Below are 72089 nucleotides of genomic sequence, written 5' to 3'. Positions count from 1 at the left end.
GAGCGAACAATTGACGAATATGTAGAGGAGTTTGAAATGTTGGCAGCTCAAAATTCCACCCATGCTAGACAATCAATATATGGGATTGTTCTTAGGAGGCGGCCTTAAGGAGGACATTCACTTGGAGGTTTTAATGCTGGAATTGCCAAATACAAATTAATTTCTACAGCGTGTATGTTAGAGTGAAAGCTTGGGAATGTTGATCAAGCTTAGTCCAACTTGGGATGTACGCAAGTTGTGTTTTGCGATAATTTTCATTCAAACCTAGCAAGTGCCAGGTAAGCAGGCTCTAATAGTGGTAAGCAAGTTTCAGAACAAATATCAAACCTACATACTAGTGAGAAACAAGAGAATGTGACTGCGAAGAAATTGGGTGGTGATGGATGGGAGAAACAAGGGGCTGTGTTTCGAATGTGGACAACACTATAGCCCCACCCATCAGTGTCCTAACAAGCAATTGCGTTTACTGCTTTGGGACAAAGAAGGTAACAACGAGGAGGATGTTGAGGAACTATCTGACTAGGAAATTATATGTCAGATGGTAGACCTGAATATGGTTTCAAATTGAGCTTTGGCCCTTCCAAGACAATCAAATTGGAACAATAGTTGCACGGGTTTCCCATATTGGTGCTCATTGATAGTGGAGCAAGTCATAACTTCATCACCAAGGAGTTGGTGATTTCTCTTGGGCTGCCAATTATAAGACCAGAGAATTTGATGGGTGTCTTGGCAATGGCAATAAATGTATGTCTCGAGGCCGATGTAAGGAACTAAACATTATTATCGGGAAGCAAAGGATTATGGTAGATGCTTATATTTTGGAGTTAGGGGGCATTGACCTGGTTCTACGGATGGAATGGTTAGAAACCTTGGGAAAAGTGAGGTCGGATTGGAAGAAGAAACTCATGACCTTTGAGCAGAATGGAAGGTCAGTGAATCTCAAAGGTTACCAAGTGAAGGATCAATGCCATACTACTGCATTGCAGGGACTTCTTCAGTCAATTGGAGTTCAAGATAAGTTGTTAGTCTATGAAGTTTAGGGAGAAAGGACTACAGCTGAATCGCAGGAAGCTTTACCTTCCCAATTCCAAGCTGAATTACTCCTTCTTAAGGAACAATACCTGCAAGTGTTCCAAGAACCTCAAGGTCTTCCTCCTGGCAAAGTTAGGATCATGCTATTGTGCTTAAACCAGGAACTAGTCCTGTCTGCGTGAGGCCTTATAGGTATGCCCATCACCATAAGGACGAGATTGAGTGACAGGTCAAGGCAATGTTAGATTCTAGGATCATCAAACAAAGTAAGAGCTCATTCTCTAGTCTTGTAATTCTAGTTATAGAGAAAGATAACTCTTGGCGAATGTGTGTGGACTATAGGGCTCTTAATAAGGTTATTGTGCCAAACAAGTACCCAATTCCAACTGTTAATGAGTTGATTGATGAATTATATGGGGCTAAGTTCCTTTCAAAGATTGATCTCCGTTTAGGCTGTCACCAAATAAGGGTGAAGGAGGATGATATTTACAAGATAGCGTTTCACACTCATGGTGGGCACTATGAGTACCTTGTAATGCCTTTCGGCCTAATGAATGCACCTTCAACTTTTCAGTCCACTATGAACTCTATCTTCTAGACTTGGTTGAGGAAGTATGTGCTAGTATTCTTTGACAATATACTAATATATAGTTTTACTTGGACTGATCATATGTGCCATTTGGGGAGTGTTTTAACCCCATTGCTACAACATCAGTTTTTTATTAATGAAAAGAAGTGTCTCCTTGGACAACCATCTGTGGAGTACTTAGGCCATGTTATTTCTTTAAAGGAAGTTGTCATGGATCCAAAGAAGGTCCAATTTATTAGAGTGACCAACTCCTTCCAATGCTAAGGGTTTTTAGAACTGTTTGGGTACTATTGACATTTCATAAGGGACAATGGTAAGATTGCTAGATCACTAACTAACTTAACCAAGAAAGAAGGGTTTTCTTGGAATGAAGAGGCTCTACAAGCCTTCAACACACTCAAGCACTGTCTCACGACATTCCTAGTTTTTGCATGACCTGATTTTTCCAAGGAATTCATGATAGTGTGATGCATCAGGACAAACAATAGGTGCTACTCTGATACAGGAAGGACAAACTATAGCTTATGTTAGCAAAGCTTTAGCTTCTCAGAACCTTAATAAATCGATCTATGAGAAGAAAGTCATGGCACTTGGCTTAGTAGTGCAACACTGGAGGCATTATCTTTGTGACATCCAAGGCACCAATGAGAGTGGTTCCTAGCTGGGATATGTGACATCTTGGGCGTTGATGAGGGTGGGAAGTGATCGCCAATGCAATGCACAGACAAGGAACGGCTTTTGGTAAGCTTCTAGTGGGAATGACATATGAATGAATCGAACATACACCAGAATAAACGAGATCCAAAAATTGTATATGTATGAGACTATACAGTTGAGGAAAAGTCTTGTGTTGGTTTGTAAGGATAGTTGTCAATCTCGAATAAGTTGTCGGGTGTTACAAGTGGTATTAAAGTAAGGTCTCTTCTAGTACGGTGTGGTTCGAGGGTTTGGAGGAGGCAAAGTTCTTGCACCTCCCCTATAAAAAAAAACTTGTAACTTTCTGCATCCCACAACTGTGTGAGGCACCTTTGGCCCTCTGCCCCTTTGAATGTTTTTTTTTACACCCAATAACTGCATATTTGATTTGTGCCGTGGAAAAGCTTTCTGCAGTATTTTCTTCTTTGTTAATAATACAATTTATATCCTTTTTCATTTTGGTCTCTCACAGCATCAGGCATTGAAGGAGTAGAATAGTTTGAAGCAAAATACTTGATAGTCATTAGGCAGTAAATAAGTAATCTCATTAGAGGAGTTAAGCTTACTAGATAAAAAGTTTCTGTAATATGAAAGGAAATATGCAGCCAAGCTGAGGTGGGTATATAAAAAAAAGGTGTATCTTAACAGAACAGCATCAATCAATTTGGACCACAGAAGTAATTTGCACCTTAATGGTATTCACAGCTTACTATCACATGAAAATTATTTCAATGAAATTATAATATAAAACATGTCTAGCGGAAACCAAAAGATATGTTTCAAAGTGGAAACCTAATGAAACATGTTCTGTGGCCAAACTATAAAATCTTACCCCTTCCAAGATCATCAGGATCAGCATGCACAACAACAGCCCTCCCAATTATGGAGTGAAGTCCACTAAGTGGAATCTACATATTGAAAGTGACAAAGGGAAAATTAAGTGTTCTAGACCCAATTAAACTACGTTCAAAACGAAAATAACAACCAACAAAAAACAATACTAAAGGAAAATCAGTATTGCATAACAACATTTGAACATGTGATCAATTTAATTGTGCAGATGGGCAGATCAGATAAAATGGGATGATTCTCTAAAACCACAAGGAATATCAAATTACCAAAGTGATATCTATTAAACACCAGACAACACACAAAGTTTAATTCTTTACCAGTCTATCTCTAATGGATATCTCAGCAACTCCTGCAAAGCAGAATAAATTAAAGTATCAAAATAAATTAAACATTAAAAAAGAAAAAGAAAAGCAGAATTTACCATCAGGGCCTGCAACAATGTTGCCCAAATCACCAGCATGACGCTCATCATCATAAGGAGCCCCATGATCCTTCTTGAGTGGATTGAAGTGAGGACCTGTGGTAAAGAACAATTTAAAGCTAAAAATTAATTAAACCAGCTACATGTTCAGCTTAGATTAATTGATATAAAATAAAATTACATTTTCCCACAAGTTCTATACTATTAAGCATATAAAACTAGTCCAAAAATAAATTGAGGCTTTCCATTATTCTTGGCTGTATATAACTGCTCAAAAGTCTAATTCTTTTTACAAATTAAACTATTCCTTTTTATATTTTCCTAGAAAAGATACAAATTGATGAAAAAAGTAATTAAGAAAAGGAACCAGTGGAGTTGCATCCATTGGTGGTGTCCCCAAAAGCATGAATATGGAAGGCATGAAGGCCTGGGGACAAGCCTGCTATTTTTCCTGTTACATGGGTGGTCCCTACACAATCACACCGAAACTAATAAGCGATAATAAGCATTGGTCAGAAGAAATATGAAGAGAGAGAGAGAGAGAGAGAGAGAGAGACCATTGGGGTGGTGAACAAAGTGAAGAGAACCTCTAATGTTGTTATCTCCAACGATGAGAGCCACAGCTTTGAGGGTTCCCTTTCCGGTTTCCATCCCATTCATATCAAATTACTGTTTTTCTGTCTATCCTATTCAAAATAAACCACTTCCCAGTGGGGAATAAAACAACCAACATAGACACTACAAAACGCTAAATTAGAGGTGTTCTCTATAAGGACAAACTCCTATAATCCAATCAAATTCACTCAATTCATTACAAACTTAGCAATTTGGTTCCGATAAATGGGTTTGTTCGGCTACAAAAATTAAAACTCGATTCAGTTCGGGTTGTGTCCTGAGCATGTGATTCCAGCAGTTAATATGGACTTGTTAAATCGGTCCAGTGTTAAACTTTTCCGATAAAAAACATGTCTGCAAAAATTCATAAAATGTTAAGCTTTATTTATTTGGTATTATATTGGAAGTTCAAATCAGATTTATTTATTTATTTCTTTAGTAAGTTAAAATTTGTCACCGCTAATCTGAATGGAATGTGTTGTCTCTTTTGTTAGCTCTAGCACTTACAATGTACAAACAAAATTTATCTTCTTGTTAAGGAATGGGCCTTCCCTAAGTGCTTGGATCTCGATTTTTTTTTTTTCTTTTAAACAGTCTAGACAGTTTACAATGATTCAATTATTTATAAGGCCTCGTGAGAAGGTAAGGGGATCCTGTTTTATTACTTCGTAAGCTCAAAAAAATATTTTATCAATTTTAATAATCAGACATTTGCTAAACAAAAAGGCAAGAGATAGCTAACTTAACTTATTTTATTTATCTTAAAAGGTAGATAGATAGATACAATCTAAGTATAATAAAATTCTTTTTTAAGAGAAACTTCTGTAATACCAAAAGTTTAGAAAGAATTAGATTGAGTTTGAAAACATAACATATTACTTTTTCATGTCCAAATTATGATACGAAGGAAAAGAAATAAAATTTATGATCTCACTCTTCTTAATGACATATGGTGTTATGATGATTTTATTTTATACATGAAGAAGGTCATAAGTTTTTTGTGAATCTTTTTTGCCATCAATTTCATGTCATATATGTATTGTTCCATCTACATAATATTATAACTTTTATACCTGAAGATTCTTTCAATTTAGAGCAACATATAACAAAAGAAGAGGTCTTTTTAGCTTTCCATGTCATGCATCCTTACAAGGCTCATGGGCTTGATGGGTTCCAAATAATTTTCTACAAATAATACTGACATGAAGTGAGTAGTTATCTAAGCAAACTAGTTAGTGATGCATTTGAGAAAGACACTTAAGATAATAAGTTCTCAGAGATTTTTATCTCTCTCATCTCAAAGTGGATCGTCCTAGAAATTTCAAGGAAATTTGGCCTATTAGTCTTTACAATATCCTTTACAAAGTCATAATAAAGTACTTGTTAAGAGGTTGAGATCTATTCTTTAGAATTTTATTGGACCTCTCTAGAGTAGTTTCTTCCGAGGTTAAGGTACTACAAACAACACAATTATTTTGCAAGAAATCGTTTATATGATGCACATGTTCAAGAAAAAAAAAGGAGATGTTGCTTTTAAATTAGACCTAGAAAAGACTTATGATCACATTAATTGGGAGTTTTTAAGGCATACTATCCTAAATTTTAGGTTTCTAAATAAAATAGTTACTCTTATTATGCACTATGTTACTACTCCATCAATGAGCATTTTATGGAATGAGAATAAGTTTTCTTCACTTTCTCCAAATTATGGCCTTTGCTAAGGTGATTCACTCTCTCCATATCTCTTCCTTTTGTGTATGGAAATGTTAGCTTTCACTATAGAAGTTTCAATGAAAAATAATAAGTGGCAACCAGTTAAGGTTAGCAAAAATGGCCTAACTATATATCATCTACTTTTTACTGATGATGTGCTTTTATTTGTCAAAGCTAAAAGTTCTCAAATTAGAATCACAAAGGAAATTCTCAACTGGTTTAGTGTTGTATCTGGTCTAAAGGTTAACTTGATAAAATCTTGGGCATATATTTTGGTTGGCATTAATGGTTGGAAACAAGTTAAGTTCACCTCTATCTCATGTAATCGTTTTCCTTCCCCCCTTGATAAGTATTTGGGTTTTCAAATGATCTTAGGCACAGTGAAAAGAAGACATTATGACTTCATTGTGGAGAAAATTCAACATAGGCTTGCTAATGGGAAATCTAATTTCCTTAATATAGAAGCGTTTAATTCTAGCTAAATTAGTTATTACAACGATCCCAACATATTGCTTACAACTGTATTGGTTGTCTCAATTTATTTGTCACTCAATTGATAAGTATGTGCATAATTTTTTTTGAATGAATAATGACGGAAAGAGAATTAACCTGGTGAACTGGGAATATAATGTGACTTTATTAGGTAAATGAGTTTGAGATATGATAAACAAAAAAGACAAACTCTGGATCCATCTGTTTGTAGAAAGATATAAGAAGAAAGATAATTTGTTAGATCATAATAAAGATGGAGGGTTTCACTCTTGGCAAGCAATCAAAAAGTCTAAAAATACTATGAGGGATGAGTTCACTTTTTGACTTGGTAATAGACATGTTTTCTTTTGGTATTATGACTAGTTGAGACTGAGCAAATTATGTTAACACACTTCCTATGTCGACATTCAAGATATAAAGTTGTGGGTTAAGGACATTTAGACTAGGGATGTAAACAGACCAAGCTGACTTAGCTTGGTTTAGGCCTGACCTTTTTAATAAAGAAATAAAGCTTAGGCTTTTTTTAAGGTCTATTTAAGTAAACAAGTTAGGTCTGAGTTATTTACAAAGCCTGTTAAACCTGACAAGCCGATTTATATATATATATATATAATTTAAAAATAGAGCTGTCAAAAATGTTTAAATAATAAAATTATTTAATAATATATTTTTATTTCTGTTATATTACAATAATATATTATGTTATAATTCTTTTTATTTATAATTATAATAAATAAAAATTATATTCTATTAAAAATTAAAAATATTTACACATAATTACAGTTTTAAAATAATAATTTTTTTAATAATAAATTATTATATTTGTTACATTTAAATAAGTTAAAGAATGATTAAATCTTTGAACAGAAACAAGACGCAATCAAAACTAAACGAAATAAAATAATAATATGATATTAGTATATTTTTATATTTTTAATTTTATTATTATTAATATTTAATTATTATATTAATACTTTTTCTTTATAATATTTAATTATTATATTAATATATATATATAGGACCATATAGTAAATAGTATAATTTTAAATAAATTATATATAATAATATATACTTTTTGTAACTTAACACGTATTTTCTTTTTATTGGTATAAATTTTTTGAGTAAAGTACTTATAAAATTTTTTTTAGATATCAGATCCACAGTACACAATAACACACCTAAATATGAATATGTCAAATTTTAAATAATTATTTTTTATAAATTTTATATAAATATAAATATATTTTTCTTAAAAAATATAGTTGTTAATATACATTCAAAATTCAATAATTATTAAATATTTATATAAAAAAATAAATAAAAAAATAAATTATTAATTAATTTATCAATTTATATATAATATATATATTTTTTAATTTATTATATCAATAATATTTTCTATATTATATTAATGTTATAGTGTAGTTAATTTGATGTATATTTATTAATTTAAAATAAAAAATAAATAAAATAAAATATTTTGTAATTATTTTTTTAATTTAATAATAATAATAATTATTGTCATATTATATATATATATATATATATATATATATGTTAATAAAATATAGTGCATTGAGTTTAAATTTTTATATTAAGTTTTATTACATATTTTTTGAGTAAGATAAAAGTTTAGAAATATAAGTTATTTTAATGTAAATATAAATTTTATTAATTATTACTATATGTTATTTTTTTTACATCTTTGAATTTTATAATATAAATATTTTTTATATATAATTTTTATAATGACTATTTATTTATTTATTTATTTAAATATAATAATTTTCTTTTAATTCATTCAACAAATTTTGTGAGTGTTATTTTTTGTTATCAATTTTATGTGTTTACTATGATTTTATTTATTGAATATTAGATATTTTTACCCAAATAAAATATAAATATCATAAAAAATAATTAAAATCTATAATACTTTTATTATAATTGTTAACATACATTTGAGATTTAATAATTTGTAAATATTTACATAAATAAAAAATTAAATTATTAGATAATTTATCAATTTATATTTTATATATAATTGTATGTTTTAATTTATTATTTTAGTAATATTTTTATGTATTACATTAATGTTAGTGTAGTTAATTTTACGTATATTTGTTAATTTAAAATAACAAATTAATAAAATAAATAAAATTAAATATGTTGTATTTATTTTATTTTTCTTTTAATTTAATTATTATTATTATTTTCATTATATATATATATATATTGCATTGAATTTAATTTTTTTTAAAATATAATAATTTTTTTCAGCTGATTCAACAAATTGTGTAAATGTTATTTTTTGTGATCAATTTTATGTGTTTACTATGACTTTATTTATTAAATATAAGATGTCTTTAAACAAACAAAATATGATCCTAAAAAAACTAAAATCTTTGATATTTTAATAATTTTTAAAAATAAATCAAGAAAAATAAAAATAAAAATTTATTTAATATGAAACATTTATAATTGGTGCTAAAATAATATTTTAAAAATTATTTATAAAATTATATAAAAATTATTATAATTGTTTAATAATTATCAATAACACAGATGAAAAGTAGAAAAATATGTAAACTAATTTATAATAAAATATTTATACTTTCATTAATATTAAGATTTTTTTGTTAGCAGGCTTTGTTAATGAGCTATAGGCCTGGCCAGACTGAAAATAAAGCCTTTATAACAGATAACAGGCCAAGCTCAGGCCTAATAATTATGTTACAGGATAGACTTGTTTAAAGTAAAGTTGGGCTTAGCCTGACTTATTTTCATCTCTAATTTGGACCCAATAGGGATGAAATTTTTCTTAAACTGTCACATGGGTACCAACATCAATTACTTCAATCATTTATCAATCTAACTTGTCAATAAGTAATCACGTAGAGGACATGTTTATTTGGTCAAATAGTTTAGAGGGAAGTTATACAGCTAAATATGATTTTAACTGACTCATTAGCAGGAGAACTCTATACCAGTATATTAGTTGAAGGTGTATTTGACGCTTTCCTTGTGCAAAAAAGATTAAATTCCTATTTTGACTTGTTTGTTGTGATGTCTTTCCCACAAATTACTTAAGGCATTATAAGAACTTAGTGTCTTCGCCCATTTGTTCAAGATGTAACATTTACATTGAAGTTTCTCTCTACTATGTTAGAGACTGTCCAACAACTAAGAAAATCTAGGTTCATGCAAGTTTATTGACTAAACATTTGCAACTTCCATTGATGCCAATAACTGAATTATGATTCAACATAAAAGAAATTCTCTCTTATTTTTAGCTACACTATGGTGGATATGGAGGATTATAAGTGCTGATTGCATTATAAAAGAAAGATCTCAAAGCACTTGGCTCATTGAGAGGCCTATCAAAATTTTGAATTCATCCTTAATGTAGATGAGATTAGGTAGAGTTGAATTTAGTGCTCTTATTAGAAATAAAGATATAAATTGGCTTAAAGGAGCTTTTGGGTTCATTAAGATTTCTAACAATATCCATACTGAATTGATAGTTATGCTTCAGAGGTTAAAAAATACTTGAAATTTAAATATCAAACATTTCTTGTGTTACTCTAACGTCACAGAGATCATAAATCTTATGATGGAAATTGTTCCATCTTTTCACAAGTATGCTAATTTCATTTGGAATATAAATGAGTGAGTGAGAAAAGATTGACAAATTACTACAAATGTGCATTAAAAAAAAAATTATATAATTAAGTGAGTACATATATATTAATACTATTTTCTTAAAATGAATAATTTATCCTTTAATTTTAATCATTTACATATAAGTATATATATGCTAAATCTTATTTTGGTTTAATTAGTAGATTTGTCTCTTAACTCTTCAAACAAGTCTCTTTTTTTTCTATATAAAAAATGTTAATTTTGTTGAAAAATTGTTATTCATCTTCTTCTTCCTTATAGTGAAAATACAACATATTTTGATGAATTTTTTTAGTTATTTCTATTTTTTTATTCTTCTTTTCTTTCTCTTTTTACTTCTCATCTATGCTTTCACGACTCGTTTCTTGAACCATCAAATTTCAAAAAATTGTTCATTTTTCTCATCTTCCTCTAATTTTCGTTCACTCTTATGTAAACCATTCCTCACTCCTTTTTTAAAATTTAAAACTTTTCTCTTTATTTGGTGACTTTTTTAGTTGGATCTTGAAATTAGAAGAGAAGACAAGAGTGAGGCAATAAGAGCAGTATCGAGGTTGGTATGATGCTATTATCACTGCCTAGCTCTTTGTCTTTTTCTATGACCCAAAGACTTAACTAAAAATTTCACTAAAAAAAAAAAGTAGATTTTTAAAGTTTAAAGAGAGAAGAGGTACATATAAGGGGTGATAAGAGGAGGAAAAAAAGAAAAAAATTTATCAAATTTTAAAGGGAGAGAGAAACACATCGTAAAAATGTGAACGAGTCAAAGGAAGAAGAAAAAGTGAAAAAAAAGAAAGAAAATTTTCTCAAAATATATGTTTTTATTAGAGTTCATGGGAAAGAACATAAATAATAAATTATTTTAAGGAAATTAACGTTTTTATGAAAAAAAATATTTAAAAAAAATTGAAATGAAAATAAAAAAGTTAGAGGTTCAAACTAATAATTAAAAAGTAATAGTTCAAAAGAGCGCAAGTACAGAAACAAAACTAACCAATCAGCTTAAAAAAAAACCATATCTCATAAGCTTCTCTTAGGAATAAGAGAAAAGCGAGAGTACAAAAAATTAAAACTTCAACTAACCCCTAATGGGCTAAGAAGTTAACACTTATTTATTTCCAGTATACGATGATATAAACTAATAATTTTACGAAACTAAATTGAGTTGTTAATTTCACTAATAACAAGTTTCAACCTATGTTTATGGCTAACATTTGATTTAACCAAATGTACTGCAGCCTGCAAGCTTAAAGTCCATTTCAGCCACTAAGGATGAGCATTGTCTCCAATAGCTAACAAAACAAAGGTCCCATGAATTGAACTACAACACACTACCTAACCTTTTGAGAGTTCACTGGATTATCCCCATTAATTGAGTTTAAGACTTTGAAAAAAAGGAAGATTCCATCCAATAATAGCCTCCTTCTTGCAGGTCGAATGAATCATAAACTGAAATATAATAAAGTTAGAGACAATATATTTAAGTAACTTCTTAATTAGCAAAGAAAAATAATTCTGATTACTAATTTTATTCCGAAACAGTACCTCAAACATTCTTGTTATTCCACAACATCCAAATTACAATTAGTTAAAAAGTTTAATTTAGTAAAACTGATTTTATTGAAAATAGTTAATTATTAATTTTGTTTTGGAATATTACTCAAACTAGCAATTTTAGTTAGTAACGAAGCTTGTGTAGGTCAATCACTTGCAAACTTATGCTATTCTAACAAGTAAAAGCATTGTCATGACCGTGGTAGGTTTATTCTCAGATATTTGATATAGTTTTTGATCGATAACTATTGCTTTTAGTTATGAGCTGATACCATAGTAAAGAATGAAGTCCTTTGACACAATGTATTGAGACATTGGTAAGGACGAGTTAGCATGCATGACATGACACATACATAAATTAAGAGATTAAAAACATAAATAAACTTATATTAGGCATTGCATAATACTACTGATTGTGCATTATACATGAAAAGTTATTATGTTATTTTTGCTTAATTAATATTTCTTATCTACCATGTATGAAATGTAGAACATAAGCTCACCTCTTTCCTCTACTTGTGTGTTACCTTTTCTTTCTTTCTTTTCTCACAAGGACATATGTGTTAGATGAATTTTGTCCTTTTGCAAATTTGTGTGACCTTTGCCAATAACAATGAGTGGTTCTATCATTATGCTACAAAGAAGATGTGAGAGTTATAGTACTTTAACTTAGAGAGTGTTTAAAATTTCTTTAAAATATCGTACTATGCAATATGTTGAATTTAAGAGAAAAGTTAAATAATCATTATCAAAAGTGAATATTGGAGAGTAATTCCACACAGAACCACTCTCAAAAGTTTTAGCATAGAGAGTAGTTCAGACATTAATCATTCTCTAAACTTTAAACTTTAATTCAAAACACTCTTTCAACACATTTATAAGCTATAATTTAAGTTTACATATAATATTAGTTTGGTATTTGATATCTTTTTTTTAGAGTCGTTTAATATGAAATAGCTCTTCAAAAAATACTTTTAAGAGTGGTTCCACATCAATTACTCTCCAAACTCCACCTCTAAAGGCGATTATTTATGAATTGCTATCCAAAGTAAACTTTTGAAAGCGGTTGCTTTTGGAGACTTCAGAAAGCAGTTGCTTATGAACTGCTTTTCAAATTAACTTCCAAGAATAGTTATTTGTGAGCAGCTCTCAGATTATTTTTTATAAATTTAAAATTATTACAAATTTTAGCATATTTAATAAATCATATATTATTAAAAACAGTGCAAATAGAACAATATCTCAAATATAGAGTTTGATATTCTAGAATTTCAAAAGAAATAAATACTACATATATCAATTAATTATTAAATCAAATTGAGAATAATTGAATGTTCCAAAGTAATAGAACAATACACACAAAAGACACATACAAGATTATAATTACATTGAACTACATAAAATAATGTGTTGGTTAATGTGTCCTTTAAATATCTATGATACAAATATGCACTTATTTCTTTTGGAGTTGTTGAATTCTATTCCCAGAAAAAATTAGGATTTGAAATTTTATATAATACTAAAGATAAAAAAACAAAACAAACTAGTCAAGTTAAATATAAACAAAATGAACAGATACTTAACTTAAACAAATAAAAATGATTAATTAACGCCCAAACTAGAGAGACAACATTTCATGGATAGATAACTATAAGCTTCATGCACCTCGTGCTGCTATTCATCGTGTGACTATTGAGTTCAAGATGAGTACATGTAACGACAATTCTGCTTGATAGATTTACTTTTGACCCTTTGCACCTGCCACTGCCCACTCTATCTAACACTTTTGAGGGTGCACCACCACTCGTTGTTTATGCATCTATGTTAGTTACCATGGTACCTACTTCTTCCATTCCTACGTTGGAGCCTGATGTTGGGAATCGTATACGTGTTAACAACAATAAAACATACGAATTCTCATATGTCTACGTGATTATTATAATTTCAAAGCAAGGATATAAACACAAATTTGGTTAATAATTACTTAGTTTTGACAAAAGTGTTAGTCATAATTGCATTTCTTCAAGTATCCACATGAACAAAATGTCAAAGTTCTCTGCCATCGTTATGTTAGTAGTCATGCAAGAGTGAGTAATGCTACACTCGTCAGGATTACACATCTATTGTGCTCTTATAAAAGGAAAACCCTAACAAGCATAGTTCAATCTCTAAACTTCTTAATTACGAGTTTTGCTCAATTAGGTGATAATATAGTCTAACTAGCTAGAATTTGACTTCTTAACGAGTTTATTTTTGTGTGCGACCTTATAAATTATTTTAATATTTCATTCATGATATTCATATATAAACTATTTAAATTTAATATCATGAATAATGAATAATATAGCTAGAAACATATTATTTCAAAATACCACAAATGCTATTAAATTGATAACCTATTTATAAGATAATATATAAATTATATGGTTAGTCCCTTTATCCTCATATCTAATTGAACACAAGTTATAAAACATCTCACTTTGTAAAAAGTTTAATTTTATTTTCTTAATTTCCAATCATATATTTTTAAATAAATATCTTATATTTATTTTATTGCATAGTTATACATTTCATAGTCTAATTCTATCTATATATTATTTTTGTTACATAGGAGGGAGAAATTTTACCTACATTATTTACATTCATCCACATAACTTATTTTATATTTAACCTCTAACTTTATAATCACTTTGTTATAAATTATGTTTGATGAGATTAAAATATAAAAATCTTTATATACGATTCACAATGACTTCAAGTCAAAAGAACATATATACTACTATTACATTGAGAATTCTTTTATGACATTTGTGTAGTAATCTATAAATATTTTCATAATAAGTTAATCTAATACATCATTACTCCTAATATATATCTGGACAAAAATTTGATATCTCATTCATAATGAGACCTAATCATCGGTCTACTTAGACACTAGTTTCAACATATTATATTATAATAATAATAATAATATTTTACTAGAGATATTTTATAAATGATAATAAATAAGATCTCACAGTTAAGTCATTAATTTGATATCAATTTGTATTTACAACTTTAAGGACATCATCAAAAACAAAATTTAATTTGTATTACCTAATTATTAAAATAAATTTGTGAAGTCCGCAATGCACTTGTATCGACCTGCCACTTTCATTGTTACCATCGCGGATGATGAGAGACCCTCCTAGAGGACCCTGTTTCGAAGATGTACTCTCCGACCACCACCTAGTTTTGTTTTTTATATATGCAGATAGTGGGAGGAGAAATTTTTTGTACTGTTCTTATCTTCAGTGTATTTTGTATGTGGACACTAGGGTATTGGTTTTAGCCACTCTAGCAGCTGACATAATCAAACCAAAAGTTAATATTTCAATCAATGAACCATGACAGTTAAATAGACTAAAAATAATAATTTGTGAGAAAATAAAAATTATAGCCTAACTAAATGTTTTATTGGGACTAAATTTAAATTGTGCAACTTTTGTAAGAACAAAACACTTTATTAAAAACACACTTAATTTAAGGAATTTATTAATGGTTAAAACTCGGTGCTTTTTAGCTTTTGGAAATCATGTAGTAATTTCATTTCCATTAATTGCAGAAGCGATAAAATAAAATATTCTTCTTCTTCTTTGATTCCTCTCTTTTGCATTTCCCTCCTTGTAATTACTATTAGTTTCTGTGTTAGCCTTGCGATTATTGCTTTTGATTAGTTTTTTCAATTGATAAGCATAACTAGAATATTGTAGAAGGAAAGAGAGCAGAGAATATGAGAGAAATAATTAGCATTCATATTGGACAAGCTGGAATTCAGGTTGGTAATTCATGTTGGGAGCTATATTGCCTTGAGCATGGCATTCAACCTGATGGAACAATGCCCAGGTCTTATTTTCTGTATATTTTTCTCATTTTCTTAAAAGAATCTTACGTATGCTTAGAGGTCAATTGGTCAGAATCTTAATTACGTGGATCTTTAAGTTTGTTAAAAAATAAAATTTATAGATTAATTTTTGAGAAATTGCTACCTTATGTTTTTAAAGCTTTTGAAACAAAACATGATTATTTCTTGTTTATGGGGTGCTTTTATGATCAATGTCTTGTGATTCAAATGCTTGTTTCATGTCATGTCATATTTGCTTGAGCTTTTACCGGATCGTTATAGGAAAGGTTGCGTTTGGTTACCCTTAGAAAGTTATTGCAAGTATTGAGATGCGAAAATCATGAAAGGAAAATTTTATGTTGAACTATTGTTAGGTTCTATTTCAACGAAAAACTAAACATACACGAAACTTCCTTTAATCTATTTTTCAGCTTTGGCTTGCATTTCTCCTTTTGACGCACTCGTTAGATTTAATGTTCGTTAAAAATTGTATTCTAATTGTTTTTTAGTGTTTATGTTTTCATATATAAGGCCAGTTAGGCTATGCTTTAAATCAAAGTATAAACCTTATACATTTCACGTTTAATTCTTAGTTATTACATTTCTGGTTTATGTTTCATGTATTCCATTTTATCCTTCTACTGACATTTTGATTGAGAGGTGTATTAACATGCATATAATTAAGTTCATTATGAGCAATGTGCTTCCTTCACAGGATTTGATAAAACTTCAGTGTGTTTGGAAATCTTTGTTAATTATGGTAATGTAATTGGCAATTTGGCATATCAAAATCTTTTTTTTTTTAATTATGGCTTTAACTCACTTGAGGAACTTCGTTAGCTCTCTCATTTCTTGAGTAAACGAAAAGAAATTACAGAAAGGAAAGAAAAGTTAGAAAAGATAATGCATTGATATTTTAGTTATGTGTGCCTTATTTCCAGCAACCTGATTCTAATATGAAATTCTGCTCCCAAAGGTAGAAAAATAAAATGGAAATTGAAATTGCTCAATGTATTCAAAGATTTCCACTCTCCTAAATATTTTCCTTGTGTTATTATCTGTTATTATCTGCTTATAAATGACGTAATATCATTGCAGATCACTTCTTACTTTTTCTCTGTATGATAAATTGCTTTTAGTTGGTGGTTAGTACTCTGCTTATACTCACGTATTGCTGCCAACTTCTATAGCACAGATCCATTTTTCTATAGTTATGTTTCTGAAAGAATTATATTTGAACTTACTTTTATAACCTTCAAGCTCAACATGGTGGATTCTTAAAATTTTAATTTTTTTTCGTTCTGTTTCTGTTTGAGTTTCCTATTACCTGATATAGCATGCATCCCTGCCATGCTCTCAATTTATACATTTTGAGAATTCCTTTTTATTGGCAACATCTGAGACTTCAAAAGTGGAATTCCTATCAATTAATGCCTTTGGTCCAAGTGGCCAGGAGTTTGGTTCCCTTTAAGATTTCAGGTTCGAGTCTTGTAAATGGAAAAAATAATATATGAATTGGGAAAGCTTTGCCCTCTCAAGTGAGTCCAGTTCTCAACTTGAATTTTGGTGTCTAATGTGACTTCTAAGTAATGAAAATTAAAAAAAAAAAAAAAGCGGGGTTATACCATTTTCCTCTCACCAGTTGAAATTGCAAACTAGAAACAAATGGTTGATTTTTTGCTTCATTTACCAGCAATAAGTCTTGCTGGGATCTTGAGAGTAAAATAATCTGAAGCTCAAAATTTATAATAAATTGATAGTGTTTCCCCACACTTTTAAGCTTCGAATTTCTCATTACCTTGAAATTATAAGTTGGTTTTTTTACATATCATAATGGTTACTCCCTTTACTTTTAGGCACTAGCACAGCTAATACTGATTTTTATATACTCTCAGTGATGCCTCAGATGGGGATACACATGATGCTTTTAACACTTTCTTTAGTGAAACTGGATCTGGCCAATATGTTCCGAGGGCTTTATTTGTTGATCTGGAGCCTAGTGTAATTGATCAAGTAAGATGTAGTTCATATAAACAGCTCTTTCACCCTGAGCAGTTAATTTCTGGCAAGGAAGATGCTGCTAATAATTTTGCAAGGGGACATCACACAGGTCAATCACATTTATAGTAACTCAAAATTTGGTATATAAACATATATATATATATATATATATATATATATATATATATATTATGAGACAGTCACTTATTTGGTGACTATGCTGCAGTTGGCAAAGAAATTGAAGAACTATGCCTCGACCGTATTAGAAAATTAGCTGACAATTGCACTGGCTTGCAAGGGTTCTTGTTTTTCAATGCTGTTGGTGGTGGCACTGGTTCTGGTTTGGGATCTTTACTTTTGGAACGTTTGTCTGTAGATTATGGGAAGAAATCAAAACTTGGCTTCATCATTTATCCTTCTCCTCAGGTGTGGTAAAACGAACTGTTTTTGGGAGAGCATCAAGCATTTGCTCACTTTATAACATGTTATGATTGTATAATGTATACCCTTTTATTCCAATCTTATATGAAAGAAAATTCTAATGAAGAATATTAAGTAATAAATAAACAATTGGAATTGCATATACATCACCATGTTAAAAAATTTGTTGTATATTGCAAGATGATATGTAACATTGCTAGCAATGTTTTCACATATTTTGCTCTACACTTTTTGGGCTATTTATTCTTGGTTTCCTTATTCTTGGATATCCAAGGGTAATGTCCTTAAAAGTAATGATGTTATTATTAACAATGTAGGTATCTACTGCAGTTGTTGAACCTTACAATACCGTTCTTTCCAATCACTCTCTTATTGAGCACAGTGATGTAGTTGTGCTTTTGGACAATGAAGCAATATATGATATCTGCAGAAGATCATTGGATATAGAAAAGCCAACTTACACTAACTTGAACCGCTTGATATCTCAAATTATCTCTTCCTTAACCACTTCATTGAGATTTGATGGTGCAATCAATGTGGATATTTCTGAATTCCAAACTAACCTTGTGCCATATCCTCGAATCCATTTTATGCTTTCGTCTTATGCCCCTGTGATATCTGCTGTTAAGGCCTACCATGAACAGTTATCAGTGCCTGAGATCACCAGAGCTGTGTTTGAGCCATCAAGTATGATGGTCAAGTGTGATCCAAGACATGGCAAGTACATGGCATGCTGCTTGATGTATCGCGGGGATGTTGTACCAAAAGATGTAAATGTTTCTGTTTCAAATATCAAGACAAAGAGACAAGTTCAGTTTGTTGACTGGTAATTATTAGACTTCCTTGGATGAACATATGTAATCGGATACAACTTGGATTACATGATACTTCACCGTTCTGTTTTTCTATTGTGGTCTTGACTATCTCGTCACTAGTATATAGGCTTTCCATAGTCGGTTTTCTAGTTCCTTTGTGTTCATGTTTTCTCTTTGATCTTCTAAAGAATAAAGATAAAAAATGATTATCATTAATTACCGGGAAAATTAGCCTTGAACTGTCAAAATACACTTAATTATGCTTGTTGACATGACACTTTTTGGTGGTAAAGACTGTTGTTTGATTATGATTTAGAGGTGTTTGTCAAATCTTGTAACTTATCCATTTGGATTATTGACTGAAAAATATCTCAACAAAATTTAGGAAGATGGGTCCTAATTTTGGGACTCTCTTTATTGAAAACATAAGGTTCATCATTGAATGGGGTGCATGTTTATATGAAGCTCTATAGGGTCTTCAGGTAGAATCTTTTCCTGTGAAAAAGTGTCATTAGTAGAAAGATTGATAAACTGTAAACTAGGTTGTCAAAAAAGTTATTCTTTTAAGGTCTTGTTCAATATTATTATGAAAAATTATATTCCCACAATAAAATTGTACAACATTCTTTTTTTTTCCTCTATCTCTTTCCATCACATCATCTATCTTATCACACATTTCTCTCTCTAGTTATATGAATATATGTACACTTTTTTTTAAGAATATTATATATCTATTATTATTGATGAGATTGAAATAATTGAATTGAGTCGTTGTGGAATTCTACAAGGGACATTTGATCATTGAACTTTGATGTCTCTTTAACAAAATCTGATCAAATTATTTTGGTGACTAATTTTAGGTGCCCCACTGGTTTCAAGTGTGGTATCAACTACCAACCTCCAACAGTGGTACCAGAGGGTGATCTCGCCAAGGTGAAGAGGGCAGTTTGTATGATAAGCAACAACACTGCTGTGGTTGAGGTTTTTTCTCGCATTGATCACAAATTTGATCTCATGTATGCCAAGAGGGCATTTGTACATTGGTATGTGAGTGAAGGAATGGAAGAAGGTGAATTCTCAGAAGCTAGGGAGAACCTTGCTGCTCTTGAAAAAGACTACGAAGAAATTGGAGAAGAAGGGGTGGATGAAGAAGTAGAAAATTATTGAGAAGTGATCCTCCATCATCAGTTACCAACATTTGTTTCTGTCTTGTCATGTAATATTGTCCTTGTCCATTGTGATTATGCATCTTTTTCTTGAATGATATGTGTCAGTGATCTTATGGTTGCTTCTATTTAAAGTGTTAAGCTAATTGTTTTATGGATAATGGTAGTGTAGATGTCATTTTGAATCACATGCTTATTTCTGTGCAAAATTAATGGCTGAAATTTGGGGTGCAAATGAGCTAAACTATTCGTGAATTATCTAAGCTTATTTTGCTAATTGAATTAAATAAATAAGTGCATACTTATATAATTAAAATTTATTTATTATATTTACTTGAAATTGATATTTTTATTATTATATTTATTATGTGTGTATTATTTACTTAATTTTAATTTTCCAAGAATTAAATTTTAACAAGTGACTATAATTTTTTTTAAATATATATAATTTTTTCATAATAATTATTTTTTTAACTTAAATCATCTTAAAAGAAGTGTTACACACCAACTTCTACATGTTACATTCTTGAGTGTTTATTTTTTTACTATAAAAAACACGTTAGTTGTAGATAAAATTAAAAAATTACTAATAAATTTCATCATTACAAACGATTTAGATTCATATATAATTTTTTTTTGTTGATAAACTAATACAAATGGATTTGATAATCTGTCTGTAATATGTAATTTGATTTTTTTTCTTTTATTTACTTGTATAATTATTTTTTATTATTTTTAATTATCATAATAATTTGTAAACATAAAGAAAATTATAAAATTAAAATTTAAAATTTAAAAAATTATTTACAAAATAAATTAAAAATCATTACAATTCAAGAAGTAAACATCTAAAATTACAAGGTAAAAAATAAAATAACAATGTCTATCATTATCATACACAACATCATTATCAAAGGATGAGGAAGATGTATGGAGTTGCACGCTTTTAATAACTTGAAGTCTACACATGATGTTGCTACACCTTCCTATACATAATAGATGCTACATTTTTTTCTATTTTCTTAACCCATGTCTTCTTCTATGTACTCTCTTACTCCTTCTAGCTTGAATAAATTGTTATGAGTGTAAAGGTAGAGATCTACCTGGCAACCCCTACAAATCTACTCATGTACTTCTTAGATTAAGCAAAATTTTTAACGTAGAAAGATACATTGTCAAATTCATGACCATGTATCTATGTATAGAGGTGAGAATGGATTAAATTTGTATAAATTCAATTTAAATCAATTTTAAATTTAATTATATAAATTAGATTTTAAGTCCATTTATATTACTTTTTTAAAAACTAAATTAAAACTGGTTTTTAAATTTAGATATAGTTTAAAACTGATTTTAATAATATACTTCCTTAGCATAGTAAGATTTATATATATATATATATATATATATATATTTGTATATTTATAATATTTTATACTTTTATTTTATTTAATATAAATTAACATTATATAATATTATTACAAATTAATATATTAAAAATATCATTATAAGATATAAAATTTATCTTATCATAAAATAATTAAAAATAATTTTTAAAATATATTTAATAAAAAATATATTTTGTGTTTATAAAATTTATTAATATATATATATATATATATATATATATATATAATACAAATAGAGAAAAGGTAGATATCACATGTAACAAAACTTAACAAAATGAATAGCGCCTATTGTTTTCTTTGAGTGAATCGTTAAGTATAAATAGCATTAGGGTGCTGGTCCTGGGACTTGGAGCGAACTGTTTGGCATAAAATCTAGTTTTTTAGCATTAAAATTGGTTTTATTAAATGAGATCCAAAATTTATCTCAACAAAAATAAAAAGGTTGGATGTCTAATTTTTAAAAAATAATCCATATTTTTAAATCTAATTTATTTTGGTTATGGATTGGATCATTAAATTTGAATTTTTTGCATACCCCTGTCTATGCATGAACTTGACTGATTATGTTTCTAAGCGTATAATTTAATAAGAAAGTTAAATAGTTGAGGTGTTAAGGAACTAGAGAGATACACGGTCAAGTACATTAACACCTAATATAAAAATAAACATTTCCTTCATACATAATTATATACTAAAATATATCGATAAATAAATTTTAAAAATACACATCACAATCCTAAAATCGTTGTCGTAAGCATTCCGTAACTCCATAAAATACATATTCTATAGTTTTCGCAAACACATACAATCTCATAACAAATAACACAAATAATTTGAGGAAGGACCTCTATACTCTTCCCAATCATGTAATATCTAGTCCTACAACTCTCTCTTAGAAATTATAAATCTTTATTCTATATCCAAAATAAATAAAAGAAATTGATTAAAAGTTAAAGTATCATACCAAGAACAAAATAATGCAACTTATTTTTAAAATAGACACTCTAACCATCAGCAATGAACAAAGAACTAAAGATAGTAGAGAGAGGAGATGAGAGGGACAGAGAAATATGGAGAAGTGAGAAAGAGAAAGGAGGGAGACTAGTTTTATTTGTCTATAATATGCTTTATGGAATGCATCATTTCATTAAATCCATTACACAAATGGATTTTTCCATCTATAATGAAATATATGAAAAGACAGGCTTATGTTCTCACGTTACAAACGAATTTTCTGTATTTTTCGCCTTAGTATTGAATTACAGACAAAAGAATTTATCTATAATTTCTTTTTATTATGTTATGCGCCAAATGACTCGATATTTATAAACAAATTTGCCTAAAAATTAAAAAAGTCTAATTTTTTTATGTACCATCCATAAATTATCCTTTTGTAATTTGCGTATTTCTAGTAATGGTTTTTCCCACCAAATTTATTGTTCAAATAACTTATTTTATTATTTAGTTTATAGAATTACGTTTTTTGAAAATATATTTTAGAAACACTCATATTTGGATTAACTAGTCCACATTAAACAATATCATATAGGTATAGATGCATACTTATATAAATTACTAAGAAAATTGTATCATTTAATATCTATAAAAATTTAAAATAAATGAATTATCTTTTATAAATTAAAATTAATTAATATTTCTAAATTATATTGTCTCTTAGAAATCAAAATTTGTGAACCTCCAAAGATTTTGTCCATATGTCTTCAATCGTCTTTTTTGTTGCAATTGTGCCAGCTCCAAGTTCCCTCTATTCACATGTTCTCTCAAAAAGTGAAATTTAATTTCAATGTGTTGGCTTCTTCTGTGAACAATTGAATGCTTTGCCAAATTGATAGTTGATTTGTTTTCGATCCTCAACTTCGTAGGCCTAGATGATTTTAGCATAATCTCTTCTAACAAATTCTCAAGCCACAATGGTTGACATGCTTCCAAAGAAGCAAGGATATATTAATCCTCATACATTTTCTTCTTAGAACACCATGAAATACGGGTCTTGAAGCATTAAATAACATAACTTCCAATCCTCCTTATCTCCACACTCATCAGGGTCTGTAACCAGCTGCTCCTCACAGTGAAAAATTATCATCATTGATGTATTTCATGTTCTATTTTAATCTAACAAACTTAAAAAATCTATTTACCCATTGTTAGTGTGATAATTCCTTATGGTTCTTTATGCTGATTGCTGACCTTAGAATTATTATTATTTTTTGATAGGATATATTATAATTTCACGGGACATACCACTTGTTCATACCGATATAAAATAATTGGCCTCTAACTACTTTCAATCCTTCTTACTTCCCAATTCAGCAATTGTTAGTATGCAGTTGGACGTTTCAACTTTCAAGGGGCCCTTTGAGATGGGCATGCTTTGATGTAGTGTTCACGGGCCAAATGGAAGATAGAGGATAAGGACTAACAAAGAATAATATATAAAAGGAGCTTTTGGGTCAAGGCAGGTGATAATAATGTCTTTAAGCACCATAAGATGTAAGCATATCTTAATTATGCTTTCATTTAATAAGTATCTATTTAATAAGTTTTAAATACGTGTGAATTTGAGTAATATTTTAATTAAGTATCTATTTAATAAGTTTTCATTTATAAGGAGTTGATAGACTTTATCATAAAGTTTATTAATATAAAAACTTGTTTTGATTATGTGAATTTTAAAAAAAAAAACTGTAAATACTAAACTATTTTCACAAATATTTCATAAGTTCTTCCAGAAGCACCTATAACCTTCATATAAAAATTTTGGATGAGTCGTTTTAGTAATGTTTCACATGCCAATATTTAAGTAAGACATGAGATAACTATAAGTAGCAATAATTGACTGAGAATTTTGAGTTATTCATGCCTTACTTAGCCACCAAATAGATGAATTAAGTTATACTATTGGACCAAAACCTAATAAAATCCTCGAACTCTCATTAGTATAAGTAGTAAAGAGTTAAATTTCTTTCAAATATTAAATCTGAGTCTAATGAATAAAAAGAAAAGAAAATATCAAGATAACTTTACTCTTAAACGTCCTTATACCTTAACTTGAATTAGTGATAGACATGGAATGATGCATCCAAAAGTTTTTTGTTTTTTTTCTCTCAAATATTTAATAACTATTAATATTTATTTTGTAATTAAAACAAGCACAGTTTATCACCAAAGTCCAAACATAAAACTAATTGATGTATAGTATAGTTATTAAATTCACTTTCATAAGTGATTTCGAGCTTAAGTTCTCATGTGTTATATACTAAAACAAAAGTTGTTACCCATAATGATTCAAGTTAACCTTCTATAGAAAGCTGACTTAGCTAAAACAAATATCTATCTCACTAAAGCTTATTAGCTATTGTAATTTTTCAATTAATCCAAGATTTTAAGTTCTTTCCGATGTTTAATTAAACGAATTTGTTAATCTTAGTGATAAAGATTGAATTTAAATAATTAATAATAGTAAAATTTTATTAAAAAAATAAAATATTTGTTACACTTTTATATCTTTAATACATTATAATTATTTTCTTCAATAAAAATTTACTATATCTATAATGTTAAGGATTGAGATTCATAAATAAAAGTAAACTAAAAAAAATAGACTGTAAACATAATGGGAAGAAAGATTTGCAGGATCATATTTCTAAACCTCCATATTTAACAGAAAAATGAACACAAGGGTGGAAGATCCCAGAAAGCTTCATTATTTGAATCTTGAACAGTATCCATGTACTCTTGCACACCATTAATTGCATAAAGTGAAGCTGATATTTGTCTTTCAACTTTCATCCTTTCAAATTCTGAAAGCTCCAAGCCAGCTGTATCAGGCAGGTTTGGTATATCCAACGCTTGGCTAAAGGGAAAAGAATCAAAACCATGTCCAAAACCCCATGAAAGATCATTAGACTTGGAACCTGACTCAGACTCCTCCATGAAATTGCTCAAATCAGGTCTATAAGCATCATCAAATAGTTTTGTGTTGTGGGTGGTTGTCTCACTAGAGAGTGAGTTTTCACTAGTGTCATTATTTGATGAGTTTATACTACTAGTACTACTAGAACTGCTACTAGCACTACTAATGGTGCTGTTGACCCTTGTGGCAGATATTGCTTCCTCATGTTCTTCTTGTTGTTTGGTACCTTTTCTGTTGTTGAGAAGATTTTTAATCCTTGAAGCAAGAGGGGAATCGAAGGACACGTGTGTGATGAAGTTGGTGCGAGTGTTGGATCCACGAAGAAGACATGCAGCTTCATCATAAGCTCTTGCTGCTGCTTCTGCAGTCTCAAATGTGCCAAGCCACATTCTTATCTTTTGTGTTGTGTCTTTGATCTCAGCTACCCATCTTCCTGAGGGCCTTTGTCTCACCCCAACATACTTGTTTTTGTTAATGTTTTTGTTCCTGATTTTGCCTTTGAATTTGCCTCCTTTTGATGTGCCTTGTTTTAATTGCTGCTTTGGTTTCTTGAATTGAATTTCCATTAGAAATAATATGTATGAGGTTGTGTCAAAGAAAGAGAAAGTAGTAGAAACTTTCTTAGCTCTTACAAAGATAATGGAAGGGTTAGTGCCTCAAATTTCATGTTGTTGGTGTGCTTGCAAGTTTGTGAGATCATTCATATATGGATGAAAAAAGTTGCGTAGCTTTTTAGCAAGTGGGCTTAGTATATTACAAGAACATTTATTAGAATTTTTTAATTGTTGGTTATTTTTAAAATTATGGATGATGCAGACAAGTTAGCATTCATATTCAATTTCTTCCCTGAGACTTTATTCAGAATGACCGCTATAGCTGTCTCGTTTGTTGGCATTTCATTACTGACTCAGTCAATTGTTTCAGTTTACATGCAGCCACTAAAATGAAAATCAATTTCATGTAATTTTAGCTGTGCTATTAATATAATTTTTTTTTTTGTCAAAAATCATTTTTTATCAAACAAAAATAAATAAATGAAGGGCTATTCCTTGATAATGTGAAGAGCAATATTTTAAATTAAGGTTGTTGAAAATGCTTAAATTTCAAAATAAAATTATATTTTAAACTTTTCTCAGAAAAATAATAAAATAATTATTTTCTTAAAACAAATCAATCAATTACTCTATGGTTTTTGTGGTTGAAATTTAAGGATAAACAGCATTTCAGGTTAAAACCCACTAATCCTTAGCTTCTTAAATAATTTTAATTATTTTATCGTTAATATGATATAACTAAAATTTTGTTACTTATTGTTTGGAATAACTATTACATGTTATAAAATCACACCCATAAATATGTAAAATTGAATAAATTTCTTTAAATCTAAAATATACACACAAAAAAATTGATTACAGTTGAGATGTCTTCAACTCACGACTTCGGGTGAATTTGCATTTTAGCTTGCAATTTAAAGCAAATAGATAGATGATGAAATTATATTCATACACAATCATATTTTACCAAACATTTAAATAACAAAAAAAAAAAAAAAAAAAAAAACAATTTATGCGTACTCTCAAGTCCAAACAAGTTTGGGGAAGTGGAAATCTATAATCCAAATCATGCATCTATGTGTGCAACAATTATTATTTTAATTTTGATGGAAAAAATTAGGACATCTGATGGGGAATTAACTTATCAAAAGAAAGCAAATACTTCTTTTACTTAACAAGTAATCATATATCTATAAATGGTCAATAAAAAATACCCTTTTGTCTATGTTGAATTTGACAATGATATTAAGGCCAAGCTACGAAGATGGAATCACCAAAGCACCTTAGACAAAATCAAGAGAGGAAAATAAAAAACAAGAAGCTAGTTTTTGTCCCATATTCCCTTCTTCAGTAGTTGAAAAAATGCTTGTGATTGCATGAATGGCCTCCACTTGGAGGCTCCAAAATGATCCTAAGATGCATCCATATACTAAGACTCAAAAAATAATGCTTGACACTAAGGTGGACCAAGTCATTCACCTCACCTATATGCCTACACACATTAATATATTACATATTTATGCATATATCATGCCGTGCAGACTTCGTTTGTTGTAAGTTGTAACCTTCTCCTCACGTCACCGACAACACCCCTTTGTTCTCCATTTTTATATTCTTCTTTACCATCTTCAACCAATCCAACAATGTTTATGATTCACAAGACATTGTCACTTTCATCTCTAAATTTGTTAATTGACTAAGAAAGACAGTATTCCAACCTAAAAAACCCATTTCAATTTGAGTTAATCAACAAAGTTTTCCTATTCTCTTTTCCTTCTTTTATATTTTTTTTCTAATGATGAACAGAATTTGATAAGTAAACATTGCGTGCCACCAAAGTGTTCATATTGAAAATGAATCCCATGTTAAACGCTGCTGAAGATACAGGGAAAAGGACACAAGCGTTTCTATATTAAACAAGTTGGCTATCTAACATGGAAATGTTATCTTAATCTATCCAAGATTCAAAATTATGTATGTAAATCATAATAATCGTGCCAATACTTATATGAAACAACCACAATAATTAATTAATCATGCTACCAATAATTGCTAGTGTAAGTTCTACAATTTGAATAATATGATTCAAGAAAACACATATGGAGTGACCTTTTAATTAATATATAGAAGTATAACTGTAATATTTGAAAATTTATATGATCTGAAGACTCAAAACAAGAAACATAAGCTTTTGAGTTTGATTGCCTTTAATAAAACTATTATATTTTGTATAAAATAAATTTCATCTTAGTATATATATATATATATATATATATATATATATATATATATAATAAATAATTTACTTAAAAATTATATACTTTTAATTATATTTTTAAAATAGGCCCGGTTAAGTATATATAGACCTTTTAAAAACTTAGGTCCTCCTAGCATACTTAGCTGAATATTTAAAATAAGCTTTTAAAAGTTTAATTTATTTATTATGTATGTTAAATCAAAGTCAAAAATGAAACTAGACCTTTATTTCCTTTGAATGGTGTTGTATATGCTTAAAATGTATGGATTTTCATATGTTGAAATATGAATGCGAAAGCTGTATGATTGTTGATTTAAGAGATGAATAATTGCAGTGTGGAGTGATTGTTGTATTTAATGTCATTGAGTGTATTAGGTATATAATAACCTAAGGATTGTAGCTGAGAATTTGTATTGCCTCATTTTAGAAAGAATTAAGAGTTCTGAATGCAGAGTGTCTTACTCAAGCGAGGTAATTTTCATGCAAAATTAAGCATTCTGGAGCGTTCTCTCAACATAGATCAGGATTACCCCATTTGTCCCTTCGCCCAAGCGAGAAGGGATCCAAGAGGCAACCTTGCTCAAGCCAGAGAAACTCGTTCAAGCGAGGAGTTGCAAGAAAAATGGGTAGTTCTCTGGACCCAATATCGCTCAGGTGAGAACGCTATTGCTCGCTAATGCGAGATGTTCCTTAGTCAAGTGAGAATAGTAGAAATTTAAGGAGTTTCACTGTCCGATTTTCTCGCTCAAGGAAGAATAAGCTCGCACAGGCAAGAGTAGGGCTCGCTCAAGTGAGAGCGCGTGGGCCTAGAGGGGTATTTAAGGAATTCTAGCGCAAAGAAACGTTCATTTCTCACTAGACAACCTTCCCCTCTCATTTTCTCTCTGTTCTTTCACCTTTATTTCTTAGAAAAAATCTTCTCAAAGCTGAACTTCCTCTCGATTCAAGTGGAAACATCGATTAAGTACGAATCTAAGTGAGTTCCTGGGACTTGGTTCTCCTACTTTACTCCTTGTTTCTTGATTTTCTTCCTCAAAAGTCTTTTATTTTATGATATTAAGGAGACCTAGACCCTTGAACCCTGTTTTTCTAGTTAGAACTCAAGAAGATTCAAAACTAAGGAAACTCATTTCAGGTAAGAGAAGTTTACTTGGGTAAGCTTTGTTCACTCATTAGATAACTTCGTCTTAACTGAAAATATTTTGTTGTATGAGCAAACCTTAGGTTAGAGAGTATGTATGACTGAGAAGATTTCTTTATTGTTTGAATGTTGTGATACATGTACTGAGGATGTTGATATATGCTAAAAGGTTTTATTAATGTTGTGAGCTGTTTAGTTTATCAAGAAAGTATACATAAAGTTGTATAACTGAAGCTGTGAATGTATATATAGCTGTGCTGCATCACATTGATTTTCATCATTCTAGAGTTGAGTTACATGTTTAGGTGGTTAGATATGCTGAGTTATGCTGTGTCTGGATCCAGATACTGGGATAGGTAACTCCCAGATCAGGAACAGTTTCTTCTGGAATATTTAGGCTATAAAACCATATGGGACTGAAATGTTGTATTTGCATTAAATAGGTTGGGAATAGCTGAATTGTTGTGCTGAATTGTGAGGATTGTTTGAGTTATTTAAATATTTCTAACATTTCCATATCTTATCGTGACGTTTGTTGGTTACATAAGCTCACTCTTGCATTTGTCTGTATTGGCATGTGTGCGTACTGCGATGACCGTACGGTGGTACGTGAGCAAATGTGACAGAAAATGCATCCACTTCTCATGCTGGAGCATTTGGTTGAGGAATTTTGAAGTCATCATACTTTTCTTTTGAAAAGATTGTAGCTTTAGCTGTTCCGACAGTCTAGATCTTAGTAATAGGTGGACTATTTGGCTACAATTTTCAGAAATGTAATTATTATTTATGAATTTGTATTATAAACTCTATGTAGAGCAACTACTATAAATGTGTATGCGCTTATGTATAATTTTTAGGTTATAGAAAAAGGTCTTGGAGTGTTGTTATTAGGTTGAATGTTGAAATTTAATTTCTGGAAATTTTAGCCTCTACCTTATATTTATTTTATTTTATTTTTATAAATAAATCTATATAAAGAATAGTAATACATGATCATCGATCTTTTATAAAAAAGGGTAGCGACAGTTTAGTGGTATCAGAGTATAGTTTAAATAAACCTACGGAGTGAGATTACTAGACTTTAGTTGTGTATTCTAAGTAAGGAATCTCAGCTGTAGATCATATATCGTAATTCCTTAAGCATTAGGTTATGAGAGAATGAGCTTGATCATTTCAATTCTCAAGCATGACAGATGTAGGAAGTTTCAGCATATGAGACTTGGGTGAACTATAGGTGAGTTAGGTTGTTGAGTAATGCATGTGTCACTCAACTGAGTCGTGAAAAGTTGTCGAGAAAATTATGTTTGTTACTGTATTAGCTATGATTGTTACCAGGATACAATGTTGAGTAAGTTAAAATGTTATGATAAGTTTGCTTTAATACGTTGTATTATGCTGAATTTACGTAGTGTACTGTGTTGTAAATGTGTTTGGTTTGGTAGATTAGCTGGATTGCTGAATAATTAATCTTGAGGTAGGATTTGCTATAAATGTTCTAAGTTGGTTTCGTTTTGTGTTAAGATGGCAAGTTTACTTAGAAAATCTACTTCAAATCTCCTTCCACCTTATGTGAAATTTAATTTCAACATAAATTCTAAAAATTTTCAGGATGACGAGCTGTGAAAATATTCCTCGTACAACAACATTAAACATGTTTTAGAAAAAAAAATTATTTTTAAGATAATGACCGATCAAAACATAAGTAGAAATAATTTAATATATATATATATATATATATATATATATAAAAGATAGATAACAATAAGATTTCTATCTTAAGTTCTCAATCAAACGATGCAGATATTTTTACTTTTTGATTTGTATATTTATATATTTTATAACATCATGTGGACAAGCCATACTTAAACAGCAAAGTGCACAATCAAAATTGCATAATGTTGATACTGTGCTTATTTTTTCAATATAGTAAGCTTTATTTATTATAAAATGTATGCCATTGTATGACTAATAACAATAAAAATTTATTTATATTTGTGTTATAAAATTGTATATTTATTATAAATGAGAACGATTTTAATTCATTTTCACGCATAAATATTACTCTAATCTGTATCTTACATTACTTTTCTTGTGAACATACACATGTACTATTTCATTTCATATTTTTTATGATTAATGTTCCGAAAAAATTATGATTGTAAAATATTTTAGTAATTTTATTATAATAAGATATTTAATAATTTTTATAATGTATTTACTTTTTATATGTCCTTAATAATATAGTAGGAACTTAAATTAAAATCAGTAAAGATAAATGTTGATAGTTAAGTTATGTTTAACGATGTTAAATGAAGATAAAATTATTTTTTTAAAACATAACAAAATTAAATAATTTCAAATATTTTTGTGAGCTTGTATGATTAAATTAAATTTACCTTTTAAAAAACTATAAAAATATTTTAAATTAACTTTCTCCTAAATCATAAATAAATAATATAAATCCACGATTCCCAGACAATGGAATTTATAAATAAAAGTTTATATACTTTTACCATAATTTCATCAGCCAATTGACCTACTTAATCCATTGGACCAAGGTATGTTTATCATGTATAGCCTACAAGTTAATAAATGTTGCATGTTGATATTCATTCAATAGGTTTTATAAATTAATTTAAAAGTTAATTACACAAACACATTGAGGTATATTTTAGCCTTTAATCCATCATAAAGCAAGCAATGTGAAACTTAAAAGGGTCACTTGTTTTTTACATTATTATAACATCTTGCATTGGATTCACATTTAAACATTTATAAATCTATTTTTATTTCAAAACTGTTAGTCGTAACTTCTCCATTGAAATCTCATTTATAAATTTTTCAATGTATTTCTAATCACACGCTAAAAAATATTTCTGTCTATTAAAACAACATTTTCTTTTGACATAAAGTGGAGAGTAAGCAAAAGTTTGTAGTATTATTTTCTTGTGAATATTAGTTTTTATAATAATTTTAAGTGTTAGTATATTTTCATTTATTAAAACAACATAAAATGTACTGTGAATATGTTAAATGTAAATTTAGATTTTCTTTAGTTTTAGTACGAATATGACAGTTCAGTCGAGATTCACTTAAGTAAATAAGTTTAGATTTATGTTATACTTTGCATAAATTTTATTTCTTAAACAAAATTTTGATTGAAGAAAGAATCCTAATCTAATAATATGTTTAGATTTATTTGCTTTATTTTCTTCTTTTGAAGATTATTTAGTTTTTAACCTCTTTTTCATTTGCTTTAGTTTCTTCTTTTGCTCTTAATTTGATTAGGATTTTTGTTTTTATTGGTTTTCTTGTGTTTTAATGTTTGGGTGTGTTTTGATGAACTTAAGATCTTTTATTGCGGGTCATTCATTGCTTAGGCACAGACCAATGTGCGTCAAGGAGTTGTTTGAATTTTGTGAAAGAGTCTCTAGTCATTCACAATCTTACTAATGTGGAAAAAGAAAACTTGATTTGAATATAAAAGCATATTTGATTACCATTTTGAAAACAATTTTCTGCTTTTATTTTTAAAGAGTTGTTTTGAAAACTTGTACTAAAATTTATTTTTAAAAACAGAAAATTATTATCAAAACAGTAATCAAACATTTTTTTTTTCATTTTTGGTGATTGGGGGAGGGGATATGAAAATATGCTAGAACTCAGAATTTGAACTTGGATTATGGTGCTTATGTCCTGCTACCTTTCATCCCTGAACTATCAATGCAAGGAATTGAAGCCCATAGCTATCAAAGGGTTGTATTTGGTAGGTTATTTAGGAATTAAAGCCCATAGCTGTCAATTTGGAGCAGAAAAGAGAGGACCCACTGAGATGTGAAAAAAGAGGATTGGGATTAGATTTCTGAATTCATGTTTTTCTCACCTATTATACTTGTGTTTTTCATTTTGTAATGGATGGTCATACTTCTTTTATCTATGACTTGAAGGACTTTTTGTAATTGTGATGTAATTAATGCTTAGAATGAATTAGCTACTCACATCCTATTTTAATGAAACTTCTTTACATTAAAAAGATTGGTTATACTTCTTGATTAAGCTTCAAGCTTTGACTTTTTTTGGAATAGAATTTCTTAGGTGTGATTTTTTTGATTTATTATGTTTTAATATCTTGTGCTTGTATATAATTAATTTTGGATTTAACAAATTTGTATTATATTTTACTTTTAAAAACAGAAAAATATTTTAAAAATAGAAATCAAACATGCTCTTAATATCTTGTCTTTTATATCAAAAAATTAGATATAAATTATTTTAGTAAAAATATACCGTAGAAGTCAAGAAAAATTGGCTATTGAAATTTTTTTATATTACTTGCATATTTTAATTTATAGAGATCTCTTCAATTCAAATTACACTCAAGTAGGTAGATTTTAGTTAAAAAGTACACGTCAAATTAATTCTTCATAAAATGATACTCTATTTATCATTTGATTACTTGACACATAAACTTTGCTTAGTAATTGTCAATATTTTCTAAATCCATATGACATCATTAATTTCAACAAAGATACAAATCATTTACTTATATGAACATCTTTGAATTGCAACTCAAATCATGTGTGATTGTAATAGTTATCCTGTTATCAAATAAGTCAAGTAATAATTACTATAGTTAGTGAGTTTCTAACTTTATAATAGTTTGTTATTTTTTATCAATGACTTGTATATAAATATTTTTTACTTTGTATGTCAGAACAACTTTGTCTCTGAAATACAATATTTAAATTCATCAAAGGTCCTGCTCCAAAGAATGTTGCTACTATTTAATATGGAGCTCTGTTGTGTATTGTTATTTATTTTTTTATTTCTTTTCTTAGGAAAGATATTAATTCTTCAATTTCATCCTAACCTTTTTTTTCTCTGTAACAGAAAGTTGTTTTTGTTGTGTCTTTATCAAATTTTGGCACGGCAAATTAAGGAATGGATCCATTGAGCTCCTATTACATGCATGCAAATGAAAATCCAGGTGCAATCATTGTTTCAACTCCACTTATAGGAGAACATGACCATTCATGGTCAAGAGCTATGATGATTTTGAAATCAACGAACAAACACCAATTAATTGATGGAACTCTACAGAAACCTCATTTCCGTGATCCCATGTATGGGGCATAGGATAGATGTAACACAGTGGTACTATTTTGGTTAAATCAATCTATTGATCCTTCCATTATTCTGTGTTCTTTGGATGAAAACTGCACTAAAGGTTTGGAATGATCTGAAAGAAAGGTATTATCAAGGAAATATTTTTTGAATCGGAGTTATAAGAGAGTTATATTCATATGAGCAAGGTGATATGTCAGTGATTGCGTATTTCATTCACTTGAAAACAATGTGGCAAGAACTTGAAAATTTTAGGCCCAAACCAGTTTGTAAGGTTTAGACACCTTGCACAAGCGATCTTGTAGAAACTATAAAGGGATATAGAGAAAATGATTATGTCATTAGATTCTTGAAGAGACTAAATGAAAGTTACTCTATTGTGAGTCATGTTGATGCAACCTCTTCCCACCATAAAAAAAAAAGTATTTTCATTGTTAATCCAGCAAGAAAGACAATTAGGGATACATGTAGAACAACCAAAGAATTTGTACAATGCAATTGACATTGGTAAAGAAAGAGGAAGGGAAAGAAATTCTAGAGAACAATTTTCAAACTCAATGGGGAGAGGCTATAAAAGTCAAGGTCAAGGATACTAAACTTGTTTATATTGCAACAAAACAGGTCATACAATTGAAACACGTTACAAGAAACAAGACTTTCCTCCTAGCTACCAAAGAAATGGTAACGTGAATTGCACAATGGTGGAAGAAGAGGAAGTTGAAGACAACAAAGTGACTGCACATCATAAAGATAGTCAAGCATCCTTTATCAACTACTTTGACATATAAACAGTTATCAGACTCTAAATTATTCTATAGTCTTGTCAACAATTGCAGAACTGAAATCCTACAAAGAAGCCATGAGAAATGAATGCTGACAGAAAGTTATACAAGCTGAGTTGGAAGCACTTCAGAAAATCAGAACATGGACATTAACATTTTTACCCATTGGAATGCAAACTATATGATGCAATTGGGTGTTTAAAATCAAACACAAACCTGATGGATCAATGTTAAAACACAAAGAAAGACTTGTAGTGAAAGGTTATACTCAAACTTAAAGAAATGATTACATGAAACCTTTAACCCAATTGTTAAAATGATGACTAAGAATCGTTTTATCCCATGCTGCAGCAAAAGAATGCCATCTGCATCAGTTAGATGTGAACACAAACTTTCTACACAATGATCTTCACAAAGAATATACATGGATCCTCCACCATGACTCACTTCCTGACAAAATTTGGTTTGCAAATTGCAGAAATCGTTATATGAATTAAAGCAAGCTAGCAGACAATAGAATGAGAAGCTCACTAGCACCGTAATTTCGTGTGGCAATATACAATCTTGAGCAAACTACTCTTTATTCACAAAGTCAATTACAACTAATTCACTGCAATTCTGATCTACAAAGATGATCTTTTGTTTACAGGAAATGACTTGAATGAAATAAATTGTCAAACAGGAATTAGACAAACATTTCCACATCAAAGACTTGAGCAAATTGATTTTTATTTTTTTATTTTTTGCTGGAAGTAACTACATCATCCAAAGGCATTAATTTATAACAAAGGAAGTACACCTTGAACTTAGTTCAAGACACTGGACTTTTGGCAACAAGCCATGTAACACTCTGATGTATTCAACCTCAAAGCTTCGCAAACATTCAAGCTTTCCATTTCTTGACATTTCATCATATAGAAAACTGAGAGGGAGATTGCTATATTTGAGACCTTGAACTCAAAAGATTCAGTGATTTTTACTAGGTATCTTGTTTAGATATAAGAAAATATGTTTTTTTTTTATTGAAAACTTTAATATCTTTGAAGAATAAGAAACAAATCACTATATCTAGATCATCATCAGTGGCTTGAGTATAAAGCTCAAGCAACTTGTGAAGCTCAACGGATCATGTATTTTCTTCAAGATTTCCATATCAAATGCGCACTCTGCAGTTTTGTATTGTAATAATCAAGTAGTCCTTCACATAGCAGCTAATCTAGTATTTCATGAAAGGACAAGTACATAGAACGGGACTGTCATATTTGTGACAAAGTACAAGATGGAACCATTTAACTACTTCCCATTTCCTCAAAATCTCAAATTGCAGAGATCTTGACAAAACCCTTAGGTACTAGTCCTTTTAGACATCTTAAATCCAAGCTTAGAATGTTAGATATCCACGATCCAACTTGAAGAGAGGTATTATTGTAATAGTTAATCTTGTTATCAAATAAGTAATAATTACTGTAATTAGTTTCTAACTTCAGAATTGTTTGTTATGTAAGTTAATTATTTTCTATCGATGACTTGCATATAAATATTCTCTGCTGTATACATTAAAACAACATTTTTTCTTAAATACAATACTCAGATTTATCAAAAGTTACTTAAAATGTTGAGTAAAATGTCCACCAAATGAACCAACCCCGTGTATGTGCTGAATAAGAATAGTCCACTGCAAACGACACTTTCTACTTTTCAATAAAATTTTCCAATAATATAATGAAAGATGATGCTTTACTTCAGAATGATAGCCATGACTCAAGAAAAGGAAATTCAAAGTTCACCAGTTACAAGGTAAAAAAAACGGTTCGATAATATGTAATAAGCAATGTAAAATAATCAATACCTTTTCTTTTGTGTAAAAATAGTATACAACTTATTCAATATTTTATAGGTTGCTCCAATCTTTCTTTCAAGAGCAATATAGCATTGGAAAGAATGTTTTAAAACATATGAAAACAAAAGAATGGATCAGAGAAAAATTGATGGCATACAAATAATGTGATTGTCAATTACAAATTAGAAACTATGCACCCTTTTGGCTAACCCATGGTTTGATGACACCAACAACGATTATTATAATAACGATGAGAAGTATAATGATAGCAATGCACATCCATTTTCTAGAGTTCTTCTGTAGTTTCTTTGCCTTCTGGAGGGCATTGTTGCCTTGTTGCACGTGGTCCACCGCACTTGAAACCTGATGCAAGAGTACAAACCAACTTTGGTCACAAACAATTTCTTTAAGGAATTCGCATATAGGTACATAGATAAATAGAGAGAAAGAGTGGACGTGTAGAAAAAAAGAAGATGAAACCAACAAATTTGACTATATAATTATAAACACAATGGTCAAGGTATGCTCTCTCTCTCTCTCTCTCTCTCTCCATGTGTGCGTGTTTGGAGGAATTGATTTACACTGATATAAGTACTATACTCACTCTTACTGTCTTACATCATCAATAACTTACTACTTTATTATAACTATGTACTATAGAGATTAAAGGTTATTTGGGTCAAGTCTTAAAAAGAAATAAACTGCAAAAAGAAGTTAATCAAATGGATCTTATTTTTATATATTTTAAAAGAATATATTAAGTTTGATGTATGTCAATGAAATATCAAATAATTTTAGATTAATTTAAAATTTTGCAGATATGATTAATAGGATAGAATTTTTTAATCCAATGATCGGTTTAGAAGTATAGTTACCTGATAAAAAGAATTACAGAATGGTAAAAAAAAATAAAAATACCTGTGATTCTATGTTGTCAAGCATGTCTCCTTGTGCATCAACCAACACCGCAATATCCATAAATATCTGTCAAGACATGAAGTTATTATCATCCAAACTAGATATCAATCTCTCCCTACACACATCTTGTGTGTGCCTATCTCTACCTACACACATCTTGTGTTCTAATTCACTTTGAGAATAAATTGCACTCTTTTCATAGAGCACCCTTGCAAATTTTAGCTTTCCACAGGGCTAGCGCTGTGATATATTATATGGCTCCCCATCTCCCTTGTATGGACCACTAGCACAAAAACGTGCATAAAAATTATCATAAAAAAGATGGAGAATGCATATGAATTGGAAAGATGAGAGGTATTCTACCTATCCTAAACAGCAAAACTGTAACAGGAAATTCCTTCAGAGATGAAGTGAAACCATAAGTTTTTATTGTATGATATGACTAAATCTATCTTCATATGAATAAAGCATAAAAAATATTTTCCTGTTCAGAATAATCTCTCTGAAAACCATAACTCTAGGCATTCATCCCCCCAATGGTTTTATAGCATAGGCCTTTATCATACATAAACTTGTCCTTATCAGGATATTGTCCAAAATTGTAGAGCTACAATATCAGTCAAATTAATGAAACAAACTGATTTATACCTGTTGTAAATCAAGAAGCTTTCTCTCAACATCTCTAACTGCTTCATGTCGCTCTTGAATTTCTGCCAAGGTGTCAATTATCTAAAAAGATAACTCAAATGTATGAGAAGTGTATAGAGATCACAGACAAGATAAGGGGCTGCTTGGTTTTAGGAAATGTTTTCTGGCTTTATTTTCTATTTTCACTTTTAATTACAAAATCGCCACTTTGTTTTCATTTTGTTTCTTGTTTTCAAAGGTTTGCATAGGAAAACATCAGAGACAATTTTTTCCAGTTTTCACCGTTTTCTGTACATATTTTTTAAAATATGAAATAGAATGAAAACAAAGTGACAATTTTGTAATTAAAAGTAAAAACAAGAAAATGAAAATAGAAAATGTTTTCTGCAACCAAACAGCCCTTAAACTTTCTAATATTATGTCATTGGCCTATTGCCCAAGGAAGATCAATGTTTCTCACCCCTCCCTAGTCCCGAAAAGATAAATTATGCAGAAAAATATTGAAAATGTATGTATGATGGAGGGTTGAGTGAATGATATTCATGTTGATATAGGATAACATAAAAACTTGAACAGGAATTTGAGGAAGAATTGAAGGAGAAAGCAAAAGGGAAAGGAGGGATGAACCTGGCCCCGTCCTTGTTCCCGGATTGCCTTCTGGAAAATTTGTTCACTATCTCCAGTTTCAATTAATCTGTCAATTGTCTGTACATTGTTAAATGATTAGAAGGAAAACTTCTAAAAGAGGTGTTTCTTCTATTAATGAAAATTAAGAAAAGAAAAAATACCTCCTCATCAGCTCTTGTGCCAGTAACTAACAATCGCGATAACCAGAGAATAAATTGAAATTAACTCCATTTCAACAAAAAATCATGCTATCAGATCATGAAATTGAAAACAATCACTAATAAGCAAACAACTCAAACCTGTAAAAACACGTCTCTCAACAACATCTCGATATTCTTGATGGATAGCTTCTCTTAGGGCCTGCAAAGGTTTTGAAAAATGGATTCAGTTGAAGGGAAGGAGCACTAAAAAAAAAGAAAAAAAACTCCAGCAAAATGCTACTAGACAAACCCACCTGAAATTCTGCCACCTTATCCTTCAGTTTCTTTTTTAATGAACTGTAAAATACCAGAAAAAAAAAAAAAGGTACTGATGAGATTAGTCCAATAAAACATTTAGCCAAAAATAATGAAAAAAAAAATGATAATTCAGAAACACACAAGTGTAATATTTGTTTAAAAAACCCTGAGGTTTACTCCATATGATTCAGCATACATAACGTATTGATACAAGTTGAAAGACAAGGACTGAAAATGTGGAAAATTTTATAGTAAGTTAGACCATAAGCCCTTGACAGCATATTAACACAACTTTTATTTTATTATTATTTATGGATAATGAATAAGAAGCTCTGTCACAGAATTTCCTATTACAAATTGGGTTCATAATATAAAGAAGTTTACATTGAAATTCTGCATTTAGATTGAGATGACAGCTTCTTCCCTTACTCTTGAGTTACTCTTACTCCTTTCAAGCATTTCTTAGTTTCACTATCTTATTGATGTTTTTCAATATCTATAACTATATTTAATGAGATATATTCATATTGATGATTGAATATAATCCAAGATGCCAAGGATAAGAGAATATTTAGAAGTCCAAAAGGACTAGAAATTTAGTTGCCTTAGAAGTGGAATATTGATATTGAAGACTCTCTTATAGACTCGTATTTATCAAGAAAAACTTTCACAATCAAAATGATTATATCTTTGTGCTGCAAAAGAATTTGAGAAATGAACATTTGAAAAACTTGAAAGCAGAGACAGAATTATATACATTAAACTACAAATACAATGAGAAACAATCAATAAAGCTAGTCGAAGTTATGTGACAATAATAATGAGAAATAAAACTTGGATCATTACTGACATGGTTGTTGCTGTTCTTGACCGGTCAACACCTGATCCTTTTCCACACCCAGGCTTCTGCCTGTTTGCCAAATTCTACAACATAAAATGGAATGAGGAGATTTACAACGAAGAATCTAGGGATTGAATAAAACAATGAAAGAAATTCAGTAGAGACACCTCTTTGTCCAGTTCTTCAATTTTGTTCTTTAAATAATGTGCAGTTTTCTGAACTTCATCAACATCTTTCTCCATTCTCTGCTTTATAGCTGCAGCCAATCAGTTAAACACTCATGAACTTCATTTATATCATCAAAACATCTACCTTCAAATATATCCTTTCAACAGAAGGGCAATTTAACATCTAGAACCAGTCCTCTTCAGAAAATTCTTTTTCATATCTTTAGAAACTTGGATTTAAATTAAATCACTCTCAAAAGTTAGTTCATAGGAGGAGGACTATCCAAGTCCTTATAAGAAATATTCTAGCTCTATTCCAAGTCATTGTGGAACATTTTAACACGTCACCTCACACCAAGAATTGGACATGGGTGTGTGAAGTTTGCAAGACTCAAAATCTGCAGATGGCCCAATAGGACAGAACATTTATGGGCAACCCAACATTCAAACTGGATACGCTTTGACACCATGTTAGAAAACTTGGATCTAACTCACTCCCAAAAACTAGCTCATAGGAAGAGGATTACGCAAGCTCTTGTAAGAAGTATTCTAACGCTATTCCTAGCCAATGTGGAGCATCTTAACAAATTTCATAATTACAAACTATATAAAATACTTACTTGAAAACTATATATTTCTCTATTACAAGTATATTTAATTTATATTTTACAATAAAAAAGCATCAATAATACCTACAAGAAATATTCCGATAAAGATTGAATGAGTCACAAGAGGACTAGTAATTTCTACATTTATACATCTCACTAAAATATTTTATTTAAAATATAAATATCTCTCTCTCTCTCTCTCTCTATATATATATATATATATGTGTGTGTGTGTGTGTGTGTGTGTATGATAGGAGGGATGCATGACTCTAATTTTATTATTATTATGTTGATTAAACATAAAATAATAAAAGAAATTATTGAGTCATGATTTATCTAGCCGATCTCACCTAGTGAGATAAAACTTGATTGTTGTTATTTTATGTTAAGTAAAAAGACAAAAAAAGGACAATGAAACATGCAAAAGATTGCGTGAGAAAACATAAACAAGATTATACTAACTCTTCATGGCAGGAGCCTTTGTCACAGATTTGGACTCATCATGGGCATCCTGCATCAAGATTTACATAAAAATGCTGAGGACAAATTTCAAGTAATTTTTACTTCATAATATAAACCAAAAAGGAAGCACAATGACTTTAGCTAATTGGACAAAACATGTAATATTTACTTAAGGTTCTAGTTCTACTCTAACAAAATTCCAAAACAGAAGCAAAATTTGATTCTTTGTTTATTCCTGTTAAATTTGGACTGCAAGCCTAACTGGCTAACTCAACAAACCCCTTCATGCTCAAGATTGGAAATCTAGACTAGAGCATGGAAATTGCAGAACTAATTTATTTTTTTTAATATTGCACTTGAAAATCAGTGGGACCAGGTAGATAATAGCACTGGAAAAGTCGCAAGACTAGGTAAGTTACACGGGAAAATCCACTAGGCCAGGTTAATTGTACTAGAAAAATTTGTGAGGCCAGATTTTACTTTTTTTTTTCAGTCAAGAGTGACCCAATATCAAATCTACAATAAGCTTTGATAACATATTAAAGTTGGGCTTAAGCCTAACTCAACCCCAATAGCTAGTTCATAAGATGAGGATTATTTTAGTTTTTATAAGCTCTTATTTAGCCATATCTGAAATCAATATAGGACTTCAACAATTCCTATTTCTATTTTCTCAATCAGTTCTGTTAGAATTGGTCTCAGTCTGAAAGGAAGAATGAATGTTATTGAATAAGAACAGTCATAACCACTGCCGATATAGCAGAGAATTAGGGTAAATGAATACACTGAATTGACTCTTCTTCTTCGAGAGGCCAGACTCTCCTATCATTAACTGAGTAAATAAGACTACATTTAATGTGATAAATGGCCCTTATTTATAATCTGTGCCTAATCTGTTATGAATTGTTATCCCTTCCATCCTTCTTATTTTTCCTTCATAGACCTGTGTAATTTGGGGGCCTCTCCCTTATAGATTGATATGAAAGTTGACTAAAATGGAGAGACAATTCACTAAGATGGTTAATCTGCTGTTAGATGAGCCACAGCAAAACAATCTCATTTTTAGGGAGGCCGTGTACAGTTAAAAATATATCACACCTCTATTGCTGACTTCTTTATTTATCATATTTTTGTGACATAACTATTTCAAGTATATTAGACTATTAAAAACGATAGCAGTGGTGATAAATTAATTAAATTCATTCATTATCACAGCCTACAATTGTATATTACTTTTCATGAACGAAAAATGTTAGAAGTGTTACAAAACCCAGCAATTAGTTGTCACAAGTGTGTAAAGACAGGTTACCTGGAGCTTTTGCAAAAGCTTATCCAGTTTAGCATATTGTTTATCAAGCTCTTGAACCTATTAAAGAAAGCCACAATAACATTCAACAAGATGAAAAACATGATTGAATATGAATGTTAGGTCTATCCTAAGCTAAGGAAAAGAAAGAAATAATGAAAGAGAAGCTGATTAATGCTTTTATTACAAATATACACAGATAAGCACCTTTTTGAAGAAACCATCCAAGCCCAGGTCTCCTGAATTCATTGCATATTCTCCTAACTCAACATCACCACCTCTGTGACCTTGACCACGTGGAATGTCAAACGATTCCTGCAAAAGAGGATCATCAAATTGATATATATGGCTCAGGCCTTAATGCTGAGTTGCAATCTGCATGTCCTAGGTAACTAGCTCCATGAGTTATTTTTATTCTAGCAATCAGTAGTTAGAGACAATAACACAGTATTCTACATATATCACTAAAGCACACACACCGATCTTAGATGCGTATAGAATACAAAGCATCTCAAACAGAACAAATAGTCAATTTAAAAATTATGATACAATCTCACCATAAAACATTTAACTATTAAGAACTATACTACTCTTAAGGTCTATATAGTGACCAGTAATTCCAAGACCTAACTCGGGATGGATAATGTGCATTTAAATCTTCCTTAGTGCACAGGTATTCTGTTTTTGTTCCCCAATAACATCAACGAAAGGACTGAATTCACAGCCTAATTCATTCAATGCTCTAATTGCATTCAATACAGACACTGAAAATAAAGAATTGAAAATACAGCTTCAGTAAGCTTCATGAATCATGACTAACTTTTGTAAATGCCAAAATAGGACTTCCCTATGGATTTGCTTCACTAAGCTTTGACATGAAACATTAAAGGATAGGCAGGCCTACTTGACAATTGAACAATCAAAATATCTGCAGGGCTGTGGAAGAAGACTTTAAACGCAACCACAACCTTATTTATGCATAGAACAATGCTATTATTGTGTTGACAAAATTGTTGTGTCACAAAAAGAATAGAACTCCTAAGTAGGGCCAGCGAATTGAGCTTTTCTGAGCAGGTATGCGTTCATACCAAACTGAGTACTCCTATCCAAGAAACAGATTATCCCAAAGAATTGAGTTTTCGCGAGCATCACGGAAGTGATTCTATTTCAGTGAAAGAATGTTAGATTTCTCAAATTTATTTTGTGGACTAACATTATTTAATTATGAAAATATTATTGGACTTAAATGAGAGATTATGTTTAATGGAGCTTTTGTTAGCAGTATTTCAATCATTTAAGTACTATATATATGGGTGTGCGGCTCAGTAATCAACAATTAATAGCTAAAAGAATGAGAAGCATATTGTCAGCTGATGTTAGATTAGGAGTTTATTCAATAATACAAGCTTATAGTTTATTTAAGTAGTAGGTTTTTTTTTTTTTGCAATAAGTCAGTAAAGCTATTTGATGAATAAGAAATAAAAAAGGCTTGTAATTTTTTAAAGCTAACATGTGAAAAGTTACTCCAAGAAGCATTCAGTTTATTGGAAGCTATCTGCCAATATATTTTAATTTTTTTTTTCATTTTTACTCTTAACTTTTTAAACAATTTTCCATTTTAGTCAATTAATAAATTTCAACTAGTTGTGCAATCAGTTTTACCAAACAATTATAAATCAATCAGTCAGTTAAAAACTACAAGCTTCCAACTACAAATTAGAAGTTTTCAACTAATTTTACCAAAAATCAAAGAATCAAGGAGTCACTAAGAAGTGTATTGTTATATAAACTGGAAGAAATAATTAAAAAAGAAAAAAGAGAATGATGTATTCAAAGTAAATAAAGATAGGATTGTAGGGATTTGGAAACACAAAATGTATCACTTTAAGTTGTGATTTTACAAAGATAAGTTTAACTCCCACAATTCAGTTATATGATTTTCCCTTCAAAGCACTTCTTCAGGATACAAGTACAATGCATCTTTTGAGTTACTATTTTAATTTTTACCAAAAGGAACATCCACTGTAAACCCATTCTCGGGATCTGATTACTCACTAAGCTTTATTCAATGCAAGAAGAGGCTAGTGATTTGCTAACATACACCCATCATTTATTTACTTGTTTGTTTGTTTATTGGGATTTGCTAACATACACCCACCTATCTTTCAGAAGGAGTAGTTAGTTTCACCTTTGGGTGCATATTAAAAAATAAATGTTATAACTTGTTAATATTCTTATTAAAAAATTTACATTATTAATCAGGTGCATTAAAATATATCTACTTATTTTTTAATTAGAGTGTGTATTAACTAGTATATTTTAAGAAAATCATAATTATAACTTGCTAACATACCCCTTCTAAAAAACAAATGGGTACTTATTAACAAATCCCTTATTTATTTATGTATTTATATAATTCCAGATAGTTGACATCAAGACTAATTTAATTGTCACGATGAAGGCAATATTTATTATTATTTTTTCCTTCTCATAAGATGGAACAGATCTCAACACCCAGGTGAATACAAAATATGAAACAATGGAGAAAAATCAACACTAATTCAAAAACAAAATCTGTAACTGCTCAAATTTTATGAATTTGAGAAAAGTATGAAGGGGTAAAAAGGGTAATCAATTTCTGCATCAAAGCATGAGATGCCCACCAACATCATTCACCACTTGTGCACAATTTCATTACAGCATAACTCATACAATACTAAAGTCTCAATTTTCAAATGCTGCAGACCAACAGAAAGGCAAACACAGCTAAAATCCTGACTTCCCATCATGCACAATCCTAGATCTGAAAAAACCCACCTCAAGAAACTCTCAAATTCATCAAAACAAAGAACAGAAAGCCAAAAAAAAAAAAAAAAAGCTTGAATCAACAATGGTGAAATAATGTATAAAGAAAAACAGAAAAAGAAGGTGAAGAATAGAACATTACCGTTAGAAGATCGTTCATTGTGGAAGAAAGATGAGAAATTGAAAGAGAAAAAGGAAATGTGAGGAAAAAAGGATTAAGAACTGGTAAGGGACCTGGTTGACAAGAAACCAGGCCAGAGTTTGAATCCCCACCCGGAGAGACAGAAAATGAAAACGTGTTTTTCACTTTTTTTTCTTTTTTTGTTTTCTTTTATTATCATTTTCTTTTCTTTCTTTAGTTTTGTTGTGAGAATGAAAAGTTTGGAAATCGAAACACCATCCGAGACAGATAGACAGCAAGGTTTGATCACAAATCGTCGAGGCTTTTTTTTTTTTTTTTTTTTTTTTTTTTTTTCAAAATTGAAAGTCCCGCTTCTTTACCTTTTATTTCTCTCGTTAGTAAATGTTTCTTTTTATTATGTTCCTTTGGTTTTCTATGATTTTTGTTTTTATTTTTAATTAATAGATTACAAATATGAAAATATTTTTTAATACGAAAAACAAATCCTAGGAACACAATTTGAACTATATTTTATCGTACTAAATAGCAATATTCTTAAAAATATATTAAAGTTTAAGTACATATTAAAAATATTTTTTAAAAAATAAATATTTATAATATTTTTATTTTTAATAAAATTATTACATTTTTGTGTTAAAAAATCTATTAGATTTGAATCTTCTTAAATTCAACCGTAAAAAATGATGTTAAGAAAACTGCCATCTTAATTCTGCTTAGGACTTATGATTTCTTTTAGTTTGTTTTTAAAATAATTATTATGAAAGTTAAAAAATTTCAATGAAAAAATAATTTATAATTAAATGACAACATAAAAAAATGTTTATATTTTTAATTATATTTTTAAAAACTAATTAAAATAATTAAATAAAAAATAAATTATTTTAGATATTTTTAAAAACTAATTAAAATATTTAAATAATAAATAAATTATTTTAGATAATAAGGTTAATGCTTAAATTATTTCAAATTTTTTTCAAAATATTACAAAAATAAAAATAAAAATACAGAAATGTACTCATTGCACATTTAATTATCAATGTAGACTCTTTTACTGTTTAAGTCAGAATTTGATCTTTTAGAGTCGAAATCTAACTTGCAACAATTTTTTTTTTATATTAATATTTAATTTTAAAATTTAAAATAAAAATTAAATAACAATAATTATTATTTTTTTAAAAATTAATTAAAATATTTAAATAATAAATAATTTATTTTAGATAGTAACGTTAATGCTTAAATTATTTATATTTAAAGAATAATAATCATATTTTTAAAAACTAAATAAATATCTTAAATATTATTTTATTTATTTAAATATGTAATTTTGAGTTAATATTTTTAAATATTAGTATGATAAAATATTATTTTGAATAAAAAATTTATTTTAATTAAATTAATTTTTTTTAAATTACATTATTTAATATTATAATTTTTAATACCTAAACTATGACATATATTGATACAACGTCTTCTAAAGTCAAGTTTTCTTTTTTCTTTATAACTCGTTACAACAAAAGAAATCATTGACGGGAACTAAATGCATGACCAATGTTTGGACATATCTTCCTTGTGTGATCAAGATGTGACAATAGGAACATTTTTTTGCACGATTTTGTTGTTCTCTAATGTCCATCTTTGTTCTTATCCTGCTAGACTTGGGTCAACCTTTTGAAGTTCTTTTTAATTCTAGATTTGGATACAAAGTTGAGCCCGTGTAAGTTAGCCAATATTCTTCATGTCTGAGTTCTCCAAACTGACCTTCGTATACCTTAGAAACTTGTTGTAAGATATACATGGGAGATATGTAGATGTTAAAGTTGTAGTGTTCGTGTAAGCATAAAGCAAGTACATGCGAGCATGAAATGTGAACTTTTTAGAACTTGCCACAATCACACCATATTTCATCTAACCATATTATAAATCTCCCTACAGGTCAAACTTGTCTCAAATGTTGTATTTCTTCGACTAAAAATCTAGTGCTTGTTCTGTCAAAGGTGATGACTGTATGAGTGTTCACCTTTGACTGTGCATTTTGAATTGCTTTAGTTACAACCTTCGAGTACACATGTCTAGTATTAATCATTGTATCTACTTCCCTGCCTCTCTCAATGAAGAACTTGTTGCAACGGGTCTATGTCGTCATGACCATGGAGTAAATTAGCAGGTTTCTGATTTTTTTTCAAGACCAAATTGATTGACTCTTCTAGGTTTGTTGTCATGTCCCCAGCGTCGTCCATTGCCCCATGTTAGCGTTCATTTTTCCCTTATGATGTTATCTAACTATTGTGCAGCTTCAGGATTATGATTTTTTACTATGTTGTAATAGTAAAAGAATCTCGGTTTAGTTATCCTATTGCTGGAAAAAAGATTACAAATTTAGTTAATATAACTAGCTAAGCAAGTGTATAAAATATTAATAATAATATAGAGTACATAAAAAATTAAAATTGTCTATATTGACGACATCTTTCTTAAGTGCAGCTATTTTGAATCGTCGCATAAAGTTTTGTACAATGTGTCCAATGCAATAAATATGGATAGAATTGTTTTCCGTCCAACCACTTCCATTTATGGAGTATGCACTTCTTATGGCCTCGTGATGATTTGAAGTGAGGCACAACCTCTCTTGCACAACTGCCACCAATAAAGTCTCTTTGTATTTGCCGTACAAAAATATTTCATCCACTTAAACAATTGGTTTGCAGAAGGCAAAACCATCAATGCAGAGCTTGAATGTGCAAAACAACCTCTTGAAGAACACATCTCCCTCGTCCAACAAGCCACCCTGGTATGCTGGTTGTGTACTTAATTTTCAAATGAAACTTGAAAGATACAGTTGCATTGCTTGCAACATACAAGGTAACTTGTGGTATGACTCCTTCTAATTTTCAAAGATATTTTCAATGGCATGTTGTTTCCCCAGCCATTCCTTTCTGTAGCTGATTGTGTAACCTATCGTGGACTTTATGTGAGCTATGATGGTTGCCATGGGTGTGAATGGATCAGCCTCAATAATTTCACGAATGGTTTGAGAAATCATTTGTGATCCCAACTTGTTATGATCCTATGAAATGAGTGGGAAAACACATGTGTGGGACCCTTCAAGCTTCATTATTTTCCAGTGTTACTTTTTGGTGCGCAATATAGCTCGACATCATCAGTCACAGTTATTGTGAACGTATTCCATGATAAACCTAGTTGTGCTTGACATCTTTACCTTGTAAGTGCAGTGATTCACAATTTGAAATCTGTTTATGGCGTCTTGCACTTGTTCATTTGTCAGGAAACACTATCAACAAATAGTATTTCAGGCAGATACACTACAATTTCACAATCAAGGACATGTTCATCCACTTGACTGGGGAAGTCTAAAAAATATGGAGGTGGATTGTATAATGCTAATGGTTGTGATGGTGGAATATTTGGAAGTGAGAGAGAGTCTTTTTCATCATCTTGATGTTGTAACAAGATTTCATCTTCGTCATTGCTAAAAAGATCAAAGACTTCTGTTAGGAGACCCACAATAGTATGTTCTTTAATGGGAGTTTCTTGAAGAGGCTGAGACAGTAGGGTTTACTCAAATGGCTAGGAGGGTATTTCATCGAGGTCCATGAATGGACTAGTTAAAAGTTGTGTGTAGGACTGAAGGTCAGAATTCATATCATGTATTGGAAAAAATGGATTAATGGTTTTGTAAGTTTGGTAAAGTGAAGGTAAAGGTGAAAGTTGTGGTACCTGGGTTATGTTTGTAACAAATGTAACATATAATTCTATACTTGATTGAAGTTGATTTGAATCGTGGATGTTGAAGAGTGCCTCGACGTCTTCATCATCGTTCGACTCAACACATGTGTTGTTGCTAACCCCAAGGCCAAGTCTAATTAGGTAGCGAAAATGTATGGTTGTCACCATTTCATTTTCGTCTTGGTAGAGTTTTGTGTGAATGACTTTCTTCAGTCTTTGTAGAGTCATTCCTCTTTTTATATGTACCAATTTGGCTGATGGTGAGGTGAATGTGACTCCTTCATTAAGACATTGGTTAATTGTACTATCAGAGTGAACAATAACATAGATTGAAGACATTTTTAGATTGAAGTAAGTGAATGATAAACAAGCTTAGAAAGAGAAGGTTCACAAGAACAAGGAACAAGCTTAGAAGGTTGAATGAAGAATATGAACACGAATATGACTATTTATAATGGTAGCATTAGATTTCCTCTAATTCAAAACTTCACCACATTTTACGAGTAATGGTGATCTCTCTATGACACCATTTGAACAAGCTTCCTCTCCTCCCAAGTAATGACTTACTCTTCTGCCATTCATGTCTTATGAGTGATAGTGATCTCTCTATGACACCATTTGAACAAGCTTTCTTTCCTCCCAAGTAATGACTCACTCTTTTGCCATTCACGTCTTATGAGTATTGGTGATCTCTCTATGACACCATTTTACATTCACGTACACTAAGACATAGTGACTTTTCAGGAATCCAATGCTACTCTCTCGTATCAAAGTTTATCTATAAATATGTTCATCCAAGGCTATATGTTTTCATTCAAACTTGCATTCATCTTTGTTCTGCGTTTCTCTCTATCTTTCAAAAGTTCTTCAATCCCATTACTAAAAATGTTGTTGTGGAAGCAAAATAAACACAGGTCCGCCTTCATTAGAAGTACGGTAAGTTTTACACATTACCATTATTTATTAAATATGATTTTCAATATCTATGTATCATATTAGTAATTTGTTAATAACTATAGGAAACTGAGAATATGATTTCATCTTTTTGTCATTCAATGTCAGAACCTAATCCTCTAATTGTTCCTATACTTAAATAACTTGATTTTGCTGGGGTAGCAAAGCTAAGACATCTTAAGGTGGATCATGCATTGATAGCAGCTTTGGTCAAAAGGTGGAGACTTGAAACTCACACATTCCATTTTCCAACAAGGGAGTGCACCATAATCCTGCAGGATGTTGCACTTCAACTGGGGCTAAGAGTTGATGGATTATTGGTCATTGCTCCAACAATGTTTGACTGGGAGCAAATGTGTAACACATATCTCGGTATCGTATCAGTTAAGGGAGAGACACTTATTGGCTCTATGCTGAAACTGAAGTGGCTAAGAGACAACATGTTGCTATTATCAGAAGAAGCATCTGAAGAAGAAGTTCACGCCCATTGTAGAGCTTATATACTAGGTTTAATTGGAGGTGTTTTGATGCCTAACAAAATAGGCAACAAAGTACATCTTATATATTTAGCTTTATTAACTAATCATAGAAGAACAAGACGATATAGTTGAGGTTCTGCTTGTTTAGCTATGTTGTGCAGAGCCACGGTTGTTGGGAGCAAAACAATAGGTGGTTGTTCATCACTGTTAATGTCCTGGGCATGGTATCGTATGCCATATATTGTGCCAATTTCTAGTAATCCACCAACATACTCTTGGAGCGGGGATAGAGTACTAAACTTTCAAAATAAACCTCACAATGATGTTGTGGGGTACAGATCAATTTTTGATCACATTCAAGCTAATCAGGTAATTCTTAAAATAAAAAAAAGTCTTGAATTCATACTTATTTTCTTATCTTTTACACATCATTTTAAGTAACAAAGTTAAATTTATTTGTAGTTTTTATGGGCGTCATATCAAGACTTGCAAACATCAATACACATGGAAGCATACAGAGAGGTCCAACTGTAGACTTCATGTACCGTTATCCTTTGTTTTGTAATTCTTGAATGGTACCAAATAGATAGAGTCAAATTATAGTTTCGTCTCTTCCAAGAAGTTCCTTCTCCACCAAATAATTTGAATGACCTTCACAAAATTGACATGAGAGGAAGACAAGATGAAAATTGGGTTACAAGACATGCTTAATGGATCGACATATGAAACAACAGACGTGAGCAGACAATAACGTGTCATCCAATATAAGGCCCATTATGTCAGACACAAGAATACATGGAATGATACATTGCCAATTTCACCTATTTCCTATCTGTGCCACCACTACTATAAGATTTAAGGAGGAGCTACCAACAACTAAGGACTACCAACACATTTGAAATTGGTACGACTTTCACACCGTCGTATTATGAGACTGCATCAATTCTTCCGAACATCACGCTACAAGCAAACATAATTAATACAAGACATTCATTTGCAACAACATCGGAGGATTTTTTTACAAATTTATTTAGAGTTGATTTTACAACTCCATCTTCAGTACAAACTTATATGTTGTTTCTTTACTAACCAGATTTTGCTAATGAACCTAGTAATTCATCAACTGCATTCTAAGAATTAGACCTTCATGATGATCCAAATCCTTCACAAGTTCATCTTGAAATGCCACCATTATGGAAATAATTAATTATTAATATTGTTATAAATTTGTTATATTTTTATTAATATACTTTATCTTCATCAATGTTACCTTAGTAATATTAAAACATTAATTTTAAAAAAATTATCTCAAGTATAAATAATTAACTTATAATTTAATATTTTTATTTACTTTTTAAAAATAATTTTTTTTCTAAAATAAATTTTATTAAAAATTATAATATTAAAGATTTAGGGTATGAAATATTAAAGATTTGTGATTTAGGGTATTAAAAATTATAATATTAAATAATGTAATTTTAAAAAAACTAATTTAATTAAAATAAAATTTTTATTCAAAATATCATTTTATTATATTAATATTTAAAAATATTAACTCAAAATTATATATTTAAATAAATAAATAAACATAATAATATTTAATATATTTATTTAGTTTTTAAAAATATAATTATTATTCTTTAAGTATAAATAATTTAAGCATTAACATTATTATATAAAATAATTTACTTATTATTTAAATATTTTAATTAGTTTTTAAAAATTATCTAAAATAATTTACTTATTATTTAATTATTTTAATTAGTTTTTAAAAATATAATTATTATTGTTTTAATTTTTATTTTAAATTTTTAAAATTATATATTAATATAAGAAAAAAAAAAGGGAGAGGGATGTTGCATGTCAGAATTCGGTTGCGGCTGTTAAATGTCAGAATTTGGTTCCGGAGACCGATTTCTAAATGCAACAGTAAATAAGTTTATATGTGTAAATATATTTGCAAAAAGTCTAAATATTTTATTTTTATTTTTTTGTAATATCTTAAAAAAAATTCTACTTTAAATTTAAGTATCACATTTATCCTTACTTAAAAAAATAAAAATAAGTATCATATTTAATTTTATTTTTAATAAAATATAAATAAATATTGACTTGTGCAAAAGCAATATCAACTATACTATGTGCTCTTTTTCTCTCTTTATTAAAAAATTAAGTATCACGGTTTACAAATGAAATTTTTAGAGTAACATAATAAAAATATTTTTTAATGCTCTATTTTAGTTAATTATTTCTAAATTTGTCCTATTTTGACATAATTTTTTTTTAAAGATGTAACATGACTTCAACAAAGTGGGTAAAAATACATGAAAAAAATATGAAGAAAAAACTTAGTGTTTTATGTATTATTTACGCTGATTAACAAGTTAAATATTTATTTTAATAAGAAACTGTATTTAATGTTAATAGAGTATTTAATGTTAATAAGAAAATATACTACAATGTTAAAGAAAATTTTTAATTTTAATGAAAAATAACATTAAAAGTATATATTTTATATAAAATTTGTCTAAATTAATACTATTACATGAGAGTTTCATGATGCGTCGGACCGTTTCATATCAAACTCGATTTTAATCGGTGTTCGAATTTTAAAAATTAAACTTAGTATGTTTTGAAGACAATTGAATAATAAAAAAAAATAAAAAAACAAGTTATATTTAAATATTTATAAATAATATTTCACATACTATAATATTATATTAATATTAATATTAAAAAATATATTTTTGAAATATATAAAAATAATATTAAATTAATTGTAATTTTTATAGTTATTTAATTTTGATAAATTTTAATATAAATAATAATATAATATATAGTTATAGTTCAAAAATTAAATCGACGAAAAATACGTTTTATATACAGTTATTAATAGTATAAAAGTATGTATAATTTACGTTAATATAATTTCATCATTCTCTTTTTATAAAATTCTCATAATTTTAGTTTTATATTATATAATTTATATAGTACTCTTCATAATGTTAAATCTAAGTATATTTTGTGAATATATTATTGTGACGAAAAATGATAATTTCATCTTACATACACTTTTAATATACTCTATCACACACACTTTTTTTTTACTATTAATTAGAATTAATTAAAAAGTATAAAATTATAATTTTTTTAATTAAACATCAACATTTTATTAAAGACAAATTTAAAATACATAGATACTCTAACCCGTTACAACTCTAAAAGTACCATTGTAGAATTGATAATACATGTTATATAATTGACCTTCCTAAAGACTCGTTGCAAGTTACTTCCAAGATAATATCCTAAACATTAGGCTCAAGCTTTGATCCCTTCGTAGAATTATTTTTCATAAATTTAGATTAAGTCTACAACTTGGAGTTGGAGTTGTGCTTCTTCTTTCTCGTCTTGCGAAGTGCACTTGTAACATTAAGGGTATGTTTTTTTCCCATTTTTAAAAGAGTTTTTAATTTTTTTCTAAATATAGTATAAATTTATACTATATTTAAAAAAAATTAAAAACTCTTTTTAAAAGAGAAATCAAACATACCCTAATTTTTTTCATGTACTACCACCTCAACAACAACATTGGATTGAAAGGAATTTAGTCCTTGACTCAACAAATGATTAACATCATCTGACCCATAAGAAGACCCAATAATCAAGCCATCAAATTTCCAATAAACTCTTTTTGTGCCACATCCTTGCCTCTTGTTATTGGTCCCTTATCAATAACACCTAGTTGCCATAATCATTCATCAGCTCTCATGTCCCACTAATTTCCTTCTCATAAGTTTCGTCTAACAAAGGCACACCTTAGTCAGTTTCTTTTTCAAACGCATCATCACTCAATCTCACAACATTGACATTATTATTATTAAAAATCAAGTCATTATTAATATTCACTTGTTATGTTCTCCATGAAATTTAATTTTGTATTTTCAAACTCCTCCTAATATCGTGCAATGTCTAACATGGAATCACGTAAATTTTGTCCCTGATAATCTACCCCTTGTTCCCCTCCTTCGTGCTTTTGACACCATCTTAGGTCACTATTTTTTTGTTGTTGCGCTTCTTACTATTAGATCACGACCTTTCTCACCATCATCTGAACTTTCATCCTCCAAGACGTCCAAATTCAATGAAGCATTGTCATAACTCTCTGACGATGAAGTATTTGAATCATGATACCACTACCCTCCTTGAAAGAATTCTCCCCATGTTCCTCGACCATTCGAATTGAGAACACGAGATCATTAACATGAATCCTTAGATCTTCATTAATTAGCGCATATGGAGTTCGTAGGTGAATTCATGCAAAATCCATACGTCTTCGTGAAATCATATCATTGTCCATGCATACAAATATCTCCCAACGATGACATTGTCTTTTGAAAGAATGTCTCTGACCAAGAATGATATGGCACACTGTACAAACGAACCTACGTTCCCCTATTAACAGTACCAATCAATGGTATAAAACGGCTTAAACAAACCATCTTTATACCTAGCTATATGTTATAAGCTGAATTGGTAATGGAACAATGAAATAAAAATGGAAACAAATTATTTTTAACTTGTTTTTGACAAAGGAAAATCATCTACTAACACAAACAGTAATAGAAATTATAGAGACCCCAAAGAGAAAGAAATGTGCTGAGAAAATATTCAAAGAAAAAAAGAATTGTTCAATCCATCCATAATCTTCTTTCTCTTTAATAGAAAAGATATATACTTGAGCCTATTTATGACATAGTCCTTAAAACGTGAGTTAGTTATTCTGATCGTCTCACTCCCTTTTCTTTTTACATCTGTTGCCATCTGTCCAAGGTTGTCAAGGCTTAATGATTAAAATAATATATTTTTAAAAATTAATTACTGATTTAAAGTAAAAAAAAAATTATTCCCTATTTAGAGTAAATTTTTGCCATGTAGACAATGATTTCATATTTAACATAGATGAAATTAATTTTTTTAATTTTTTATTTATTCAATTCGTCTAAAACAGAGACGAAATACCTTAAAACTCGCCACGTGTATGTAGTTTCATATAACAAAGGGACGAAATACATTAAATTTGTCTTTGATAAAGACGAAACTGTGAGAACATGACACGTTTGAAGTATATAATCCTACCTCCTGCGGATCCAAATTGAGGCAAATTGATGTGAAGAGAGGCTGTATACTTGGAAGGCTTGGATATAAGGTTAGTTATAAATTATATTTTGTTAAATATTTTTAATATTAATAAATTTGAGATATTTTTTTAATTACTTAAATAAATAGGGGTAGTTATATTTGTTATGTTAATAGATGTTTAATATGTAAAAAATAGATGTTATATTTATTGTGAATATTTATTATATATATGTGGAATATGTATAAAAAATATAAAATTTTTGTAATATAAAATGATGTGAAATGTAGTAGTATATTTGTGTGGTTTAATAATAATTTATTTTTATTATTTATACAAATAAGTATAATTGTAATTTTTATTGATATTTTATTTTCTTAAAAAATGCAGGATGAGTGAGATTATTATTATTGTCTATTGGAATGGGAAAATTGTTGTTGGAAATGTAGGTGTGACATTTGAAAGTAACAAAAAAATGATAAAGATAAGAAGAGAGTAAGTTTTATGAATTTGAAAGAAAAGATTCATGATAAGTTAAATCTTAGTAATAATCATTTGATATCTATAATAATTTCTCATTTTATGGTTGATTCAAGCGCTAAACAATACACTGCATTGGATATATGTGATGATGAAGATGTTGATTGTATGATTAGTGCGTATCAATAACAAAGTATTACAACTGTTATTTATATGTAGATATTGCATTTGGTGAGAGTTCAAGAGTTGGGTCAAATATGTTGGACTTGAACTTATCAACATCACTGCCTAACCTTATGGAAATGGGAAATATAGATGTTACAGAAGGTATAAATTATACTATAACTTTTTTTTAATTTTTATTGACGACACATATTGAATAAGTGTATGTATTTTGAATGATGTACAGGTTTATGTAATTATGAAGATAAAGCCAATAGTGATGATGATATTGATGAAGGACGTATTCTGTTAGATAGCTCATCGAATACAGATATAGATGGTGATTTTGATTCAAACTTAAATTTACAATAAGAAAATGTTAGAGGTAATATTTATAAAGTATATTGATATTGTGTTTATTTTTTTAATGATGAATAATGTCTGTTTATATGTAGTTGTAGGTGAAATACCTTTTTAGAATATAAGTTTACACTACAATTATTTTAATTGGGACCACACAGACCAAGAAATTGAAGCAGAAGAAATTAATGATGACATTTCATAGGTTATTGGAGATCCGTTACACGTGGATTTATTATTTGACTCCAAAAAGGAGGTTAAAAATTCCTTAAAACAACATGCAATGAAAATACATCAGAGTTATTTTGTTTCTGAGTCAAAACCAACAAAGTTGTATGTGAAGTGTTTAAACCATAACAATAGTTGTCCATGGAGAATAAGTGCATAATTACTTAAAAATTTAAGTCAATGGAAAATAACAAGGTGTAGGGGTAAGCATACATGTCTCAACCCAACAATATCTCAAGATCATACTAAACTAGATTCAAATTTGATTTGTTCATGCATCATTGGTAAGTTTTGCATAAAATCTTATTTCGTGAAGCCTTTTGACAATAAAGAGACTTACCTCTTTTGTCTCATTGTTATGTAGGTATGATTAATCTTGAATCATCATTGCATATAAGTCTAATTCAAGAAAGGATGACAAGTCAATTTGGATATAAAATTTCATACAAGAAGGTTTGGAAGGCGAAACGAAAGGCAATTGTAAGAATATTTGGTGACTGGGATGAATCATATGCTACATTGCCAAGATGGTTAGAGTACCTGCAATTTCATGCTCCAGGGTGTAACATCCCTACTTTATTAATTATTAATTTTATACTTGATGTGAGTTGTTAATGCATGTTGTTTGAAATTAAGAGAGTTTTAGATGTGTGAGTTGTAGGATTTTTCGCTGTAGTGAGATGTGTCTCATTGTAGCGAGAAATCAGCATCCAAAATCAGGCATTCTAGTGCTCTCTCGTAGCTAGAATGACAGACAACAAAGTGCAATTTTGTCTGATTTTTTCGCTGTAGCGAGAGAAAGTCTCGCTGTAGCGAGAATGTTGCGAGTTGATGGATATTTAAGGATTTTCAAGTTAAGAAACTTGGATTATAATCCAACTCACGACTCCCATACGTTCTCTCTAACTTCTCTCCTTATTTTCTCAACAAATCATTGGAAAATCCCAACTCTTCTCCGATCAAAGCTTAGAAGTTCACTTTCCTTGCTCTTTGGTAAGTTTTTGAAGCTTGATTCTCCATTCCTTTGGTTATTTTCTTGATTCTCCTTCTCTAAATGAGGTCTCTTATGATATTTAGGAAGAACCTTACGTTTTGAGCAAGAACCCTCAAAAACCCTTTACTAAACCTTCATTTCAAGGTAAGGAGAGCTCTACTTTGTTACCAATAAAGTGTTATGTTTGTATTCATGAAAAGATTGTGATGAAATTCATGATTTTAAGTGTATTTTGGATGATAACGTGTTTTTGTTATGTTTGAAGCATGTTTTGTACTGTTTAATAAAGTGTATGATCATTGATTTGAGTGTAAATGCATGTATGTGGTGGACTGAGTCTGAAGAGATTAACTCTCGGCAATAATTGAATGATGTATGATAATGAAACTAGAGTAAAATAGAGAGATAAAAGTGTGAGTAATATAATACTAAAAAGAGAACATAAAATATAGAGATGAAATGGGAAAATACAGATAAAGGAAAATGAAATGAGAAAGGAATATGATAAGGACGAGTATAGATAGTTCAGAGGTACACTAGGAGCGTGGAAGAGGTAGAAGACTGAGAAGTCTTAGAGAAATAAGGGTGGTGGATGCTCCTCTTGAATTGCGCAACACAAATGAGAGTAAGAGCACCACAAGCCTTACACTCATTTCCTGACTAAACTCCTGACCATGCTTTTGTTAAAAGGGGCCGGGTCGGCACACGTTGTATCCGTGTAGCTGCGGCTATCCAGCGACTACCTATGCTAAGGAAGACCTCGAGGGATCCCAAGGGCAGTGAAAGTGAAATGAGAACCCTGAGTATTAAGAGAGAGACAAAAAGTAATAAGCTGAACACTTAAAGATTATTGCATGTACATGAGTATGATTTTGTAACATGATTGATTGTTGTATTATCTCGTTTTACTATGTGACAACTTGTGAATGTATGCTTGATAATATGAATAGAGACTCATCCTTACGTAAACCTTTCAGGGAATTCAGATGACAGCACCACTTGAGAACATTAGATTATTAGATAGTTCTGTAACAAATAGGTTGAATTATGTATTTAACGAGTACTAGAGACTTAGTTTCTTTAGAATTATTGTATATGATAGTGAGGTACCTAGTGAGATGGTTATGATGGATATAGAACTAGCCTTTAGTGTTCCTTTTGATTTCCCTGTACATAGAATCCATCATACTCTTTGTATATATATCTTCCCTGGTACTGTGAGGACTCCAACAGCAGTGACTTATCTGGTCACATATCACAACCATGATCACTTCGGGAGACCATCGCGATGGACATTCGAGCGGATCACAAGTACCCAAGTCACTGTAGATCCAGGTGACTTGTATCTTGGCTCGGATGACGATCTGGATGCAGAAGAAATAGCGATGATAGAGGGTTGACACGGGGATAACTAGTGCTACTTGGTCATGCTATGGACAGGCTGCTCATTAGGACTGACATCATTTTGTGTATTTGTAAATGTTAGCAAATAGTTCTAATGTATTTTGATAACTGTTATAAATATTTGTAAATAATGAAATATTTTTAGATATTATGAGAACAAGGTAGGATCATTATATTTTGATTTTTTTAAGTTATTTAAAATTATTATGGTTTTATTTTTCAAGCTCTTGTGTTTGTGAGAAAAGTGAACGGAATATACAATTATTACATTATCATATTTAACCATTAATATAATTTAACTTATTTTCCATTTTATTTCAAATTTATACCCTTATCATGGTAATTAAAAATTAAGGATGTTACATAGGGTCTGTTTATAAGATTGAAACGAAGCCATTTGTTGTTGGACATCAGGAGGACAACAGATTTAGAGTATTTGAGCGATATTTTTGGTGTTTTGATCAATGTAAGGAAGCATTTAACTTTTGCAAACCTATTGTTTAGGTAGATGGAACATTTTTGTATGGTAAGTATCGTCACACATTGTTGATTGCAATGACACAAGATAGAAATAAATTGTGTCCTACCACTTGCTTTTGCTATTGTTGAAGGAGAGACTCTGTCAGCGTGGGAATGATTTTTGGCAATGATTCGTGTGCATGTAACAACAAGACATGATTATGTTTAATATCTGATAGGTATCAAAACATCAAAAGTGTTGTTTCAAACCCACATATTGAATGACAACCTCCTAATGCATATCATGTTTATTGTATTCGTCATATAGCAAGCAATTTCAATCATAAATTCAAGAACATTGAATTGAAAAAACACTTGACAAAATTAGGTAACATGACTCTATTTTTCTTTTGTTTCCTCTTAACTTATATTGATTTTAATTGTCAAGTAATGGTTAAATAATTGTTTCGTGCAACATATATACCTTCGAAGGTTGTATTTGAAGATAAGTTGAGAAGATTTCATAATGAATCACCAGAAATACAGAGGTGTATTGATAACATATCAAAAGAAAAAGGGCTTTGAGTCATGACGACGATGGACGCCATTATGGACACATGACCATGAATTTGTCAGAGGCTATTAACAAGGTATTAAATGGGGCAAGAAACTTACCTATAACCACTCTTGTCAAATGCACTTACGGACGAATGGTTGAATATTTTGTGAAACGTGGATAGGACGCAATGAATGACCTGAACAATGGTAAGAGGTTTTGTTCAAAACTTATGCTAAAAATGTAGAAAAATCAAGAGGAAGCATCTTCACATCAAGTGAGACAATATGATATAGACAGAACAAGATTTGAGGTTGAAGAGGCCTTTAATCAGATCACACAAAAGGGTGGTAATAAGTGGACTGTTGTTCTGTGTAGAAGATACTGTGAATGCGAGAGATTTCAAGCATATCGATATCTATGCTTACACGTGATTGCTGCCTGTGCATCAGTAAGTATTGACTTTTGACAATATGTTAATGATGTTTACTCTGTCCAAAATGTCGTCAATGCATATTCCTCACTATGGTTCCCCCTGGGAAATGACAATAATGTTCTTACACACAATGAGTGGAAGTTAGTGTCTGATGAGACGAGAATCAAAGGTAAGGGAAGACCCAAATCAACTCGAATTAGGAATGAAATAGATTGGATTGAATCACAAAGTAAACATAGATGTAATAATTTTCATCAAATTGGTCACAATGTACGTCAATGTATTTCTAGACAACCTAATGAGTAGTATATAGGATATTATGTATGAAGTTGTTCTACGTAATTTGTTTATTGTCAGCATGTTTCTTTGTAGTATAACATAAATGACAATATGTTCATTATGACCCTATTTCTTTTTATAAGAAATTTGCATAACATAAGTAAATGATAATCAAACGGTGTATAAAAGTAAACAAAGTTTCATATGTCAAAAGCTGGTTAAGCTACAGAAGATGGAATGACAACAATATCTGATATTATACATAACAATTATGTATCACTAATGGCTGAAGAAAGTCAATATCTATCCTCGTGCGGTTGATCAGGCTGATATGGGGTCAAGATGCATTCCCTAGGCCTATCTCTGGCTCCATGATGTGGGTTACGATGTACCTCTAGAGCTGGAACATCTAGCACTGCTTCGAAGTCAGCATTCAAATCAATTCCATGATTGTATGAGGTATCATATGAGGTCCCAGTGTCAAAAGCTGGTGTTGGTAGTGGTGGTGTTAGAATAGTTGCATCATATAGAGGCGGAGTCATGAATGGTGATTGACATAGGATATAACAGTTTGTGGTGATGAATGGTGATGAAGGGGACTGTGGTGGATGTTAGGTCGCCTGAGATGAGTGAAAATATGTAGGTGCATTAACAGACTCTGTGTGGAAAGGAAATTGTGATGGAACATAGAAGACTCCATCAAGACATTCAGGTATGGGTGGAAGAGACCAATCTGTCGCTTATACCTCTGTGTGTCTACGCTGTAATCCCTTGCCTTCCTTACGGTCCCTAGGTTGACCGACATCTATAACTGGATCTTCAGTATTGCCACTCTGTATCAGAGGCTCGGATGAAGAAATAGGTTCCATAATGCAGTTCAAATCATTCTTCAAAACTAGCATAGACTGACACAAGTCTCGCATCTCATCAAAGGTGAAAGAATCATGGTCGCCATCAGTCATCAAGTAGTGAGCTCTCTCAAGACCATCACCTTATAAAACAAATTTTTGTATGTTAACAATATCATTACAAATAAAAAACACAAAAGCCATTATATTGTACGCTTATAAGTAATGATGAGACAGTTGCATCTCTTGTTATCCAACGTCTAGTGTGAGTTCTATACCACCGTATGTACTCAAAGTTGAAACTTAGCTGACCAATCTGGGGGTCATTAGTCATGACCCAATCTCTCCTTCACTCCCAAATGTCTAATATATCCCTCAGCTTCTCTTGCCAAATTCTTTGTTGTCTTCTCTCACAAGGTCAAGTCATGTAGTGTATCTGGCTGATATGGGGCACGAGGTATATGTTGAACTATACCAAATTGCCGCATTACTCAATCTGGTTAGTGCCACTTATACACCTAAAAACATATTAGAGGCACAACAGCCCTCCACAAATCCATCCCCTCACGACATATAGGTGGTAACGAATTAATCAAATTAACAGAATATGGTTGTCAAATTATCTGCAAACAATATACAACATAGTCAAGTTTGTTCTCATAAATGATAACCAAATTAAAATATAACTATAAGATATGTCTAATTTATTAATCAAGGTTTACCTCTTCACAACTAAGCATGTCAAATTTATATCTATAATAAGATATGTCGTTTCTCCTTTTTCTATTCCTTTGGTTTGCCAACCACCTGTAAAAAATTAGAATATTGTTAACACATAAGGTATTTTAAATGTAGTATTGGCAAATAAATGTTTAATATTACCTGGTAGCATATGAAAGATGGAATCGTGTGTGAAGGGAGTTTCTAGGAGCTAGAAATGGATACTTATCCCATGCCTACATGACAAGTAATGCAGCTAATCCACCTAAACCATGTCGATCAATGTTGGTGGCCATACGCAGCTCTCTATACAAAACTCCTAATACTGTAGACCCCCAACTATATTCACTAGTGACAGTAAAATCCTGAAGTAAAGGTAAGTACCTCACTGAGACTCTATTGCTAAAGTAATCGCTCAACATAAAACCCCCAATCAGCCGCAACATGTAAGCCTTAGCAAATCGGATGATTTGTAAAGGATTTTGTGCATGCATCGCCACATGGAAAAATGTTGGTCTAACCAACTCGTCTTCAAGAAGCTACCAACAAAAGCATCACGTGATGGTCTAATCTCTCGGCTCTCCTCAATAATATCAACATAATTACCTCTAATAGGTGCTATCACAGATCTTCCATCAATCCGTAAACCTAAGAACACAGATATATCTTGCAAAGTGATCGTACACTCGCTTGGAGGTAAGTAAAGAGTAGATCAACGAGAGGTCTAATGCGAACTGACATACGTGACCAATTCCAGTAAATCTTGCAAGCTCTAAATGTGAAAGGATCTCCTCTGGAACACCATCCAAACCAGCTGGAATAAATTGGCTCTTCCTTACCTTCAAAATAGAATGATCCCGACCATCCCAAATATATTCAGACACGTGAATATTCTGTAAGTGCAATAATGAAGGATTCTCTAGTCCAGAATGAAGGACCCTATTCTGTCTTGAAGATTAACCCATCTACACAAAATATAAAATATAACGTGGTCAAAATTTAAAATTTTAATATAAATTATACAAATTTTTTTTATAACATGCATCATTAAAAATTATATAATTATAAATAATCTATCTCACTAATTTATATCTCTCTTAAGATTTATATTGGATAACTAATTTTCAAACTATCATTAAAAATTAGATTATTTATTTAAAATAATTTCATCTCATATTATTAGTATTACTCTTTAAATAAAATTATATAAATATAGGATATAAATAAATTTTTTCATTCTAACCTAATTAATATCACTCCAATAATTTAAATTAGATAACTAAATTTATTATTTCATCATAATTAACCAATATTAATTATATTTTTAAATTAAAATATAAAATAATAAATTAATATAAATATAATGTATTATTTTTATTTATTATTTTACATAATATATAATTTTATTAATTTTTAAATAAAAAATCCCTTCCCTTCCTTCTCATTCAAAAATTTTCTCCCAAATAACTTTTTAAAAAATGGATTATCATATAGTTAATATAAACATTATTTATTTATTTATAAATTATACATTTAAATTACTTCCCTTTCATTAATTTAATCTAAATATTTTTTAATGATGATTAACACTTATGAATAGTCTTTCACGTAAATTTTGATTTCTCTGCGACGTGTAATGTTGTCGGCAATTAACTTTAAATATGTTATAATTGATTATTTTATTAGTTAATTTAAAAGATTAAATAAATTTCTCTATATGTGTACAATTGATTTTATAATTTCATCCAAAAGTATATTAGTTTATTACAACTTTTAATACTTTCAATTTTTATTATAAGTTTTTTTTTTAATTATCTAAATCTATTCTTTAATCACAAATAAATATATCTATTTACGTATTTTAATGATATTTAATATCAAACACAGAATTTATGTTATAAATTTTATACACTATTTTTTAATTATCATTTCTTATATAATTAATCAAACAATTTGATACAATTATTTTTTAATTTTCTATTCTGAATTTTTTTAACTATTTATTATTGCATTTAATTTTTTTAAAATTAATTTTTAGTTGTCTTATAATTTATACCTCAAATTAGTATAATAATTCTAAATGCAAGCTTAATTTTTAATCAAAATATTACTATCAATATTTAATTTTACAAATTCTGGTTATTTTTTAATTTCTATAAAATTATCAAAATGATTTAGATTTTATTTTTAATCTAAATTTACTATAAGATTTTTTCTACAAGCTAAAAATGTAATAAATTTAGTTATAAAATTTTAAATTTAAATATTAATTTTACTATAACAAAATTTTCTCATTAATAATTTTTTTTATTTTTTTATAAAATTTTAAAATTTTTAATCAAATTATTACATTAGAAGCATTTCTATTTATAAAAAATATAAGAAAATATACAAAATAATTATATTTAAAATGAAAAAACTTGTTTGGTTCTGGCGGTAGAGGTGGCGATTTTCGGCGACTGAGGGTTCCTAGGGACAGTGACCAATTGTCTGGACGGCGATGTCTCTCTGACAACCTCCTACAGTTGATTTTCTCTGTTAACGGTGACTGTGTAGCAGGTTACTGTTCTTCCAATTTCCTCAAAATTTTAGTCCAAAAACACCTCCACTGCTTGCAACCCAAGTAGTTCTTGACATGGTTCTGCAATGGATGACATAGCTCACTCACAAATCATGCTAAAATGATAAAAAAAAGAAACTACCCAGGTCGTTGAATGAAAAAAATGGAGGAAATGCAATTGCAAACGTGGATGGGGAAAAGGGAAGAGGGAGGCGCAGTTACCGTTGCTCTGCCAACATGTGGCCCAATTAGGATGTTTCGTCCTTGAGTAAGACGAAATCAGCTTTTTGTCTGGCTCAGCGACGAAATATCTTGATTGGACAACGTGTCGCGAGCGGAAAAATTTAATTCAAATCTTTAATTTATTTTGTCCATATTTAAGGTGAAATCATTAAATTAAAAATAAAAACAATTGATTTCGTCTTAAATTAATACAAAATCATTGTCTACGTAGCAAAAATTTGTCAAAGATAAGGAATAAGTTTTGGTTTTACTTTAATTCAGTAATTAATTTTTAAAAAAATATTATTTTAATCATTAAGCTGGTTGTCAACCCCTTCTTTTGCTCGCTTGTGAATTCCCTCATTTGCCCCTTTGAATTTTTCATTTATGAAAATTCCTCCCCCATTAAGAGTAACTCTATCCTCAAGGTTGAAGTCCGGGTATTCTGCTAGCAATGCTGCATGATCCTCCCAAGTGGCATCTGAGCTGTCTATCCCTTCCCATTGAATCAAATGTTGTTGAATCTGACGCATGCCTTGAAGAATCACTCGAGATTGTAACACAGCTACAGGTTGGATTACAGGCCAAGACTCAGTTTGAGTAATCGGCAATGGTATGTGTTATTGCCAAGGAAACACTAATCTTCCAGTCTTTGCTCTAAAGTGATAATGTCCCTCTGACTATCGCTGACGTGAGGAAGGTACCTGCAAAAGGCACTCTAATGCTGAAGTCAGGATTCGGTTTTAAGCAATAAATGCTATTTAATAATGAAAAGTTAACCTCTTATAGGCCTTATTATGAGCTAATGGGCCTGCTGAGTCAGCATTGATTTTGACCCTTTACTTAAAGTAGATAATGCTTTGATTATTACCCTTAATTAGGTTAATTACCTTTAAATCCTGACAAGAGGTTTTCGGTCAAATTGGGCCGAGGTACTCGGTTTCCTTTTTCTATATGTAGGACCGAGCAGTTCCCTATCCAGTACACTAGCTCCCTAAGTCTGAAGAGGTACGAGGTAAGGGCTTCACAATAGACAAGAACTAAACACGTAGATGAGGGGGTACTCGGTTTGTTGGAAGAACAGCAATACCGAGAGGGGTATTCAGTCTGAAGGAATGGTAAGAATATCGAGGGGGTCTTCGGTCTGAAGAGATGCAAGCAAGCTGAATAGGGTATTCGGTTAAGGTGTATGAAATTTGGTGGGCCGGAGTGTATATCAAAGGAATATTTAGTTTTTCAGAAAAGTGGTGTAGATCGAAGAAGTAAAAGGTAAAAAATAAAAGATAAATAATACTTAATAAAAAATATTATTCTAGAACTTGAGGTTCTTAAGGTTTCAGGTTTTTTTTTTTGGGTACTCGGTTTGTTGGAAGAACAACAATACCGAAGGGGGTATTCGGTCTGAAGGAATGGTAAGAATATCGAGGGGGTCTTCGGTCTGAAGAGATGCAAGCAAGCCGAATAGGGTATTCGGTTAAGGTGTATGAAATTTGGTGGGCCGGAGTGTATATCAAAGGAATATTTGATTTTTCAGAAAAGTGGTGTAGACCGAAGAAGTAAAAGGTAAAATATAAAAGATAAATAATACTTAATCAAAAATATTATTCTACCCTTGGCTGTCACCCAAGGCCACCCTAGGCTCTCCAAGTGTTCCTAAAAACCCTAAAATATCTCAAAGAAAAGGTTCTGCAAAAGTTCTCCTCCTTTTTTTTTACCCTAAATGGTAAAAATTCATATATAGAAAAGTTGACGCCTTCAGAGTAGTTACTTTCGTTCACAACAGTGAACACTCTCGAGCATAGTGATTACTATCGTTTACAAGAGTAAACACACGCGAGCATAGTGATTACTATCGTTCACAAGAGTAAACACACGCAAGGTCCTGAACTCTGGGGCTCTCTGGAGTGTTTACTATCGTTTCCGAGAGTAAACAGGTGCAGGTCTGGGTGCTTCCTTTGGCTCTAGAGTGATCACTATTGCTTCTGAAAGTGGTTACTCTGGCCTGCCCTTTGGATCTAGCTCGCTGTAGTGTCCACTATCACTTCTGAAAGTGGTCACTTTCAACTCAAAATTTCTCAAAGGCTAAAAATCCATGTAATGAGTCTAGAAATTCCTGCATAATTATTCAAATAATCAAAATTGCAAATTATATCTAGGTAAATCAATGCAAATTAACCAAAAATTAAGAAACCTATGAAATTTGACCAAAATGATGTTTTTATGTTATTTACACTTCCTAAATCTATTTTTTTTTTATTAAAAAACACTAAAAAGATAAGTAAAAATCCAATAAATTATGGATTCATCACAACCCCAAACTTAAACTTTTGCTTGTCCTCAAGCAAATCAAAACTCAAGAAAGTTACAAGTAAAAGGTTGGATTTATCCAAAAAAAATTCTCAAAATTTTTCATTCTAATCTTTCACTCTAATTGACACTTTCAATATTTCCAAAATCATGGATTCATTCAACAAAGAAATCATACTCATATCAAATATTTTCAAGTAAAGTCCCACTAAACTGAAACAAAAATTCAACAAGGTTTTATGCAATTCACACAATGCAAAGAAATCATCCAGCTCATAGTATAGTGTTTCACTCTTCACTCATTAATGTTTCAGGCTAAGTGTTTCTCTCAATTCATGCATTTTGCCTCACCCTACCATATGCTTGCCCATATTCTCAATCTCCTTTGCCTAGATACAATAAACCACCTATCATAAGGGCTTTGTTAGTCACAAAAGGGGTTAGTTTAGGTTAGGTTAGTTTCAATTTTGATCAAGGAAGGACAAAAGTTCAAGTGAGTTTTTAAAAGGAGGGAATTCCTTTGAGTGAGTGAGTACAACAACTAGAATTGAATGCATTAAATGATGCAGTTTATGAGGTTCAAGCATTCTTTCACCATGTTTTTCATTATTTTGCCTTATGTGAGATTCTTTTCAATTCAAGGCCCTTGCTGTATTTTTTTTTTCTTTCTTTTTCATTCATTCATCATCAATTTTTTATGGACTTGACAATCATTCTCTTCTTCAATTTCAAACATTTTTTTTACATGTATTATTAACATGTATGATGTTCACCACCCCAAACTTAAGATTTTGCTTATCCTCAAGCAACTACAGTAATAATCAGCACCCCAAACTTAGTTTCTTGCATTCACTCTTGATGCAACTCAAAAGAAATACCTCTCTTAAGGTAAGGAAATATGTTTGTAGACTAAGTTTGGCAAAAAAAAGAAAATGTGGAACAAGGAAAATTAGGTATAAGGGTGTGTGTGTGTGGGTGTGTGCAAAGAAGGCCTCAATCATCTAGATGAAAAATTACACAATGCATATTCAATTAAGAAACAAGGCAAGTTCTAGAGGATAGATGCAATAATACATGTTATAGTGCACACAAAAAAGAAATTAAAGGCTCAATTCTCTACCAAGGCAAAGGTGATAATTTCTTAGCAATATGTGAGTACAGTTCATCTTTCAAGAAAATATGTTCAGTATGGTAGGAATGGTAAATATGTACAAAATAGAGAATGATTGTGAGTTGAATGAGAAGTGCAATTAGAATATAAAATTGGAATTACAAAATTGGATTAAATTAAAAACAAAAGCACAAAGGAAAAATATATTTTTGTATGTTTTTGGCTATTACTGTGCAAGGAATTTAGACTGAGCAGTCATGAAATAAAAGCAAGGAGATCACTCCCTTTCATGGATGATGACTCACAATTCAAGAATCAAATTGATGCTCCTCTTGATGGGACTGAGGGCACACTCTACAGAGAGACGCACAATGGATTCAACAAAAAAAGGAAGTCTGGAGACTAAACAGATATTTATATATAAAAGAGAACGAAAGCATCAAGTAACTATTGAAAGATAAAGCAGTAAAGTAAAAGTAAAGCAAGAAAAGAAAAGTGATAAAGTGTAATAACTATGGAAATGGTGGGTAATATGTACAAGGAAATGAAATAAAAATAACTAAAAGGTAAATGACAAAAAAGAAACTAAAACTAGATCAGGTCTTCATTTGAGTTGAAGGAAGAAAGAATAATAGTTGCATCCTCTCCTTCTTCCTCCTTTGAGGAGCTTAAAGGGAGCAAGGTGTTCCAACAGTCTTTCCTCTTTGGTCTTTGAGGTGCGCAAATTATAAGCAGCAAAGGTGTACACAAATGTGTAGGGAATTTCAGAAAAATTGATGCTGCAGAATATGGAAGTGTAGGTGTAGCATAGTGCAGTAGAAGTTATGCAGATACAATAATAACAGCTTCAAAATTATGCCCAGATTCATAATAAAAATACAATTCAGAATGGTTACTACGAAGAAGTGTAGTGCCAAAGTAAACACTATGCTCAATGATAGTGATTACTTTAAGGTGCAGGCATGACAAATTTTATGTAGCAAAATAGTCACAAAGCATTTAAAGGATGCAAATTGCATGTGCAGTTCCATCAAACTGGGTGAAATCATAGCAAAAATCTATCCAAAAATAATGGTTATGTGATTTGGGTGTGCAAAGTAATCACTATGCACAGTAAAAGTAATCACTCCAGAGAGGTGGATGAAGTGAGTGAGGTGCGCGTAATCACTATGGTAAGCAATAGTGATCACTCTGGTGCGCGTAGTTACTATGGTAACTGATAGTAACTACTATGATTTTTTTTTTTTACCTTTAGGGGTGTTACGCATGTTCACTATGGTAAGTGAAAGTAAACATGCGCATCTCATTTAGCTCAAAAATCTTGAAAGTAAAGTAACTACTATCAGCTATGAAAGTGTTTACTACAGAGAATAGAAATTCATACCTGAGCTGAGAGTGGTTACTGTGACCATTGAAAGTGATCACTTCAGAGAGCCAAGATGTATACCTGGACTGAGAGTAACTACTTTTGCTTGGGAAAGTGATTACCTTAATGATAAACTCCCATTTTTCTCTCCAAAGTGACTACCTTAAGTTCTGAAAGTGGTCACTTCCCTGCTGCACTTGAAATTTTCTTAAATTTATGCAGGAATTGGGACCAAAAGTTGATATTTCCCTTTATAAAACTGAAATTATACATAAACACATGTCATTAACAAGCTTACTATAGAGTGGAGTGTTTGTGCAGCAAAATTGTGTAGCAAATTCATGAATTATCACAATTCAAATGCAAGACCATTATTGAATGCAGAAAAAAAAATTAAAATCTTCTAAGAAAACTGTGAGTTGCCTCTCACACAGTGCTTTTTTAACGTCACTAGCTTGAAGCCTTATGATCTTTAATTCTAGGAGATACTTTTGTTGGTAATGGTTTGGGTTGTATCCCTAGATATTCCTCCTGTTTCTCAAAGATCTGCGGCACTTTATTTAATTGGGAACATGGAAGAAATAACCGTGAAGGGACTTCCAACTGCTTCATGAACTCAATGAGTTTATCTTCATGCTCTTCATTGCCTTGATGTGCAGAATATTGTGTACTCTTGCTATATTTTGGCTGCTCTCTTGGATATTCAACAATGTAATCTTCATACTTCAACTGCTCAAGCAATGACTTAATGGCTACATCATGATTTACTTTCTCAAAATTTGCACTAGCTGCATCATAATCACCATACATATATGTATCAATTTCAGCGCAAAAGCTACATTTTGCAGAAGCATTACATGCATCACAAGTAAAAGAATTAGAATAATTAGCTAAGCTAGGATAATAAATATAATCTGAAAACTCAGCCAAATTATCATCCACTAAATCATTCAACGAATTATCATGTAAAACTGAATGAAATGAAAGAGGAACAAGTTGCTCAAAATTTTCTGTTGCAATAGTAGTGGTGAGATGAAGAGTATGAGCAAAATCTACATTTGTTGAGCTGCAATCACTTGCTAGAGTAGTAGCATGAACATCTTCATCTGTTAGTTGCTGCTCTTGCAAGTCTTGAATGGTTTCTCTTGATCTCAAGGTGTTGGCACTAACATCTTCTGGATTGACAGATGGTTGTGCAGATAGATTACCAGAACCTTGAGATCGCAATTGATTTAAAGTGGAAGTCAACTGTCCCTCATCAACTCTTCCAAGGAAGGCTCATTCTTGGAAGGTGCAATAGTTTGTTGTGGAG

The 72089-nt window shown here is 30.3% G+C and overlaps 4 protein-coding genes across 7 annotated transcripts in view; 1 reads left to right on the top strand and 3 right to left on the bottom strand.

The window, feature by feature from the left end:
• The window catches only part of LOC113867239 (superoxide dismutase [Cu-Zn] 2), a 6317-nt gene extending 1755 nt beyond the window's left edge, over window positions 1-4562 (bottom strand). Inside the window, exons 1-5 of the mRNA XM_027502408.1 lie at window positions 4148-4562; window positions 3958-4059; window positions 3591-3686; window positions 3487-3518; window positions 3150-3225 (exon numbers count right to left, since the gene is read on the bottom strand). Coding sequence (XP_027358209.1) covers window positions 3150-3225; window positions 3487-3518; window positions 3591-3686; window positions 3958-4059; window positions 4148-4250 — 409 coding nt within the window. The 5' untranslated portion in view covers window positions 4251-4562. The remainder of the gene's footprint in view (window positions 1-3149; window positions 3226-3486; window positions 3519-3590; window positions 3687-3957; window positions 4060-4147) is intronic.
• Window positions 4563-15414: 10852 nt separating this feature from the next.
• On the top strand, window positions 15415-19949 carry LOC113868033 (tubulin alpha-3 chain-like). The gene is made up of 5 exons (XM_027503585.1): window positions 15415-15527; window positions 17421-17635; window positions 17753-17952; window positions 18285-18793; window positions 19643-19949. Exons 1-5 carry the CDS (start codon window positions 15415-15417, stop codon window positions 19947-19949), a joined length of 1344 nt encoding a protein of 447 aa, XP_027359386.1.
• Window positions 19950-25035: 5086 nt separating this feature from the next.
• Window positions 25036-25857, bottom strand: LOC113868090 (ethylene-responsive transcription factor ERN1-like). Its single transcript, XM_027503656.1, has one exon. The coding sequence runs from the start codon at window positions 25855-25857 to the stop codon at window positions 25036-25038; it is 822 nt and encodes a 273-aa protein (XP_027359457.1).
• Window positions 25858-36973: 11116 nt separating this feature from the next.
• On the bottom strand, window positions 36974-45989 carry LOC113867665 (syntaxin-132). 4 transcript variants are annotated; one of them, XM_027503080.1, is made up of 13 exons: window positions 45972-45989; window positions 43232-43339; window positions 43028-43084; window positions 41719-41767; window positions 40649-40737; window positions 40491-40564; window positions 39637-39679; window positions 39482-39542; window positions 39344-39369; window positions 39183-39260; window positions 38556-38636; window positions 37908-37973; window positions 36974-37352 (listed from the first exon to the last, which is right to left on the bottom strand). In XM_027503080.1, exons 1-13 carry the CDS (start codon window positions 45987-45989, stop codon window positions 37179-37181), a joined length of 924 nt encoding a protein of 307 aa, XP_027358881.1. In that variant the 3' UTR covers window positions 36974-37178. The 4 variants fall into 4 exon arrangements, with proteins under 4 accessions (XP_027358881.1, XP_027358882.1, XP_027358883.1 ...); XM_027503081.1 differs by lacking the exon at window positions 45972-45989 and adding an exon at window positions 43993-44118; XM_027503082.1 differs by lacking the exon at window positions 45972-45989 and adding an exon at window positions 43845-43968.
• Between the last annotated feature and the right edge of the window lie 26100 nt (window positions 45990-72089).

The sequence above is a fragment of the Abrus precatorius genome, unplaced genomic scaffold (assembly GCF_003935025.1).
Source record: "Abrus precatorius isolate BTA unplaced genomic scaffold, Abrus_2018 Scaffold5, whole genome shotgun sequence".
NCBI lineage: Eukaryota > Viridiplantae > Streptophyta > Magnoliopsida > Fabales > Fabaceae > Abrus > Abrus precatorius.
The sequence above is the reverse complement of the archived record's forward strand: the minus strand, read 5'-3'. Positions and strand labels throughout refer to the sequence as shown.

Bases quoted from the DNA above. Each gene is read 5' to 3' on its own strand.
- LOC113868033 (XM_027503585.1), top strand. From the start codon at position 15,415: ATGAGAGAAATAATTAGCATTCATATTGGACAAGCTGGAATTCAGGTT. The intron at 17,636-17,752 runs GTCAATCACATT...ACTATGCTGCAG, and splicing joins TGCAAGGGGACATCACACAG to TTGGCAAAGAAATTGAAGAA. The intron at 17,953-18,284 runs GTGTGGTAAAAC...TTAACAATGTAG, and splicing joins TCATTTATCCTTCTCCTCAG to GTATCTACTGCAGTTGTTGA.
- LOC113868090 (XM_027503656.1), bottom strand. From the start codon at position 25,857: ATGGAAATTCAATTCAAGAAACCAAAGCAGCAATTAAAACAAGGCACA.
- LOC113867665 (XM_027503078.1), bottom strand. The intron at 38,637-39,182 runs GTTCATCCCTCC...TTATCTTTTTAG, and splicing joins GGGAACAAGGACGGGGCCAG to ATAATTGACACCTTGGCAGA. The intron at 37,353-37,907 runs GTATTTTTATTT...CTCTTGCATCAG, and splicing joins TTGACAACATAGAATCACAG to GTTTCAAGTGCGGTGGACCA.